This window comes from Choristoneura fumiferana, chromosome 7 (assembly GCF_025370935.1).
Source record: "Choristoneura fumiferana chromosome 7, NRCan_CFum_1, whole genome shotgun sequence".
In the NCBI taxonomy this organism is placed as follows: domain Eukaryota; kingdom Metazoa; phylum Arthropoda; class Insecta; order Lepidoptera; family Tortricidae; genus Choristoneura; species Choristoneura fumiferana.
The window spans coordinates 18,759,511-18,814,314 of NC_133478.1; the positions used below are offsets into that span (position 1 = coordinate 18,759,511).

Sequence of the window (54,804 nt, forward strand, 5' to 3'; positions counted from 1 at the left end):
GATTAGTTTACTCGTAGTAAATTAACCCCTCATTTCATTATGCATATTGGGTTCACATGTTCTGATAATATATTTCTGTATTTCCGATTTGTTTAATACGCCTATTTTATTTATATTTTGATTTTATTTCATTCTTGGTTCAAACAATTTAATATTGGGCACTATTGAACAACCCTAGCACTGCACCAAAAATGCTGGAAAAAGTACCTACGATCAACTGCACATAACCCTTCCTTCTTCGCAGTCGGGTAAAAATATACATAGTTTACAGACATTTATAACAGGTTCGATTACCGAATATGTACCTGAGAGTTAAATAAAAAAAAAACGCCATTTTTATTAAATCTAAAATCGGAAGCCATGGTTCAAAGAACAGATTTCGCTATCTCTCATAGTTTCTGATTTCTCCCTGCTGACCCATTTCGATTGATCACCCTGTATATTATGGGGGTATTTGGTTTGGGGTCGAAGAAGCGATGTAGTTTAGTCCCATCTATGGGAAAACGCGTGTTTTTGAATTATAAAGTGTTGAAAGTTTTACACGCAACATGATCGGTAATTTCTATATTTTTGACGTCAGTCTGTTGGCACGGCGGTATACGTATAGTGTAGGATCAAATCTAGACTTAGCGTTTAAAATTTCATTTCATAGATTTATTTACTAAATAAATAATATTGCGTTTTATTTTTAAAGCTTATTCAAATACATCATCATCATCCTCATGTCAGCCGAAAGACGTCCACTGCTGGACATAGGCCGCCCCCAAGGCTCTCCACTCAGACCGGTCTTGTACTTTCCGCATCCAACGCGATCTCGCGATTCAAATACATATCTTCTCCAAAACAAAACATGACACGACATAAAAAAATACCACGAGCGATTATACCATCAGCCAAATAAAGTGGTCTATCAATTTTTGAACAAGTTCCTATCAAAAATATGTCGCTAAAGTTGAACTTTCAAGTTGACAGACACAGACACATCTATTGGCTGGCATTATTGGTTTTATGACATGCAAACGATTATCAACTTTAGGGTAGTAGACCACATATTTAGCTGATATATTACGTATTTTAAGAATAGAATTGTAGTTGGCCTGGCCTGGCATATTTTATGATTTTCCTTCAAAAAATCAGTGGTAGTAAATATCAAATTTACAAGGAAAATTATAGCGGCTAAGATTGCTTGAGAATTATTAGTAGTTTAACGCATTCACTGCCACCGACGCATATATGCGTTTTCGGAACTTCGCCCAGTGCCACTGACATAATCATTCATACATTTTAAACGCACATGTGCGTCGGTGGCACCTGTGGAAGTCAGGTGGCAGTGAATGCATTAAGGGTAAATAGCAGCCTAAACTTGAAAGATTCCGTTCACAATAGGTACGAAATAGCAAAATATTACTTGATTTTTACGTAATGGCTACGGAACCCTATCCTGGGCGTGTCCGACAACCTCTTGGCCGGTTTTTCTGTTTTGGTTTTACTTTGTCTTAATGTATTTTCAATGTATGATGATTTTATGGTCCAAAATGAAAATCAGCGCCGTTCGCAAGTTCGGTTAGGTTATATGATTTGGTACCTTTCGTGACATGCTTTTTTTCTTCCCTGTTTCAAATCTGCAATCGGCTGTTCTAACCATAATCAGATGGTTGCATTTTAATATTTATGGTAATTTGGTTAGTGTTTCCCTGAACACCATCACCAATTCAATCCTTTAAATATTTTTTCATTTTTAACCCCCAACGCAAAAACTTCATCTGCGAAGAATTCTTTTATCCCCATCCCGCGGGGACTATGCTGATTTCCCGCAAAATTAGCCTAAGTTAATTTAGTATAAGTACCTAGTAATATTTTTTTTATCTAAGCGTCGTCGGTGTCGGGGACCGCTAAGGTTAATACTTTAAAAAATACAACATATGTACTTTAATTTCCTGTGAGCCTAGCGGTCCCCCCACACCGACGACGCTTAGATAAAAAAGATAATACTAGGTACTTATACTAAATTAACTTAGGCTAATTTTGCGGGAAATCAGCATAGTCCCCGCGGGATAGGGATAAACGAATTCTTCGCAGATGAAGTCGCGGGCAACAGCTAGGTAGTGCATAATTATTTTTTACTTTTTAGTTGTCTTTTTTTTCTATAAAAGTATGTCATTTGAATGGAGATGTCTTCCCTATTAGTAGGATCATTAGAAATATCTATCTATTCATAGATAGTAATCAATGACTCATGTTTTAATTGGTATATTAGCAAAATACATTCCACAGTCACAAATAGATTACAAGCAATTAAGATGGCCGTCGCTTATCGCGATGCATATGAGTTTCGTGGTACCGGGCATTCAGTTATTGTTAAAATGCACGCCAGGGCGAGCGAGCGAACACGGCGGCTTCATTGCCAGTTTGATATCGAATGGGCTTCAACTCATCCAGTGTGTGGTTTGCGTGATTGTGTTGTTTTGTTTTTAACAATACGGTATTTGACTATTTTGTATATGTTTTATAAATTAAAAAATCAAAATGCCTGTTATCGAATAAAGAAACCATTTTTAAGCTACCTTTACATATAACAAAGTTATAATGGTTTGAAATTCAAGATTAGACAGAGAAAGACATACTGGCATGTGACGTCACACGCCAGTACCGCCATACTTGCTGCATAGAGAAAAGCGTTTGAGAAAGAGACAGGTATACAGATTTTTCAAAAAATCACTATAAATCCAATTTTCAACCGATTTAAAAAAAAATTAAATTAAATTAATTGTTTTTTAAATTTATGTTATGTTAGGTTATGTTGCCATGCCCTTGCAGGGTGTCACATGTGTACTACTTAATTATATTATATTTCCACCTTTAAATTGTAATGTGACTTGCAATAAACGATTCTAATTCTAATTCTAATTCTAATTCTAAATATTCTCTTCGCTGAACACTATCTGTATATCTATATTTTCAAAATAACATTAAGATATGGCAAATTAAGGAGTTGTCAAATACCGTATTGATACAGTTAATAATTCTTCACATTCGTAAAAAATAACTGGACATGGGTATATCAAAATTTTACAAGGATGTCGCGTAGCGGCCCCTTGTTAAAAATCTAACTCTAAGGGGCTGTTTCACCATCCATTGATTAGTGTTAACTGACGGTTAAATGTGATGCCGTCTCCGTCTATTCGAACATAACAAATAGAGACGGCCGGCATCACACCTAACCGCCAGTTAACACTAATCAATGGATGGTAAACCGCCCCTAAATGTTAATGAAGACCATGTTGTATTACTAAGAGTTTTTGAGCGTCACGATTTAAATGGGTCCCAACTGTTGAACTTTAAATTAGCTACTTAACTGAGTTCTAGACTACTAGACTTATTTTCTTCCTTTTAGTTTTGGCAGTCGAGTTTTTTGATTTTTTTAAATTTAATGTTTTATTTTACACTTTTTTGATATTTATGTGAAAACGGTTGATTAAAAGTATTATAACCCAGAATGGGCTAATTATTAGCTTTCATTTGATACCCATATTGTTACAATACAAAATATTTTTTTTTCATTCCTCTGCCATATTTTTTTTGCAGACGCCATATTGAAATATTATACAGCCTATGTCACTCCGACAGTTATGACGAATCCAAAAACCTCATATGTTAAAATCCGTCTAGCCGTTTAGGCTGCAGCGAGGACCAAAGAAATTGACATACATACCTACCCACATACATACATACGCTCGAAAAACATAACCCTCCTTCGGGCAGTCGGGTAAAAAGGTAATTTTACAATGTTTCAACATGGTGGCAGTCGCAACTAGGTAACAAATACCACATGGTGTCTTTTCTGATTTTATATGCGGAATTACATTTGAAATTTACCATGAGCTTTAAGGTAAATGAACACATTGTTCCACCCAAACTCTCTTACTCTAAGAGGTGGCGGTGGCCAGTGCCTGAAAATAGGCAGAGAGAAAATATCATTATTACTAAAATATACATAACTTTTTACTTTTATGCTCTGTGGAAGAGGCTTCAATCATTTTGTCAATAAAAATTAAAATTACTTTAAATAGTTACAAAGTCAAATTCAGACAAATTATAGCTATTCAAAGCCCGTGGTATTTTTGACCCCATAGTATTTGCATTTGTTAATACCTAATAAGTACTGCCCGTTTAAGTGAGTACTTTACTAACCGTCAAAATAGGAGTCAGCTCAGCATCAGAGACAGCATCAATGCTGTGCCCCTGGTTGGCTTTGATCTGCAGTGACCTTGTGCTGGGGTCCTGTCTTAACTGGAACCTCTGCTTCGCATTATTGCGGACCACCCGTTCAATGTCACATCGGCTGTACCCTTGGAATGTTTTGTGCCGTAGTACTGTGTCTACATCGAAGAAACTTCTGGGCTACAACACAAAGTTTTTTTTTTGTTCATGGTAATGTTTTTTTCCTTATCAACAACTTAGCTCCTGTATAGTTTTGCCATGTCTGTCTGTATTTAACACCGCTTTCCAACTCGGAGGTATCAACCACTATCCCGGTTGAAATTCGGCGACGAAATCTCGATGGCTTCACGCACTTTCCGCGAAATGAAAAATTTCTCTCTCGCAAGTACAGATACCTTATCAAATCTGATATAGTGCGTCGAATCCGAGTCCATTGAGTGCTCGGCCACAGCAGACCCCTTGTCGTCCTGTTTCCTCATACTGCGTATGTGCTCCGATACCCTTGTGGAAACGTTTCGTCCAGTCTCTCCAATATAGCTCTTGCCACAGGCACAGGGAATCATATATACCCCGGGACCACTCAGGGGCTCCTTATCCTTCGGCGAACGTACCAACTGTCTGAGCTGCATATGAGGACGGAAAATCTACTTGATGCTATATCTTCGGCGTAACAAGTGTCCGATTTTATCAAAAACATGTCGAGCTAAACTCGTTTTAAGACGTGAGTTATCCGGGTCATTATATTTAATATGAGTGAATCTCACGGTAGTTTCATGTTCAAAATAAGTGGAAAAATTTGAAAGATGGTAGTAAGTATATTAAACTTACAAGAAAAACTATAATGGTTAAGTTTTCTTGAGAATTATTAGTAGTTTAAGAGTAAATAGCAGCTTAAGGTATAAAATATACCTAAACGTGAAATATTCCATACAAAATACGAAATCCTTAGAAAAATATTAATAAATTTTTTCGTAATGGCTATGGAACCCTATTTCGGGCGTGACCGACATGCTCTTGGCCAAGCATTATTTTGACCTTACAGAGGTTTTTTAAATAGAAGAATGGATTTTAAACATTACTCTATTACTACAAAAACTTAGGTAACCATTGAACATGTGTTTAACAGACATGCAAGTTTACAGAATAATGTTATTTATTTTAGACTGAATTTTTTTTTTGTAATAAAGCCTGGTTTTAATTAAGTGTGGAATTTATTAAAATTTCATTTTAATGTAAGGTGAACAAATATATGTACTTGAAACCCGAGCAACTTACTAACAGTGCTGTTAGGTGCATATATCATTTAAATAAAAAAAAACACACTGAATGAAAAAACAATGTTGACATTAACAAAAACATCCTTCAGGCAGACCGGTAAAATGGATAAGTTTATCTGAACTGATGATGCATCATGTTTCCTCCCTTATCTCACTAAGACTCATTGCAATGGCTAATTACAATTTGAATAAGCCTTAACTAATATAAGTTTTTATTATTTTAAAAATTTACTTTCTTGTCTTGCATTACTTAAAATACAAAGTACAACCAACAAACAAATGAAAGCAAAGTAAACACCCACGCGCGAAGATTTTAACTGAGTGCATAAAAAAATGCACGCGTTGGCCGTATTATTGACGTAAACAAAATGGAGCCTCCTTTGGTATTCAGGTATATTTTTTAACAAATGTCGCCAATAGTATATGGAAAGTATTCATAACTAATTTTACTACACAGCACAAAATTACGAAACAAATTCATAAGGCTAATTTGTGAGAAAGCATATTGATAGGCACCTGCTGTAAGACTAAAGTGAACAAGCTGGTGTTTAACAATTACCTTATATTAAACCCCTCCTGTACTGCACCGTGCCGTAGTAGCCACGATAATGACTTACTCAACCGAATATCTTTACTGTTCCTGTAATAAACACCACGTACCATCAGGTAAAAGTACTGCTTTGACAATAGATTTCACAAAACGAACAAGTGTAACTCTCTACGTACATTGATTGTGGCCGTTAAAGTTTTGAGCGGATCCGTAAATGTCTGCTGAACACTTGGTATTTCATTGAATATCACGAATTTCGATTTACTGATTACAAAGCTTGGGTATAAGAAAAGAAAGGAAATAAAAATACGGACTGTCCGGTCAACACGATATGAGAATGTGGAACAGTGTTGCCATGCTTGCTTGATTCTAAAATTCCTATTAAGTTTCTGTTATAGTTTCATTATTTTTGAAAGTTGAAAATTCCTGTAAGTTTCTGTTATAAAGTTTTATTATGTTTGAAGGAAGAAAATAATAGTAAAAAATATTTTATTAAAAATAGTGGAGGTATATGAGTTGTCATAGTTGAGTTACGTACCTGACATATAATCTCCTTAGTGTCTTCGGAATTGTCGATGTTTCAGATGTTGACATAGGTAAAGTATTACTTATGTCTTTACCATTAGCAACGAGACCATTTGTCTCTCAATGTATTTCATTATTTACGTATTTTACAGCGGGACAGTGAAGTGAAGTTGGTTTTATTTTCAGTGCCGGTACTACGAACACTACGAAGTGCAGTGCAAAATTCGAACTTCGTATCTTGCCTTGCCATCCCGCTGACGCTAATATTATTTAATACGAGAGCGAGAGGGACGGTACGATACGGATTTAGATTTTCTACTTTAGTAGTAGCCCCTCAAAAACAAACCATGGTGTAGTGTTTTGGTCCCATTAGTTCATAAATTTTAGGGGGAAATTATGCAAGATAACGCTTCCCGTGTTAACTGATGTTGTTTTATTAAATTCTCAATAACAAAAACGATGATTGATGCTTGCATAAAACGAACTTAAAAACACTTATTAAATAATATTATTTAATTTAGATAGATAATAATTTTCGAAATGTTTCACTCCGTGTAGTGTAATAACAAAACGCAAAAATCTTTGGCAAAAATCAATGAAAAGATACCATAGACAGTAGTGCATAGCATAGACACGTTTAGTCAGCTGACTTTACTTTTATCATTGGTCTTGTGATAAGTTGTGCTTCTCCGCCATTCTCGGCTCGACTTTTCTATCTTTCCCGTCCCGTGAGTCTGATTTAAATTATTTACCACCGTATTTTAGCTATTGCTTGGTTTGTTTTTAGTCGTGCTTGTGCTATTCCTTGTGGATATTTAGGTAACAATCCTGAAATTTGGTAAGCTATCGCCCGAACTGCCATTGTCAAATTTACTCCAGAATTTTGTAGTGTCTGGGTGTTGGATTTGGTGCGTACCTAACCATTATTTTTTATATCTATTTTAATAGTCTACCTAGGTATTTTCCAATAAAAAAACGGATATAAATCAACAGTGTTACGTTTAAAAAATAGCTTTTTTGTAATTTTCGTTCATCATGTGATCATAGTCACTTACTTGCAACCATCCCAGGCCCATCCCAATTACAATTGAAGATTTTTTTTCTGTAAATAACATAATATCATAGTTTTTTTACGTGAATTCATGGTAGGCGTCCTTTTGATATTTTCATAGGTATAACTAATAAGCTTTTCCATGTTAACTTTATCAAAGATTTTGATGGAAATTTTTAAAAAAAGCAAAATCTTATTAGAAAACATTATAATGGAAATATATAATAATATAAAGTAGTATGATAGATATTAATGTTATTCATAGTGATTTTTATCTAAAGAAAAAGTAAAGAAAAGAAACAAGCACCTTTGGAATTGGGATATTGTTAATATTTGTCTATTCCAGAAAGTTTTTATTCATTATTTGTAAAAAAAGTTCAAAGCTTATGTAATGTAGTGCTCATCAAAATTTCCTTAACTTTTGATAGTTAAAGGTGTTTTCAAGAACTATAACCGTCTGTGACTGTCATGTTAGAAAGTTAGAATGAGTTTGGCAAGGTTTGGTATTTCTGAGCAAATCATGTGATGCTCTGGTAGGTCTATTCAAGCATTTCAAACCATTTCATGCTCACTTTTTATTAATTGGCTGTTGATTTTGATGATGTTTTTGGTTATTTATTAGAGGTCCTGTATGCCTACCGGATAACTGGAAACTGTATCCGAATCTCCCACCATTTCTACATAATGTGAACATATAAGTTATTTGATATAATGACATAACACTGGTGTAATGACCCAGTTACTTGTTAAGATAAAAAATATTTTTCCAATGCAAGCTTTTTTCTGATGATACTTGTCTGCATCAGTAAATTTTTACGACTAATAGTATGGTTAAAGATCCAATTGGAAAATTTGAAATGAACAGAACAGATTTCTGTAATAGTATCTGGTAACGGCTGATATTCCTCCAGAATCCTCATTGACCATAAAGAATATCCAAAAGAGTAATTTTAATATCAAAAACATTTCCCCAATTGACAGTGATTGATGGTGACCTTATCAGTTGATAAGAATCATCTGATCTGCTGACAGTTGCTGGCTTCAGATCATTACTGATTTCATAGACTGGTTGTAGTGTAGGATACTGTACGATTCAAGTACCTACTGGTGAGTTTATAGGTAATTTGAGACTAATCAATTGACATAATTTTTATGGTCAGTCCACTATAGATTTTCTATGATAATACTGAACTGTGATATCGCTAGTTAGCCAATTCAAGTGACTACTTTTCTAAAGCTACTAAAAACCACTCAAATGGAATATAAATGTGGTTTGAAAAATTACAAAAGTTAAATGGTTCAACTCACAATAACTCAAGAACAGTCTGACTGTTTAGTTTTGATCTTATTCAAAGGTGAGTTCACGACGTTGGCGGTGACGGTGACGGCGGCGCCCCCTGCACTGAACGCGCTCACATTTACAAAAATCTAAAAGATAAATACTAGGTAGTCTGTCCATTCCTGACTTATAATTATTATTGCGAGTTGAACTGTTTAATTTTTGTGATTTTCTAAATGTCACACACGAGACTTAAGTAATATTATTAGTCTGTTTTTCTGGGTTTAAATTAAATGTATTTTGTTAAAGCTGTGTTTGAAATATTGGTTAATCGTGTTAGGACAAGTCAGATACCATATCCCTATTGTATAGTTTAAATGGCAAGACTGGAAAATATGACAATGGCTGAAAAGGAGTTAATAAGATATTACAATCAGGATTGTTTGGGTTGTTCTGTGTCAAGTCTTATCTAATTTTTGTGCTGTGTCATTGGATATCAGAAAACTGTAACATAAATTGTGTTAATTTATGTTTTCAAACTTACCACACTCAGACTCTGGCCAGCGAAAGCACCAAAATAAAAAAAAAACAAACCACTTGCTGTACACTGATTAAATGATGTTGATACTTAGATATTATTTAAATTTTCCAGATATTAAATTATACTCAGGACTCTTCAAGCTGCATCAACATTCATTATAGTAATGTGTGAAAGTTGATGATGTACTTTAGGAGTCCCTTGGTAAATTTTATGACCTTTGTCAGTGCCCATTTACGTACAGTCCAGATGCATCAACTTTTGGATTGGACCATTATGGCATTGAATAAAGGTATCTTCTGACATTTTAATTCTAACATGATCTTATAACATTTTGCATTTTGAGGATGGTAAGAGGTTGAATTAAACAAAATATTATTTATTTATTTCTTAAAGCAGAAATATCAAAATTATCTAGGCCGAGTTAGAATGACAATATGTCAATTTTGACAATCTCAAAAATGATACCAGATTAAATTTTCGTAAAAAATGCGGGGACTTCTTTCGCTGGCCAGTCTATTACTGTAATGATGATGATGATATGTTACGGTAATCCTCTGTTATAGTGTCTTCTATGGGTTAGGAACTTATCCGCCTTTAGCCCTTGGGTCCCCCACTCCTTTAAAGCCTCAAGGCATAGACCTCAATCCTGCTTTGTGCTCTACATTTTTTAAAGTGCTGCTAATAGTTTTGTTTTTTACAGATATAAGGATATAAATTCAAAATGGCGACAAGGGGCGGTTTGAAGACGATCGCCTACGAGGAGAATGAGGACAGATTTGGCTTCGTGTTCGCCGTGTCCGGTCCAGGTATGCTATCATTCCTTAAGTAACTCCACAGATATCGCACTCCCTTGCTGAGTGGCCGTCTGACAGCTCGCCCCCCTTATTTTAAGGGGATCCCATGCCCCAATGACCTTCGAACTGAATTCCTTAGTTTTCTAATATTTTTTGTAGCTTAATATTAACAACAACGGCTTTAAGCAATATATTATCCCATATTTACTTCAAAGTTCATTATCCTTGAGATATTTGGCATCAAAGTTGAACAATGTTTTTTGCCCATAACTTTTGTGTTAATTGGTTTCAAATGAAAACCCTCGACACGTTTTTAGAGACGTCAAAGACGAACCCAAATATGTAGATTTCGTATATGTTAGATCTTTCACGTCAATAGAGATACGAAATAAGTGTTTTTTTAGACAATGTTTAAAAAAATCATACAAATCTAAGTATTCATCTTTTTCAAAATCCGGTCGACTAAAATGGAGATCAAAGATTAAAGAACCGATAGCCGTTTGGCTTATAATTCTATCTGTAGTGCAAAAGTAGGAGATATGATTCAAAACTTGTCAAAAATCGATGAAAACCTCGGGTAGCCCCTTAACTGTAGGAAAATGTTTTACGTATATGACGGCGCCGAAGTTAGTTGGTACTTTTCTCCCCTGCAACATCCTTCCCATAAGGTTGTAATTCGTGCAGCAAACATTCCTTCTATTACTGTCCTTGTAATGAAATGACCCTATAAAGATGTTGTAATAATCTCAGTCTGAATTTCTCTATTTGAAGCACTATGCCAATGCAATAGAGACTAGTTTTGATTAGGCTTCTTTGTGGAGGCATTTTGATTGAAATGCCTGCATTATCTCAATTAAGATAATTATCTTTTAAGCACCATAATACTTAGTTTATCTTCAAGGTTCGGTTGTTCATGATGATTTTGTGATCTCTTGGACATTTTTGACCAAATTTCTTTCAAGATTTTCTCCGAATTTTGCTCTTTATTATACCGGGCTATAAAAAAACAACCATGGAGATTGGCTCAGTGACTGGATCTTTTATGCATCAAAATTACCAATATGTCAGATGGACTATTAATCAAAATGACCAGTATGTCAGATGGTCTATGAATCAAAATGTCCATTTGTGAAGATGCTTAAATCGTGAAATACACAAGGAAAGCGATAAATATTGAACCCAGTTCCGCATCACTCATGCTATACTTTGTATTTACCTAAACGGTTAATACATGTCGAATTTTTTTATTATTCGCCATCGCCCTCCCACATGGTATTTGATGTAATGTAATGTGTTACCCCGCCAGTCGTGACGGCGGAGAAGATGTCCGGGTCCGCTATGTACGAGCTGGTGCGCGTCGGCTACAACGAGCTGGTCGGAGAGATCATCCGTCTCGAGGGTGACATGGCCACCATCCAGGTAACATATATTTTCCAAGTTTTTCATATCAATTACTACTCGATGCCTCCACGCGTTCCTAAGAAAAAAACCGGCCAAGAGCGTGTCGGACACGCCCAAAATAGGGTTCCGTAGCCATTACGAAAAAATTAAGTAATATTTTTCTAAGGATTTCGTATTTTATACCGAATCTTACAAGTTAAGGTATATTTTATACCTTAGGCTGCTATCTACTCATAAACTACTAATAATTCTCAAGCAAACTTAGCCGTTATAGTTTTCCTTGAAAGTTTGATATACTTGCTACCATCCTGATTTTTTTCTAATTTTTCCACCCACCGGTTTAGATTTTAGAGGGGGGGGGGACGCTCGATTTTAATGAAAATTTCCACTTTAAAGTTGAATATTTCGCAAATAAATCACTGAATCGAAAAGTCGTTTTAGCAACCCCCTAATGGTTTTAAAAGACCTATCCAACGATACCCCACACTATAGGGTTGGATGAGAAAAAAAAATCACCCCACTTTTTTTAAATTTTTTTAATTTTGTCGGCATAGTTTTATATATATCCGTGCAAAATTACAGCTTTCTAGCATTGATAGTCCCTGAGCAAAGCCGCGGACGGACAGACAGATAGACATACAGACAGACATGGCGAAACTATAAGGGGGCCGTTTTTGCCATTTTGGTTCCGGAACCCTAAAAAGGTTATTAAGAGATGGAGAGACAGTCAGCCAGTAAAGTGATGTAAGGGTTCCATGCTTTTGCAGTATGGAACTTCAAAAAATGCTAGTAACTTGTCCCATTGGAATTTCTCAAGCTTTCTATAGCTTTCCGTCACCAGTGGTTTAGACTGTGTGTTGTCTGTCTGTCAGTTATACACGCGCGATATTGCAATTATATACGATTGATAACCCTCAGCACTACATCTGACGCCAATTCAACCACCCAGGTATACGAGGAGACATCCGGTGTGACAGTGGGCGACCCCGTACTCCGCACAGGCAAGCCCCTCTCCGTGGAGCTGGGCCCCGGCATCCTGGGCTCCATCTTTGACGGCATCCAGCGCCCTCTGAAGGACATTAACGAGATGACCCAGTCCATCTACATCCCCAAGGGTGTCAACGTGCCCTGCCTCGCCCGAGAGATGTCGTGGGAGTTCAACCCGTTGAACGTTAAGGTAAATGTTAAATTCGTAAAGTTATGTCTGTCTTAATATTTTTTTACAGCTTTTCAAAAACTGTAACTTTTTTATTGTAATGATCTAAAAAGTAGATATTAGTTTTCAATTAAATTACTATTTTAAATGACTGTTGTAAGAAGCTATAAGATTGATAAGAAATCAAATTGATTGGTCTAAGTAATAATTAAATGTTCAATTTGACTGATGACTAAGAAGGACTCTGAAAAAAAACTGGCCAAGTGGCCAAGGGTTCTGTACAAATTTGTATAAATTATCTATGAATATCCAGTGTTAGCAGAGCCCCTTCTTTAGGCACTTGTCCCACCGCCGACGATGAGCGAGAAGCGAGCAGAGCGAGTAACTAGAACCGAGTGGGCGAGCAGTGAAAAGCGAGTGTTCGAGCACGACGGGCGATTACTCGCTCTTCTCGCTCGAGCCGGGCGGCCGCCAAGCTAACAGTGCTGAGCGAGTATCGCTGAGCTAGTTTTATAGCTTAGCGAGTCTTATAGCTCTTGTCGCTGCGACAAATGATGTAAGAGCGAGTTCTCGTCGGCAGTGTGAACCGCCAGCGATCAACTATTAATATATGTGTCTTTTACTCATCTTCCATCAGCATCATTCATCGATCTTATATCTTTTGTTCGTTTCTTGAGCGAGAAAATAGTCGATAGCCAATCGTTTCCTCGCCGGCGGTGAGACAACTGCCTTAAACAAAATGCACGCAATCATTTTAAATAGTTATTGACATAAACAGACTGATAAAAAATGAATATTGGTGGTTCATAACAAAATGAATGTTTGTATAGTGTAATGGTGTGGGTAGGTATAGGTATAGTGTAACACGTATAGTATATTCCAGGTGGGGTCTCACGTGACGGGCGGCGACCTGTACGGCATCGTGCACGAGAACACGCTGGTCAAGCACCGCATGCTGGTGCCGCCCAAGGCCCGGGGCACCATCACCTACATCGCGCCCGCCGGCAACTATAACGTCACCGTCAGTATTACTTATTAAACGCACTTTGATATTTGCAGTAAACACAGTTTGGACACTGGGATGGTTGCAGTAAAAACGTTTTTACACTAGGGTGTTTGAAGTAAAAACGTTTTGACACTTGGGCGTTTGAACAAAAGACATCTTGACACAGCGTATTGCAGTAAAAACACTTTGACACCAAGGTATCTGCAGTAAAAACATTTGACACTAGGATATTTGCAGTAAAAACATTTTGATACTAGGATATTTGCAGTAAAAACATTTTGATACTTGGATTTCTGCAGTAAAAACATTTCGACACTTGAATATTTGCAGTAAAAAATTTTTTTACTTGGATATTTGCAGTAAAAACATTTTGACACTTGGATATTTGCAGTAAAAACATTTTGACACACTGATGTTTGAAGAAAATACGTCTTAACGCTAAAGTATTTGCAATTAAAACATTTTGACCCTGTTGGCAGTAAATAAACTTTTACACTAGGATTTGTGCAAAAAAACTTTTTGTCTTTAGGCATTTCCAGTAGACATGACATGCCAATCTGATATGACATTCAGTCCGACATTTGCAGTAAAGGGAAATCAGCCATACACATAATTTTAATCGTCAGAAGATAACTGTTTTATTGTTAACGTTAACGTTTGATGGGCCGCAGGACACGGTTTTGGAGATGGAGTTTGACGGCGAGAAGAACTCTTACAGCATGTTGCAAGTGTGGCCCGTGCGCCAGCCGCGACCCTGCGCCGAGAAGCTGCCCGCCAACCACCCGCTGCTGACCGGACAGCGCGTGCTCGACTCGCTCTTCCCGTGAGTAATAACAATAACAATACAATACAATGTCTCTTTTTCTTTTTTCTTTCTCTTCACCAGAAATAGTAATCGATACAGAAAACAGGTACACAGAGAGAAAAAATACAAAGTTCCCGCCTGCCAATGGTTTTGTTTAAATTCTCCCATTTAATAAGGATTTTTCAGTGCATTACCATATATCAAAAACGTAGTCTCAAAATCCAAAGTCAAAGTAAAAATGTCTTTGTTCAATTTAGGCTATAACAAGTACTTATAAATGTCAATAAATCTACTATTTGTTTGGAAAAACCTCTCCTCACATAAACCGGCAAGAAACACGACGAGGAGTATATATTTTTTTTAAACAGATTTTGATCTACCAGATCATTAAAGAACATTGTAAATCTATATACACCACGAGTATTTAACACAACTACATTTTCGACACTACGAACGAACCAACTGAATTGTAACCCATTGTGGAACCTTTTCGTAGACAAAGTCATAGTGACATTGCATTGCTTGACAAGGGAATTTATTATGACACTAAGGGGCTGTTTCACCATCCATTGATTAGTGTTAACTGACGGTTAAATGTGATGCCGTCTCTATTTGTTTTGTGCGAATAGACGGAGACGGCATCACATTTAACCGTCAGTTAACACTAATCAATAAATATCACGGGACAATTCACACTAATTGACCTAGTCCCAAAGTAAGTTTAGCAAAGCTTGTGTTATGGGTACTAAGCAACGGATAAATGTAATTATATAGATATAGATACATACTTAAATACATAGTAAACACCCAAGACCCGAGAACAAACATTCGTATTTGTCATACAAATATCTGCCCCGACACGGGAATTGAACCCGGGACCTCAAGCTTCATAGTCAGGTTCTCTAACCACTAGGCCATCTGGTCGTCAATATGACATATATGGATTGTGAAACAGCCCCTTAATGTGAGAATGTTCTATGGTGGGTCAGGAATGAAATGGTTCGACTGTACATAGATTCGCTATTTGAAGTAAGTTATCATCAATGGTGCTCGGAATTATTTACAAATATCCCTGTCCATGATATAATACTGAAGTTATTTATTTGAAAGCATGTGGTTTGTTCGAGGTGTATGTTGATGATATGTTGAGGTAACGTTGGTCCACAGCTGCGTGCAGGGAGGTACCACTGCCATCCCGGGGGCCTTCGGGTGCGGCAAGACTGTCATCTCGCAGGCGCTGTCCAAGTACTCCAACTCTGATGTCATCGTCTACGTAGGATGCGGAGAGCGCGGTACGTAGCCTAGCATATTACGCTACAATCCTGGTTTGACTTGTTGAGGTTTAACTGTTTCGAAGATGGTTAAACTGATCGAGTGTTGCCATTATTTCCGGTTGCGAACTTCCTTCCGCTGGCGTTCGTGTCGTCATAGTGTGTTGTATGTTTTTTTACAATGCACGTGCTCGGAAAGTGCCTCTTGACGTGGGTCAACATATCCATAGAAAATTAGTGATTCCTGCACGCATCCACAAGTGTGCCGTAAAGTTGTATGGATTTTACTTACCGCACTTGTGCGGTAAAGTAACTTTTTAAATTGCCAAATGATGTCCAAACTATTGTTAAAAAAATAAGTCTAAAGAGTCGTTATAGTTAGGCTTTGAACAAATAAGAAAACGTTTGATGCAACCAACTGAATATTTACTGATAAGATAATACAGATTAAACGCGACAGAAAAGAGAACGTTAATTTTTTTTTTCATGTAAACTCGTATTTTAATTCCGTCTAAAGTTATGAAAAAAAGGGAATAAATTCTTGAGTCCAATTCGGACCGTGCGACGTCAAGCGCGCGCACTCGAAAGTTAACCAATGAGCTTCCAGTGCGCGCGCACGACGTAGCACGAACCAATCATGGTTACCCGTTCGCGCCTGTCATGAAACCCCGCCAAAGTAATGTTCATGAGTTCAGTCCGGTGAATTAATTTTTGATGAGTAAATAAAATGAAGAGTTTAAATGATGAATTTATATGTGACTTTACGCCGCCTTTCGTCCTCCACGAAGCACATATTGTCAGTGACAAACTCAATGCTGAACAAAATACGTGAACTATAATATACATACCTAAGTTAATAAACATCGTAAATTGATAGAATAATCTACTTCTACACACATGGATATTATAACATCTACCGGTATGTTTTATTATTTATTTGCTTTTATCTATTAGAATTAGTGAACCAATTTTGATTTATTTACAGTTCCAAAGCTAAAAAATCTCAGATTTACGGTAACTTTTTGTTAATAGCTGGTAGATTAGATACATAAAACATATACTTGATGATAATTAACTATTACACGGATTTATTCACGGGTTGCACTGATATTTAGCATTATAGGAGCGTGCAGGAGATAAGGACTAGCCAATATAAGTGTGGAAAATGTCAAGCAACAAGGGCTAATAACTAATCATAAAAAATCACGATACTAAAACAAAGTCTTCTTTACCTATCATTAGTACCTAGCTGTAGCTGTTCTAATCCTCTGAGTCAATGATTGTTATGAAAGTTGGTTTAATAAAGTGTATACGTTAACGAATTTGGTTTGGCGTGCATGTCGGTATGTATATCTACTGCCTGCTACTGTAGTAAAAGGAGTATGACAAAAAAATGATGTAGTCACTGCCTCGATTTTTTTCCTCGCTTAATGCATTGTAAAACGTTGTATGATATACGTGTCAAAAGTAGGAAATTCCCAACTCGTGCCGGCTCAAAACACTCGCTTCGCTCGTGTTTCAAGTTCTCCGCCACTCGTTTGGAATTGCCTACTTTCCGCACTTGTATCATAAATAACTAATATGTTTTAGTTTTTAAATGGGTCCCACTGAAAAGCAGCGTTGCGGCTTGCCGTAACAGTATGCTGAGTGGGGTCCACTTTATACTATTCGATGTTATTATTATTATTATTTTCTCTCCATCTAATGTATTTTTATGTGTATCGAATACGTGTAAATCTCTCTCTCTCTCTCTCTCTCTCTCTTTTTATTTTTATAATTTACCCATAGAAATATCGGGGTAAGAAGTAGCCTATGTGTTATTCCAAACGTTTCATCATCCCAGCCTATATACTATCTATAAACCAAATCTAGAAACCACACACTTTCGCATTTATAATATTAGTAGGATTTCAGACTTTTGAACTCACTCTTTGTCGGTCCCTACACAAATGCTCCTCTCATAGGTTTACTGTTAGAAATTCCTTAAAGGGATAAATTCTTTGTTTTGTTGATGCATCACATTAATAATTTGTTTTTGTTTCAATAAAACATTGTTTGTCGTTAGGTAACGAGATGTCTGAGGTACTGCGTGATTTCCCCGAGCTGACGGTGGAGATCGACGGAGTCACCGAGTCCATCATGAAGCGTACCGCCCTCGTCGCCAACACCTCCAACATGCCCGTCGCCGCCCGAGAGGCCTCCATCTACACCGGTCAGTTACTATTACAACACTATTGTTATAGAACCCACAAACGCAATCGTCAGACGACACCGTTCGAATCGGATCATGTGTGTGAGAAAACTACAGTTTTGTACAAATTTTTACAACTGTATCGTCGGACGGAACAGTATCAAAACTCGAGTAGATAAATCGGAATGGATGGATTAGTGCTGTAATTACGTTCGCAAGCGGCTGTAAAGTGCTTGCGAGAGATCCGATAACCTCCCACGTGCGAGCGAAACAAAAAAACATGGTTTTAGGACCTTAGAGCTCAGATGATAGCGACGCTAGTATAATTGAATATCTTTATATGGGTTATTCCCACCTGTTACCACTAATTTGTTAGCAGTGGTAACAGTTGGGATTTTTTTCCCATCTTTTACCACTAAGTACTCGGTGGTAACAACTGGGATTTTAACCCCATTTGTTACCACTAAAGCAATTGGTGGTAACTACTGGGATTTTTTTCCCAGTAGTTACCACCAATTAGTTTAGTGGTAACAGTTGGGAATTTTTATTCCCATTAATAAAAGTAAAGTATTTATTTACTTACACAATATATACATTAAGATTCGAGAAAAGAAAAATATAATTTAGACCTTAACATGTAGAGAACTAAATGAAATAAATTGTGTACATGCAAACTTTGAAACAGCAATGCACTAACCCCTCCACTAGGTACAGCCTGTCTCGTAGGTAGCCAATTAGTTACCACTGGTAAAAGTTGGGAAAAAACTTCCCACCTGTTACCACTGGTAACAAATAGACGGTAACAGGTGGGAATAACCTCTTTATATATCTATATCTCTCCCCTAGGCATCACCCTGTCCGAGTACTTCCGTGACATGGGCTACAACGTGTCCATGATGGCTGACTCCACGTCCCGTTGGGCTGAGGCGCTGCGTGAGATCTCGGGCCGTCTGGCTGAGATGCCGGCTGACTCCGGCTACCCCGCCTACCTGGGCGCGCGGCTGGCCTCCTTCTACGAGCGCGCTGGACGCGTCAAGTGCCTCGGCAACCCCGAGAGGGAAGGTCGGTACACCTCTAGGGACGAATTGAAACAATGACCTCACCCGCGAACTTATGATAGCTCGTTTCTGCAAGAAATGTGTTCATGCAGTTCCTCCACCTCTACACAAACCCATCCATCACCACCACACTACACTGACGCGTTTAGAACTCGACCAGAGCTCGTCTTCAGAGCAACACAAGCGTTCTCCATGCTACCAGATGCTAGACTAACATGTCACATGTGACACTACACACTACTACTGTTAACATGTACTACTCTTTTGATTTTTTTCGTGCCTGCATTCGAAATTGAAACAGCTTTAATAATCCAGGTTCCGTGTCCATCGTGGGCGCCGTGTCCCCGCCCGGTGGTGACTTCTCGGACCCGGTGACGGCCGCCACGCTGGGCATCGTGCAGGTGTTCTGGGGTCTCGACAAGAAACTGGCCCAGAGGAAACACTTCCCCTCCATCAACTGGCTCATCTCTTACAGGTTCTTAAAACTTTTTCAGAATGTTGTTTTTATATTAGATAGTTATTAGAGTCTTGCTAGCCCATCGTGGAAAATTAAAAAAAAATAGCAACACATTTTATGGATATAAAATTTGTCACGTAACAGGGCGCACATACATGCACGGAAACATTCGTGCATTGTACAAATAAATGAACATGAAAATGTTTTTTTTTCTCTGTTCATATTTGGTTATTATTGTAAATATAACGAACGCCTGGTATTTCTTTTAATGGTTTATGAGATTTTTTCACACAAAAACGCTTATGAAAATCAACATCACACGATGTCTCAGGTAGGACACGTTGTCCAAGGATCAAGGTTCGTGCGCTTTGATGTGTGTCAAACGCCGACTGAAATCTTTTGGAAATGTCGTTTTACATCTTGTTGGTTCGCGTATTCGCGCGAATGTGAGTGACATAGCTTTACATTTTGATTTACATTGCTGCTTGCCGGACAGATTTTTATAGTAGCTAGAACGAGCGTTTGCTTAACATTGCTTAGGATAGAATAAGTTGGCCATATTATGTGCAAAAGTTTTAAATTGGTCGGTGACTTTTTTGTACGAGTTCTGAGTTGTCAATTTGTTCGCAGCAAGTACATGCGCGCTCTCGATGACTTCTATGAGAAGAACTACCAAGACTTCGTGCCCCTCAGGACTAAGGTGAGATGATCTGGATTCTTTAATTTGTGCCCATAAAAAAAAACAAACAACAATACAAAACAAAAAACAACAATGTATTCATTTGGTTAAGGATATCATAGCAAGCACTAGACGATAATGTGAAGAATGATATTGACAGTGACACTAATAATATAAAAAGAAACATATTATTGGGATATAATATATAAAAAAAGACAGCTACAGATACACACACTTTTTAAATTTAGTTCAGTCAGTGATAAATAGATTTCGATGCTATTAACCGTTGAAGAGTTCCGTCCTGCGGAGACGATCCTGGCTGGACTACTAGGATGTCACTACTAGATTATTGTATGTATTGTCACGCGATTTACTTAAGTATTCCAAATTTCAAGTCAATCTGACTACTGGAAGTTGGTCAAATTTAACTTACAAGATTTGACTACAGACAACCAGACAGATAGACAACGGGACAGGTGAAACTAAACAAAAGCTTGTAAAATAAGGACACTTGATTGAGTTATGTTATTGTAGCATCAGATGCTACGATTATAAATAACCCAAAAGTGTTTTTTTTTGAGATACTGTCATTTCCCTTATGAGGGCAGCACAAGACAAGTGTTCTTATATCGATATTTGGGGTTGAGTCACAAAGTGCTAAAGACACTAATCCCTTGCTATTGTATACCTATTTTTATTCTTTTACATTCAATGAGGTTTTAGGAGATGGGGACGTGCACTCCGAAAAAATCAATTCAATTTAATTCTTTATTGCAACCATGGTATTTGTACAGGTCTTAAAACATAATTGCGCCACATGGACCCTGGCAGGTATAGCAAGATACATTTTATACTTAATACATTATGGCTGGGAAGGGAGGGCCCAGATCAGTGGTGGGCAAACTTTCTTCATGTGGGGGCCAGAAAGTTACAAATATCTTAGAGGAGGGCCAGGATTATACAGTTCAATTTTATACTTTTTTATATTTTTGCCAAATAATGAAATTATATTATGATCGCGGGCCGTATAGGTAGGTAGGTACTATTTACTTCGAAAGAACGTCGGCGGGCCGGATTAAATACCTTCGCGGGCCGTACTTTGGCCATCACTGGCGCGGACTTTGAGCGTGTATATTAAGCAAGCCCCCCCCCCCCCAGGTTAAGGAGATCCTCCAGGAGGAGGAGGACTTGTCCGAGATCGTGCAGCTGGTGGGCAAGGCGTCGCTCGCAGAGACCGACAAGATCACCCTCGAGGTCGCCAAGCTGCTCAAAGACGACTTCCTGCAGCAGAACAGGTCAGTTTGACACGTTTATCATCTTATCCCTGCCCTGCTGCCCTGGCTTCTCACAGGTGCGACTATGAAAAATAGTAGTTAAAAAGTAAAGGTCTAATCTAAGACCTCACATTTTTCTCCTTCTTTTACCAAAGAAACACCCGCGCAAAAGCAGGGGCGCGTCGCTAGTTATATGTATTAGATTTATAAACTATCCATGAAATAATGTCCGTCTGATGGCGAAAACCGCATTAAAATCCGTTGTACGGTTTTAAAGATCTAAACGTACATACCAACAGTGAGACGGCGGGAAGTGACTTAATTTTATACTACGTAAAGGTGCATATTTATAGTAATATAATATTTTATTTTGCATTATTTATAAACATATTTTGGCTAAAAAAATACCTGTTTTTCACTATCGCTAGCGCATACTATTCAATCAGTTCTTAGCGCATCGTTGATTTATGGCTCCAAATTTTTGAAGAAAATGTTGTGATAATAAAGTTTGTTTTCCCCAGTTACTCGGCGTACGACCGGTTCTGTCCGTTCTACAAGACGGTGGGCATGCTCAAGAACATGATCTCGTTCTACGACATGTCGCGGCACGCGGTCGAGGCCACGGCGCAGTCCGACAACAAGGTCACGTGGAACGTCATCCGCGACGCCATGGGGCCCGTGCTCTACCAGCTCTCCTCCATGAAGTTCAAGGTAACGTCACCTCTACACTCGACTTTATACTTTTAACCCTTTAACCGCCATTGTCTGAATTATAAGACAAAAATTATCCAGCTGATTTCGCCGCAGTCTTATAATTAAGACAAAATGTCATATAGTTTCGGTGCAGGTGGCGATACGGGCACGTACGAATGAAAACGTATTGGCGGTTAAAAGGTTAAGCAAAAATTAAATCAAACAAGTTTTAGTTAAAAATTAAATTTTTAGTATAGGCTTTTTTTGCTGACTGTACCTGCATTTTCATCCAAACTACATTTCCGTACCAAATTTCAAGACTATGCCAGTGATCGTTGAGGATTTCCGTCCTGCGGAGACGATCCTAGCTGAACCACTGAAGTGAATTTTAAGTAGTATTATGTAGTTATTTTAAGTTTAGGTTAGTTTTATTTCCATTCAATTGTTACTTACTCTTTTCTTTTCCAAGTTAATAAAACTCCGAAATAACAAATTGAAATGTATATAACTGTGGCCTTCATGCTATCATGTCATAAACATATAACTGGTTGTTCCCAGGACCCCGTGAAAGACGGCGAGGCTAAGATCAAGGCTGACTTCGACCAGATCCTCGAAGACATGGCGGCCGCCTTCCGCAACCTCGAAGACTAAGCCCCGCAAACGGCCGCCCGGCCCTTGTTAATACGTTCTAGACCTAATTATTATCTATGTAGAGAGTGCATAGGTTTAAGTAACTTGTATTACTCATGTTCTAAAGGTACACTCCGCTTGTAAATAAACCGTAAATCTATTTGGTGCGTCCCACCACACAGTTGATTAGTTGTTATTGTACTAATAAAATATACTATTTATATACATTAACGATGAATTATTTGCCCATTGATATTTTACAATGTATCGAGTACCCTCTTGCATTCCACGTTATTTAGGTGTAGTCGGAATTTTTGCTTTTTTGCCGATGTGTCATATAAGCCACGTTGTGGCAGCTTGTTTCAGTATTAAGTTCTCGCGCGTCGTAGAGGAGCGGTCGTGTCGGACTCGTGTCGCCTCCGTCGTGTACAAATATCGTTCTCGCGAAGTTTCCTTGTTCAGACTATGTGACGTTAAGTGTTGAGAGGAAGATGATAAATAAATCAATAAATAATTATATTAAATTATTATTGTGTTTTTATTCTGTAGCAGATTGTTAGTCTTTTTTTTTTATTCGACTGGATGGCTAACGAGCATAGACCCTGATGATAAGAGATCACCACCGCCCATAGACATCTGCAACACCAGGGGTATTGCAGATGCGTTGCCAACCTAGAGTGCCAGTAATTTCACTGGCTGTCTTACTCTCCACGCCGAAACACAACAGTGCAAGCACTGCTGCCTCACGGCAGGTTTAGCGAGCAAGATGGTGGTAGCAATCCGGGCGGACCTTGCACAAGGCCCTACCACCTGCGAGTCTTGCCCTCAGATCAAATAAAGACTTTTTATTTTAAATCTTACTAAAGCTTTCGACTCGAGACTGGAGTAGTGAATTCAATAATTGCCCGTGATTATTGCATATCATTGACTTTTTAAAATCTAGCAATGTATGTCAAATTTGACACGCCTGACTTGCGCCTGACATATGCTAGAACCTATAACTCTGCTCATTGATAATTTATACAGCTTTTTATTCAGTGAAACATAAAAGATGAAGCCGAATCTGGACGAGCCATGCATGAGCGATCTGACGCTGCTCGTGAGCGTCGAGGATCTCATCAACTTGGCTATGGGCCCTCAGGATGTAAGGACACAATATTGTTTTAGCTGGCAGTCTACTGATGAAGCTTTCGAATCAGCTTGCAGCGCCAGTACTTCCGGACCGGTACTTTGGGATCTTCAAAAAACGAGCCAGCTCTTTTCAAAAAGGGGCGGCAACGCATTCTTTTTTAGGGTTCCGTAGCCAAAATGGCAAAAACGGAACCCTTATAGTTTCGCCATGTCTGTCTGTCTGTCTGTCCGTCCGCGGCTTTGCTAGAAATCTGTAACTTTGCACAAATACTCGTATATGCCGTACTTACTTGTGTGTACTTATGCCGACAAAATGGTACAATATAAAAATCTAATTTAATTGAAATCGAGCGCCCCCCCCCTCTAAAATCTAAACCGGTGGGTGAAAAAATTTGAAAAAATTCAGGATGAAACTTACCTACAAGGAAAACTATTAAGTTTTCTTGAGAATTATCAGTACTTTAAGAGTAAATTAAATAGCAGCCTAGGGTATAAAATATACCTAAACGTGGAATACTCGTATTCCGTACAAAATACGAAATCCTTAGAGAAATATTACTACTTAATTTTTTCGTAATGGCTACGGAAACCTATTTCAGGCGTGTCCGACACGCTCTTGGCCGGTTTTCAATTTATGTTGTAGGTGCTGTCCATGGTTAATTGCTTTTCATCAGGTGCGCCTGCTCGTTTTTTCCCCGATCGTAAAAAGCACAGTATAATTTGGAAGACTCACTTTTGTCTAAAGTCGAACGTTTATGTGCCCTGCATCCACCGGTTGCTCGTCACTCGCGATGACGTCGATCCGTCTTTGTTTTTAAATAAAAACTGACCAAGAGCGTGACGGACGCGCCCAAAGTAGGGTTCCGTAGCCATTACGAAATAATCAAGTAATATTTTTCTAAGGATTTCGCATTTTATACGGAATCTTACAAGTTTAGGTATATTTTATACCTTAGGCTGCTATTTAAGAACTATGTACTAATAATTCTCAAGCAAACTTAGCCGTTATAGTTTCCTTGAAAGTTTGATATACTTACTACCATCCTGATTTAAATTTTTTCCACCCACCGGTTTAGATTTTAGAGGGGGGGGGGAGGGACGCTTGATTTTAATGAAAATTTGTACTTTAAGGTTGAATATTTCGCAAAAAAATTAATGAGTCGATCCAACGATACCCCACACTATAGGGTTCGATGAGAAAAAAAAACCCCACTACGTCTATGGGAGGTACCCTAAAAAAATTTTTTTATTGTACAGTCAAGGGCAAGATATAGACACGGCCAAAATTACAAAAATATGTGTACACACGACTTTATGCACTTAACATTAAGGCCGTGTATTCATATTTTTGCAACTTTGGCCGTGTCGATATCTTTGCCCCTGACTGCTACCATTTTGTCGGCATAGTTTACATATATATATCCGTGCAAAATTACAGCTTTCTAGCATTGATAGTCCTTGAGCAAAGCCGCGTACGGACGGACAGACAGACAGAAACTATAAGGGTTCCGTTTTTGCCATTTTGGCTCCGGAACCCTAAAAACTGACCGTGATTGACCCCTATCTCACCTGATGTTAAGTAAATGTAAAGTGCAGATGAGGCCAAAGGTGTATCTCACCGGTCCAGTAACAGCCTATTCACTCTAGCCTTGAAGAGCCCTAGATTGTATTTATGCGGAAATACAGACGACGGGAGGGATTTCTATTCCTTAGCAGTTCGCATTATGAAAGATGAAGCAAACCGCTTGGTGCGGGCCAATGGAACACTGACTACATAAGGGTGAAGACGCTCCCACCGCCTGGAAGCCCGTTGGCAAAATGGAGATGGAGGAATTAGATGTAATTCCTGCGCACACACGAAAATGTATCCGGTAAAAAACACAGACAAGCAACTCTACGTCGGTGTTCGAGGCTCTGCAGCCTGTTCCCGATCAGCGGACTGACATCAAAGAGTCTGTTGTCAACGCTGCATCTTCGCCTTTTGGGAACCGTTTTCCCTAGCCGTTATAATGTTCTCCGAGCTATGTTGCCTGCACACTGCCACAGAATAGATAATAGTACACTGCGCACAGTGTGTATGCTGAGTAGGACCCGCAGGGCTACTACGAAACTCGAAACTCGAAGTTCGTGTCGTGCGGTCCCTCTGACACTTACGAGTATATATTTAACACGAGAGTGAGAGGAACGGTACGATACGAACTTCGAGTTTCGTAGTAGCCCTGCAGCTAGTCTTGGCAGTAGCAATGTAAAAACTTTGTTCTGGCAACCCTAAGAGCTTTTGCACACCGCGTTTTTTAAACGCGTCGTCGACGCGTTTTAGTGACGACGTAGACAGCGCGTTTCTCTTTTCATAAAGCTGCCATGCGACTCGCGTGTCGCGACTTCACGAAAAAAACCGCATTGAAACCGGTCCATTCGTTTGATAGCTACGATGCCACAGACAGAGAGACAGATATTGGCGTAAAAATTATAACACCCCGCTTTTTACGTAAGGGGTTAAAAAGAGATCGCTCGGTTTTTAGGGCAACGTGGTCGACTTCAAATTGATCCAAATGATCCTGCACATCCTGGCGCGTCAGATGCGCCTCTTGGAGCAGAAGGTGGTCCTCGAGGTGGGGGAGCTGCCTGTCCCCAAGAAGAAGGGGGAGAAGGGGGAGGCCGCCTCGTCGCAGTCCACCTCCGAGGAGTCCAAGAGGTCGGGTCGAGGGAAAAAGCGTGAAATTGAAGTCATCGACGAAGAAGGCGAGGGGCAGGTAAGACCCCAGTCAGTATCAGGTTGTCTAACAGATAGTATATGTGAGGCTCGTCGTGGCGATATTATTATTATTATTACTAGAGTTTACGCGTAAACTATTCGATCCGGTAGTTACAATTGAAATTCAGGGATTTTACAAAATTTCCCCTGGGTATTCCTATAATAATATATCGTGGTCTTCATTGTGGTTGTGTCAAGAACAACTGTACAAAATTTCATGACCTTAAACCCAGAGGGTTAAAATTTCAAGATTTTATCCCTATCTCGTGGGAATATTGGGATAAAAAGTAGCCTATATGTTATTCCAGACGTCCAGCTGTCTACGTACCACCTTTCATGACTCTAAGCGCAGCGGTTGTTATTTAGAGATTTTATCCCTAACCCGTTTGAATATCGGGATAAAAAGTATCCTATGTTTTAATCCAGGTTATAAACTAACTTTTAGTCGAATTCCATCCAAATCTGTCTAGCCGTTTCAGCGTGAAGAAGGAACAAACAAACTCACTCACTCACTCGCAAACTTTCACATTTATAATATTAGTAGGATTAGTAGGATTATGGATATGTAAACTATTGTTAAGGTTGTAAAGACGTGTTCAGATAGTTTCTGTGCAGCTCCGAAATATTTTAGTCACATGATATGATTTTTACTGTTGAAGTAGATATCATGGTCGGAGCCTTACGGAGCAGTATATGCACTTCAAATGGAAGTGCCAAAGGAGTTGTTTACACCAAATACGTGGTTATTTTTTACAGGAAAGGAGAGCTAGCGAAGACAGGGACACAAGTGCAGATAGAGGCAAAGGTCAAGGACCGGGAAAAGGTGCGGGAGGGAAAGCCGCAGACGGAGGCAAAAGTCCGGCAGGAGCCAAGGGCCCAGGGGGAGGCAAAGATCAAGGGGGAAAGGGCCAAGAGGGTGGGAAAGGCCAAGACGGCGGCAAGAGCCCAGGAGGAAAAGGTCCAGAGGGCAAAGGCCAAGATGGTGGCAAAAGTGCTGCTAGTGGGAAGGCACAGGAAGGAGGAAAAGGCCAGGAGGGTGGGAAAGGAAAAGACAAAGAGCAAGCAAAAGCGGATGCACAAGCTGAGGAGGCAAGTTTGGTAAAATAATTAAAGCAATTTTCGTGCTATTTTGTAGCCCTTCTTCATAGGAGCGGGGGCGTCGGGCAGCCGCCGAGTCGCGTGCTCCTGTTAAGAAGGGCTACGAAATAGCCCGAAACATGTCGAGCTAAACTCGATTTAAGACGTGAGTTATACGTTACAATTACATTTAATATGAGTGAGTCTCACGGTAGTTTTATGTTCAGAATCGTGCCTATTAAAAAAATTACAGCAGTTTCTGTATTCTTTAACAATTTTTATCATTTTGATTTTGAAGGCTACTAAAGATGGCAAGAAGGGGAAGAAAGGCCAGGATAAAGAAGAGGATGCTGGAAAACCTGGGAAGGTAGGTACAGTTGCCATACAAGGTTAACATCTCTATGGACTGAAAGCCCGAAATAAAAATTATGCACTCAATATCTATAATTTACAGATATAAAACACATCCACGTCTTGCTTTGTGTTTAAGGAGTAGAGAGAGAGAGAGCACTAGCGCAAGGCGGAATGCTTTGCTTCAGGCTTTAGTTCATAATAAAATTTACGAACTCCATTACATTTTTAGGGTTCCGTACCCGAAGGGTGACAAGGGTGACAGACGGAATCCTATTAATGTCACCACTCACAGGAATGTATCTCAAAAACAGAAATTACACAACTTAAACGTATAAATACGTAATGTGCATTTCTAATTGCTTTTACAGTCATCATCATCATCATCCCAGCCTATATACGTCCCACTGTAGGGCACAGGCCTCTCGGAATGAGAGGGCTTGGGCAGTAGTTCCCACGCGGGTCCAGTGAGGATTGGGAACGTCACACACACCGTTGATTTGCTTCGCAGGTTTGTTGTGCAGGTTTCCTCACGATGTTTTCCTTCACCGTTAAGCTCGTGGTAAATTTCAAATGTAATTCCGCACATAAATTTCGAAAAACTCAGAGGTGCGAGCCGGGGTTTGAACCCACGATCCTCTGCTTGAGAGGCCATAGGTCAAACCACTCGACCACCACGGCTCAGCACTGTTACAATAACAAATAATAAAATTAAATTAAAAATGAAAGGGGTCTCAACCAACAATTTGTACGCAACCCTCGGTGCGCGACAGACTCACTCTTGGCCGTTTCTTTACAGTAACCCTCTAGAATATCTTTTAACAAGTTGCTTCTTTTTCAGACTGGGATGAACGTAAAAGGTTTGCATTTTTGCAAGTACTTGTGAAGTATGTCTACTTTTGACAGATGCTAAATAAGTAATATATATACGTTTGTTTCCAATACAGAAGCCACAGGCCCTGATAAAGAGAAGGTGTTAGTCGGTAAGAAAACACCGTTATTATCATTACCTATTATATTAATCAAGAAACTAAATTGATTGATTGTTTGCGGACCTCCACATCATTTATTTTTTACTTTGTTACTTTTCTTACCATTTGACTTTGCTTTTCCGCTACAATATGAAGGGTCCACGGAAAGAACGTGTCTAGTCACCTAAGCAACTTTTTGTGTTATAGCGGTTTGAAAGTTAGTCATCACGAACACTTACTATGGTTACCATTTATTTAAAAGATAAAAAAATAGATTTTATATTGTTTTCAGATTATTTAATTCAGTGGTAAGTCATAGTACTTTGTGAGCTCTACATTTTGAGATTAAAATCTCAATTTTAAAAAAAGGTGACTAGGTATGTTCTTTCCGTGGACCCTTCATATTTTGTAATTTTGTTATTTTTAATAGAGATGGGAAAAACTAATCACTCGAAAGAAAAGATTGATATATTGTATCATTTACTCTCAGTAGCTTGCAGAACGAAACGTAAAAAGAAATATTGCCTTATATTTCTTATTCTTTTTCTCAAATCAGTTTCATGCTTGTAATTTGTATTCTCCTTCGATGTTTTTTGGTTGAAAATAAATGACAACTTAAAGATCATGACTTCTAACATCAAAATTTTGTCAGCCACCATCGCAAATAAGCAATATAAGGGTCTGTGCAAGTGAGCTAAACGATGAGCGAGTTCAGTGAACTGATAAGTATAGCTCTTTTGTGTAATATCATTCGTGAGCTACAAATTTCTAATTTTTAATTTGAACTAAATACATTATTATGTGTACCTATAGTATAACATTTTAAACTTTCGTGAATTTCAGTAATACTACTCGTAACGTGTGTTTTATCGTGATAAGTCCCGTTTGTAGTATTTTGACTATGTACCTATGTACCTATAGTGTTTTAGGCGTCAATTATTGTTGCTATTTTAATAACGTCTTTATGTTGCAGTTGAAAAAGGCCCAACGACGCGTGGACCTGGTACGTACTTATACTGCAGGTGGTAGGCCCTTGTGCAAGGTCCGCCCGGATTGCTACCACCATCTTGCTCGCTAATCCTGCCGTGAAGCAGCAGTGCTTGCACTGTCGTGTTTCGGCGTGGAGAGTAAGACAGCCGGTGAAATTACTGGCACTTGAGGTATCCCATCTTAGGCCTCTAGATTGGCAACGCATCTGCAATACCCCTGGTGTTGCAAATGTTTATGGGCGGTGGTGATCTCTTACCATCAGGAGACCCACTTGCTCGTTTGCCATCCAGTCGAATAAAAAAAAAAATACTAGAGTGTAGTATCATTTAACGTTTGTGGTACCTAAAGGGACCGGCATTCTTAATACCATCGCTGTTTATGTAGTGGGAGCAGCGGGGCAGCCGGCGCACTGCCGAGGTGGTGACGCCGCTGTCGCAGTTCGCAACTATCATTACATTTTTTTTCGACTGGATTGCAAACGAGCAGTGTGTCTCCTGATGGTAAGAGATCACCACCGCCCATAAACATCTGCAACACCAGGGGTATTGCAGACGCGTTGCCAACCTAGAGGCCCAAGATGGGATACCTCAAGTGCCAGTAGTTTCACCGGTTGTACTCTCACGAGGCTAACCCTTAACCTTAACCCTTGGCTGGACTTGTCCGTGAAAAGCCAAATTAAAATGGGACACCTGCCGAGCCGAGCTGCCCCCTGTACTTAGGTACCACCTAAACTTACAAGTCCTAAAACTCGACATAATTGTTAACTTGCTCATTGAAAAAGTGACTTATTACGTGGATTTTTAGCACTAACCGCCTCACGCAGCGCTGCAGGGCTACTACGAAACTCGAAACTCGAAGTTCGTATCGTACCGTCCCTCTCGCTCTCGTATTAAATAGTATAAGTGTCACAGGGACCGCACGACACGAACCTCGAGTTCAGAGTTTCGTAGTAGCCCTGCTGCTCTATTAGGCATCGTTTCGAACAGAGATGTGTGATGGTAGCTGAGCGATGCGAAAATGTGTTGGGCTACTACGAAACTTGCAAATCGAAGTTCGTATCGCACCGTCCCTTTCACTCGCGTTAAGCTATACTAAACCTAAGGGTCTATTGCGTAACGTTTCTGACACTCGCGATCACAATCAATTATCGCATACAAAAACTGTCATTATATTGTGATTGCGAGTGTCAGAAACTTTACATAATTAGCCTTGTTTGTTTTTGATGTACGGGTCTCATGTCGTTGCCGCGGTAAGCATTGACATCCGATATAACTTCCGTTTCAAAAGTAACGGAACCGGAACCGAAACGGATGTTTAATATCAAACGGAAGTACCGACTTAACGGAAACGGAATCGGAGCTCCGTAACATACTTGGTGGAAACGAATGAAGCACCCGCGCGAGTCAGCGGAGGCTCTAACAGCATCGTTATGCAGGCCATGGTACCATCAGCCAAATATGTGGTCGCACCCTCGAGTTGTTAATCGTTTGCATGTCACAAAACATTAATGCAATAGACGTGTCTGTCAACTTGAAAGTTCGACTTTGCGCGAGCATTTGCAATTTGGCCCGCTGCCGCCGACTAAGTCGTGGTATGAAACAACTTTGCAAATGTAAGCAAGACTTAAAGCTTGGCTTGGGGCTACTCGTTACGGATACTTTTCAGGCCATGCAGGTAAATCAGGCCAATTATGTTATCTACCACCCTAGAATTGTTTATGACATTTGCATGCCACAATGGTGAAATATGTGAACCAAATTGTCTTTTAATTAACACCTCTTGACCATATTCAAGCGAAATAAAGTTATTTGTATTTGTATTTGTTTGATAGGAACTTGTTTAAAAATTGATAGACAACTTATTTGGCCACCACGTATTCAAGAAAATCAACGAGTAGGAGCGACTGACCAGATACAAACTCATCAATCAAGGCATGACTCGCCCTGGTGCCTGGCGCCTAGATGGCTCAGGCTCTGCTGTAGTGGTGTTTGTGGGTGGCAGGTGTCGGCGCGAGTGCAAGCGGCGGAGCAGGCGCTGGCGCGGCTGGGGGGGCTGCTGACGCAGCTGGCGGCCGCCGGCGCCATCCCCGAGGACGCCGTCGCGCGCGCCGCCGCCCTCAGCTTCAGCAAGGACGCTGAAGTCGGCGGGGACGTGAGCACTATAAATCAATATGTAGCCCGTGACTCTGTCCTATGCTCGGGATTTCCATGCGGGATAGAATCAGAAATAATAATATCCACAGTAGAACTAAGGTTACCGATACCGACATAGCTTGTAGAATTGCGAAACTGAAGTGGCAGTGGGCGGGGCTCATTGGTCGCAGGACTGATGGCCGATGGGTCAGAAGGTTCTTGAATGGCGTCCGTGAACCGGGAGACGAGCTGTCGGTAGGCCTCCAACAAGATGGAGCGACGACCTGGTTAAGATCGTGGGATCGCGGTGGATGCGGAAAGCACAAGACCGGTCTGAGTGGAGCGACTTGGGCGAGGCTTATGTCCAGTAGTGGACGTCTTTCGGCTGACGTGATGATGATGATGATCCACTGCTTAAGAGGCCATCGGTAAACACTAGTCTACCACAGCTTTTAAACTGCCCTTTAACTGATTCGGAAAAGAATTATGCTCACGTCAAAAGAGAGAAAAAGACGTCGACCGGCTCAGCTCCTGTCGACGAACTAAGCCGACTGACGTCGAGACGTTCAAGGTGAGACAGTCGACTGTTGACCACAGGGGATGCCGAGCACGGCTTCCAAGTCAGTGGGCATCCACCCGTCGGCCAAGGATTTCGGTGCGGAGGCGGGCCGCCGGCAGTCCCGCGCCTCCACGCGCCCTTCCACGGCCTCGCGGGCCTCTGCTCCCGCCATGCCCGTCACACACCCTGAGTTGTCGTTAGTAATGTTTCACTATTTAATACGAGAGTGAGAGGGACGGTACGATACGAACTTCGATTTTTCAATTTCGTAGTAACCCCTCGTAATGTAAAACAACTTGACGTGCAAATCTAATCTATATTTAGTGAAATTAACAAGGACAACTCACGTCTTGATATGAATCGAATTTAGCTCGTCACGTTTCGGGCTAATCTCAATGGCTTCTAATAATAATGGTTAATGGCAATAAAATAAGGGTCCGAAACATGTCGAGCTAATCTCGATTAAGACGCGAGTTATCCGGGTTTGTTTCACTAAAAATCGCACGGTAGTAAACTACCGGGTAGTTTCATGTTCAAAGTCTAAACTATGTCGCAGCGACGCGCTGGTGAGTCTCCGCGAGGATCTGACGAAGGAGGCGCAAAAGCTGATCTCGAAGGCCACGACAGCAGCCGAGGGAGCCGTCAGCACCGCTAAGGCTGTCGGTTAGAGCAACTGTAAAGACAGACAGATAAACACGCCCAGCTCGTGTCGGGACAAAATTGTGTTTATACTTTGTCCAAGTCATTGGGTCGAAATTATTTTCGTTGTCTTGTTTTGGTCCCAAAGTGGCAGAGTAAAGTTTTTTGTATGGGAAATAGTGACATTTTTAATTTTTCTGTACTTAATATTAGTGAGATAAACTCATTTGATGACGAGATTGCGCTGAGTTTATCACGTTGGTCGGCGTCCTTACTCGGTATGGGTACTGGCAGAATACCAGCGCTGCGGCTTACCGCAGCACAATGCTGAGCCAGCGCCTGTTCTTCAGTGCATCACATGGCTTCTCATTTATGTGTCTGATCTATTTGTTAGTTTTATTACTCTTTAGTTACTATCTATCTATTTACATTAAGAAAGACAAACAATGGCACAGCTTTTTTTTTATTTGTTAGAAGACAAATTATCTCGTATGGTCTGAACAGAATCAATGCGACGAAAATAATTTTTGATCCGGTTATTGTGTATTATACCCATGCAAAATTGCAGTTTTTCAGTGCTAACTGTCTCTAAGCTTAGCCGCGGACGGACGAACACTTTTCTACCTTGTCGCTTTCACTTTGTGTTTGAACTTTGTGTGTATTTGACAGCGGAAAAGTTGGACGTAGCGGTGAAGCTGAACGAACGCATCAGCAACCTCTACTCCTTAGTGGGCGACTACTCGGAACAGCTGTCTGGGTTCGACGCTGGCCTTACCACGCAGGTGAGGGTTCCTGTACCCTAACTCTAATCATTTTAAAAACATTTATTGTGTGTTTTAGTGCTTCGCGCTAAAACGGCTGGACGGATTTGGGTGGATGGATGGAGGTGGGATAGGCTACTATTTATCTCGATATTCCACAGGATCGAGACAAAATCTCAAAATCTCATCCGCTCTGTCACAAAATTTCACAATGTCACAGTCACAAAATTTGGCACTGTTTTTTGTAATGCAACGTCAATAAAGACCACGATGTAATTCCCGCGGAAAACTTGCAAAATCCCGGAGTTTCAATCCCTAATGATTAACGCAAAGCCACGAATAAACAGTAGTATTCAATAAAAAAACACAATTAAATTATTTTTAGATGCAAAGCTTTCAAGAGCAGATGGTGCAGATGCGTGCCGACCTGCGCGGCGGGCTAACGCAGCTGGAGAATGCAAACGCCAACGCCGAGACCGCTGGTAAGCTGAACTGGTTCATCATCATCACCATGTTCATCATCCCAGCTAGAGTCCCAGGGCACAGCCTCTCAGAATGAGGGCTTCGGTCGTTCCCACGCGGGCTTAGTGCGGACTGGGACTTGGGATTTGTTTAGTTATTTAATAAACTACAAATAAATTATTAATTATTAGGAATGGAATTCGCTCCCGTCGTCTGTATTTCCGGATAAATACAATCTAGGGCTCTTCAAGGCTAGAGTGAATACTCGTAGGCTTTATGGTATGGTAGGTTTTATGTTCTATTAGTACTCTTTTATAGCCTTTACTACATAATAGGAGCGGCTTTCGAAATGTGGTTTGGTCTTGATTGCAGCGGTGATGGAGTTGACTGAGCGCTACGAATTACTTGTTGCGGACCTGGAACAGACTATGCAGGGGCACCAGGCGCTCACTGGCTTCCAACAGCTGCTCGGAGCGGACCTTAGGGTGAGTGCTGACCGCGACCATTATAGCAAGACAGGCCTGGACGGGGGAGCAGACTGGGGTGCACGCTCCGACAATTCTAATTGACTCAGGACCTACATCGATCAACTTCCTATGAACCTCCAAAGCAGGTATGCACAGACCGCGGCCCGCTGTAAGTAGATGCTCGCCAACGACCTAATGTCTCGAAATAGTGTAAACCTAGCGAAATTATGATAATTTCAGTTGTGTTTATTTGCTGTGGCCCGTCTTTAGCTCATGATTTGTCCGAGTGGCCCCTGGTCCTAATAAGTCTGTGCATCACTGCTCCAAAGGTTCGGTGGATGAGCCCATCGTTGTACGTTATAACCATATCAGTGGCGTAGCGTAGTGGGGGCGAGGGGGGAAGCCCACGCCACTGAACCTTATAACCATAGGTAATCCTGAAAAATATTTATAGGGAGTGTTCAGTCAGACCAACCTTAAGTCTGCTGAAATTTCTGGTTAGATTTTAGACAGTGCTTGTCTTCATGTGGTCGTCAAGTGCTAACATGTATGTTTGTCAGTCTCTAGTGGCGTGCGTGGAGATGCTGCGCGAGCAGAAGGCGGATCGCGATGAGGTCCTCGATGGCTTGAGAGACAAGGTTTGACAACTTACCTTTCTAAAGTTTCAGTTGCTAGAGTAATTTGTAATTGTAAGCAACATTAATTGCGTATACCTATACAGTAGTATCTTGGCATAGAGAGTGTGTGTAGGTAATTTAAAGTTCCACTTCCACTACCACCTATTTTTGCTGTTGATTGTATGACAATCAAGAGTAATTATTTTTATGTTTCTCTGTCGGCATCTTTAGGTACTGCTTTATTTGAAATCTGTTTCACAAAAAATAATAATAATGTAATATATTGTTTTCTTTGTCGAGGAATATTTAACAATTAAGTATTGTGGTTAGTAATGAGAAATGAACCCAACTAAAACTGTCATCATCCAGGCTTTATAGGAATTACAAGAAAGCGCGGGAGCAACTAGCCACATCACATTTTAATAAGTCATCGCCATACGAAATGCGTAATTGTCGTTTTATAATTCTAGGTTTGATGGCTATTTTCTTATGGGATTCGATGGAGTGACCGTAATTTTTTATTCAGGCGGATAACACTCGGCTAGCGGGCCTTCTGCGGCAGGAGGAGTTCGAAGAAGCGCGCAAAGAGCTGGAGCGCCGTCTGGACGTCTGCCACGACAAGTTCCACCGCCAGGAGCTGGTCTGGATGGTGAGTAGGGTTCAGGCCTGATAGTTCCGGCAGGGGTCGCGGAAGCGTGTCGCATAAACGTCTGCTAAGATAAATGTTCTATGGGCTGCAGGTTGAGTAGATGATGTGATTGATGAGGTTTCAGGGCTGATAGATCCAGCAGGGGTCACGGAAGGAGATGGAGCATCACATACACGTCTGCTAAAAGGTATCCTGAAGGTTTTCCAATGAGGCCGAAATTGTTCGGATCATTTTCTTACGATCATGTTTAAATCATGTTTATGTTTAGAACGCACAAGATCTCGTTCACAGTAAGACCCTGTCCCTTTTGCAACAGATCCCTGTTGTTAATTATTCTTTCGCCAAAGGTTCTACTCTAAACTTACTGATCCTGACTATGGTCATGCCGTGTCATGTTGAGCTCGACAGAATCAAAGTTAAAGCTGTGACAAAAACATTATAATTGCAGACAGCGGTGAAGGACCTGTCGGATGTGTCGCAGACGAAGGCGGAGCTGATGGAGCTGCTGAAGATGCGTGAGGAGTCCACGGCGCAGCTGGAAGACCTGCATCGCAAGGTCAAGAAGCTGGAGCTCGTGCTGGGAGAGCCCAAGGTAACACTACTTTTTCAACATCATTCTAGTTGTCGTTCTAAGGGGGAGGCTTTTGGTCAGCAGCGGACGTCTTCCGGCTGATGATGATGATGAAAACTAGTTGTAGACGACAGAATATTTGATATGTCAGTAACCCTCTTTATACCCCTAAAAGGGTCATACTCAAATGGTCATGGTCATGGAGGAATACGTGCGGTTTTTAATGGGTAAGCTCTACGTAAAAGAGCTCTTCTGTTTCTCCGAACAGACCTGGGTGTTTAAGGTGCATTTTCCATAGGCACCATAAAAACAAGTGGTTTGGTTAGTGAGTATGAGCCTAAAGGTCTCAGGTTCGAAGTCGAAAGTTGGTAAAGGTACTTAGCAGTTTATGATACCTTCTTTAAAGGCCGGCAACAGACCAGTGACTCTCCTTGAGTTTTTAGTAGGTACTCATTTCCCATCACATGACGCGCATGCTCGTTTTCGTCCCTCAAAACAAAAACATGTTTCGTGAAGTGAACATTTGTGTTGGGCAACCTGAAGAGTGAGAAACATCAGTCTGGTTCTTCGGACTTCGGATGCAGTGGAGTGGACCTAACCTTTATCAGTTATCATGGACGTCAGAAAAAACATTGATTTGGTTCATGGTTGGTTGTCCCAGGCGGCGGTGCTGACGCGTCAGCTGGCCCGCGGCGCGGTGTGCGCGGCGTGCCTGGTGCCGGCGCTGATGGACCCCGCGGACGCCAGCAGCGGGCAGCCGCCGCTGCTGCCCGGCGCGCTGCCCGCGCCCGTCGGGGAGCCCTGCCAGGTCGAGTGGAAGCCCGACCCGCCGCCCGACCTCAGGTATGGCGTGCCCAGGTGCAGTGCCTCAGGTGCAATGGGATCTTTTCTTTTCGCCGAATTTCTTTCACCGAATGATTCATTTCGCAACTGTTCGTATGGCCGAACTATTTTTTTTTCTGAAATTGTAAACTATCCAGGATATGTTTCAAGACTATTTTGTAGAACCTTATAGGCTAGGTTAGGTTAGTTTTATAACAGTCCTGAAGTACCTACTTACATTAAAAAAAGGATCGTTCTTGCATATCAACGGCTGAAAGGAGAAATTGACTAAGCGATATTTTTGTGAAAATTTTGAGACAGCTCAAACGACAGTGCCTTTAAACAATGTCGCTTAGTCAATTTCTCCTTTCAACCGTCGATAGGAAAGTTGGTGAACGAATCACTTGGGAAAAAAATTCGCCGAGAAATTAGAGAACCCATGCGGCATGTACGTAAGTGTAGCGGTGACGTTATTGTGCAAAAGTACATAATGCACGAGGCAAGCGTCAACGCCCATTGGTTGTGGGTGACTGTCACATGCGTACAAATGAACGTCCAGCTTTACACATATGTGCCGCGGGCTGTAGCATTTCGAGTTTGAAGACATTTAAGTTTGTTTCGGCGCTCACCTACTGAGCTAATGAGTGCATAAGATCAAACCGTGGTAATATAGTGGCTTAGCCTATGGCCTTTCAAATAGGCAATGTTTTTTCAAAGAAAGAAAGAAAATTAAGATTAGTTTTTTTGGAATCTTTTTTTTGTATTTTTTATTTCAATTCCAAATTTTTACTTTTACGGTCATGCCGTAAAACCTAAATTGAAAATACAAACTGAAATATAGATGCACAGAAAAACCAGAAAAATAAGATCAGAACGCATATATACGCATATATGCGGTATAGCACGCGTTACGGAATACCGAGGACCTGGGTTCGATTCCCAGTGCTGGTCTTATTTTTCTGGTTTATCTGTGCATCTATATTTCAGTTTGTATTTTCAAAGAGAGAAAACATTTATTACTTTTTATATTTATCACACACAATTCAATCTTACTGCTCATTTTGCACGAATTTTCTTTATATAACGTAAATGAAGACCACGGTGTTTCTTTAGAATTCTCTTGGGAATATAGTATCCCTGTATTTTAATTCATTTGCGTAATTTCATGTTTTACGCCAAAGCTGTAATGATTCTTGCCGCATATATACCGTAAACTGCTTCAAAATTGCCCTCTGGCCCCAACATTGCCTGATTCGATTTATAGTCGATAACTTAGTACCCTTTAGGTTTTTAAACTTTTATCCCCCCGTAATAATAATTCCCTTGTAGGTAAAAGCTTAAAACCTATAAGAGTGCTAAGTTATCGACTCTAAGAATCAGGCAATGTTGGGGCCAGAGGGCAAAGTTAAAGCAGTTTACGGTACTTCGTTTTTTTAGCATTAGAAAAAGGGTAAACAAATCTTGACGAGTCTTCTTATTGAAAAACTTAAAAAAAACAGTAGGTAACTATTAAAGTATTTACATTTATGTCCTTGCTAATTGATACATTTTTTTTATTTGACTGGATGGCAAACGAGCAAGTACTTACTACTACTGGATTACTGGCACTTGAGGTATCCCATCTTAGGCCTCGAGGTTGGCAACGCATCTGAAATACCCCTGGTGTTGCAGATGTTTATGGGCGGTGGTGATCTATTACCATCAAGAGACCTACTTGCTCGTTTGCCATCCAGACAAATAAAAAAAAGTACAACCTAGAGGCCTAAGATGGGATACCTCGAGTGCCAGTAATTTCACCGGCTGTCTTACTCTCCACGCCGAAACACAACAGTGCAAGCACTGCTGCTTCACGGCAGGATTAGCGAGCAAGATGGTGGCAGCAATCCGGGCGGACCTTGCACAAGGTCCTACCACCTGCAAACATATTTTTGCTGTGACTTATTTATCAAAAGTGTTAACCTTCTATCTAATGCTAAAAAAAAACGAAGTATAGTACGAGGCCTAATGCTGCTACGGGCGTGTTTTCAGGACGCACATGTGTCGCCGCTGGGTGGGCGGGTCGCACACGCTGCTGACGTTCGCGAAGCGCGCGCAGGCCGGCGCTGCGCCTGCGCATGAAACGCCCGTCAGCAAATATGTCGGCGTCGGGGCCGACGGACGGGTAAAGTTTTACTCCTCACTTGCTCTGTACAGATGTAGGAGGCCAGGATTTTGATGACTACCAAACACCAGCAGGCTCCCACCTCCCACTAGGTGGACCGATGACAGCGAGAGTTGCGGGTGTCACCACTCCTAGCGCCATATAGTAAAAGCAACCGACGCAAAAAGTGTGTCTGTCTGTCTGTCTGTGGCACCGTAGCTCTTAAACGGGTGGACCGATTTGAATGCTGTTTTTTATTTGAAAGCAGGTTTTCTAGCAATGGTTCTTGGACATGTTTCATAAAAATCGGTTTCTTTGAAGTGACAAAGTCGGGGGGGGGGTTCCAACTTATTGTTGGTTAGGTTATTGTGATATCGCTTTGTTACATTACTGTATCGTCACCGGACTTACAGAAGGACTTATGCCAAATTTTAGCGGAATCGGATACCAACAAGTGGTCGAAAAATACATACAGGTTGATTCGGGAACAAAAAGTATTAAATTATTTACGAAGTGTATGATCACTGCAATTATCAAGAGTGTGGGAGTTTTACTTAAATGTAATTGAGAACGGTCCATTATCTATAAATTAACAGTACAGTTGATCCTGCTCTAAATTTAAAATTTGCATACTATTTTTCGGCCACTTCTTGGTATCCGATTGCGCTGAACGAACTGTGCAATTAAAATAAAAGCTTGCAAAAATGATTGAGTTATAGTTACTAATTTTTTTATGTTGCTATTATGTATTTCATCTACTGTCTGAATGTGCGTTGCAGCTGTACCAGATGGAGACAGAGATGCAGCCCTGCTTGGAGTGCAACTCGCCGGAGGGGAGGGCGGCGCCCGGGACGCCCGCTACGCCCGACGAGGGCGCCGGGGACGGCCAGAACAAAGGTCAACTAGGATTTTACGACACTTTAAGCCGGGTAACAATGCGAGTAAAATCACACGAGACAATATACTCGTATTGTGGACCTTGAAGAATTAATCACTGTTGGGTTTCGTTGTTGATATACCCTAAATAATTTAGAATTAGTTTGTAGCCACTTGAAATCATCCCTATCTCCCTTCTTTTCACCCATGCACACGTGTAGATCGTGTCTTCTCTGTCACACAACCGTGTGACTTCTATGCAACAGCAGCGCCTCTAGCGGTTGTTTTAAAATACCACTCTTTTCAATTTGCAACGATTCGATACGAGCTGCTGTGCGCGTGCTCTCATGAAAAATAGTAGATTGTACAACAAGAGCATAAAACGAGCCATTTTACCCAAAACGTTCATATAGCCACCCGAGGCGGTACGGCGAGGGTGGATAGACACGTCGAGGGGAAAATGGATTTAATGCTCGAGTTTTACCCTGCTTTTCACTTCGATGGCGAGGAAATGAAATAGCAACAGTAAAAACAATTGTTCACTCACTACGTAAATTTTATTTTTCATGCATTACTATATAATTATATTTTTTTCAGTTTTAGTGATTTATTTTGATTGATTTTTAGTTTTATATCAATAAAAAATGTATTAAAAAAATATAAAGAAACTTTTTTGTTTGTGGCTGTTGACACCTAATTACCTTGGTCTTAGACGAAGATTTTATTTTATGCACTAGTGCATAAAAAGTCATTTAATGTCGCCTAGATCCAGCATAAACACCAACTTTACGAGCATGAGAAGTGAAAATATATTTAAATCTCTGAAAACCCGTGTAATATCTTCGAAATATAGCTATAAATCCTTCATAAACTGTCTCTGTGTGTGAAATAAAAAGCTCCTTATGGGATATTCGACTGTCGTTTGTAAAAAAAATCTTGAATAAAATTCATAAAAAATTCTTACTTATTTACAAAGTACTATGATCCTATGTTGGTCGAAATAAAAATATTAATATTATTATTAAAATATTACGAGCCCCCTGTATAAGAATACGGCTCTAAATTACATTGCGACAAATGACATTACTTTCGTTCAAATCATTTGTGTCTGTTCTTGTGAATCAACTTCGACCGTTTTTTTAACCTATTTAATCTATGTTGTTAACAGATGCAAGAAACCGTACGAAGATCGCAGCAGTCGTGGACACGGCAAAAAAGGAGTAACTTTTTTTTTGTATCTGTTTTTTTTTTTAATAAATATGTATTATTCTTTTTCGTATTATTTAATTTGCCATACTCTGTTTTGGGTCCTAGTGTACCCAGAGTCCACTCGACTTCATTGATGGAACACGCATCATTCCAATTAATTATGAGGACATTATCGGAGGACATTTTGACATACGGGTTTTCTTGGTTCTTTTATATTATTTGATTGACTATGTATCTAATTGATTGGTACAGATGTTATTTTTCCGAGGTCCATATCAATAAATAAACTCATCATCATCCCAGCCTATATACGTCCCACTGCTGGGCACAGGCCTCCTCTCAGAACAAGAGGGCTTGGGCCATAGTTCCCACGCGGGCCCAGTGCGGATTGGGAACTTCGCACGCACCATTGAATCGCTTCGCAGGTTTGTGCAGGTTTCTTCACGATGTTTTCCTTCACCGCAAAGCTCGTGGTAAATTTCAAATGTAATTCCGCACATGAATTTCGAAAAACTCAGAGGTGCGAGCCGGGGTTCGAACCCACGACCCTCTGCTTGAGACGATAGGTCAAACCACTAGGCCACCACGGCTTCAAATAAATAAACTAGATAATTTTATCTTGTTTCTACTAAACGTGCACCAGAGCTACATTTCTGCGACATATATGGTAAAGTTCCGAGCCTGCCCTCCTGCACCTTCACATAAATGAAACAAATACTTTATTTCAATTACTGTTTAATTTGTAATAAATAAATAATTTACATTATCAGACAAGCACTATTTACAACTTACAGGCCTTCTAGTATAATTTAAATAAATAGAGTTTCTTATGTAGCTACTGATATAGTTATTAACTTATAAATATCGAATGTTGGAACTTGCTATGTTTATCGCACAGGTTTCTATCACCATGACAAATGCGTGGCCACGACAGCGTGTCGTCAGTGGCAGAGAGGGTGTAATCTGTTAGTTTGGCATACTCAAATAGAATTAAGAGAAACTTAAAAGTACTTAAACAAGAAAACAATTATTAATTTAGGTGAATAAATGATAGAATAAATAGTTATTTGGTAACAATAAATACACAATTGATGTGATAGAAGACTTAAAAATAATTAGCAGCTTAGGTGAATTTGGGTCATATAATTAGAAGTATAATGAATACATTAAGTAGCTTACATATATTGATTAACTATACCTACCAGGCACCGGATGTGTTTCAGAGTTATTTTTTAGACAGATTTTTAGGAACCATTACAATATGGCTGTCAATAACATTTTAGAGATGATTATACAGTAGCGGAATGAGGGCTATCGTTTTTTGTCTCACTAGATGGCGCACTGTTGCGTGAGGTTTTTAAGTATGGCTTTCAAAGTCTGTTATTACGGGCGTGAAAACAAAGTTTAGATTAAAATCATATTTAACACACCTTAAAACCGTACCTACCATAAAAATATCGAGCATGCCACAGTGTTGCATAGTCCCCGTTTTGTTCGGAAAAAGGGAGGACAAAGGTTTCCGAAAGACAAAACTGTCTCAAAACACAGACATTCATTGCCCCGGAACGCATATTTGCCATAATTAATTTCAGATATTGCAAAATATTCACAAAATTATTCTAATTATAAATAAACCCGCGTAGCTCACCCAAAAACTATGAGATTTGACATTTCGTAGACCTCACGCTACACTAGCGCCTCTAGTGGCGAATTCATACGCGATAGCCCTCATTGTGGATTTAATGTATAAGTACTGCATCGACATTACACACATTTGCGCGTTTTCTAATGTTTTTTCAAACGCGCATTTGCGTGTTTCGGTAACTCAAACCAGAGTAGATTTAATAAATATCTGCAGTAATATGTGTTAATACCAAGCTTTCAAAATTGGGGTAACAATATGGCTTCAGGATCTTTAAAATACTCTAAACTGCCTTTAAGTTAAATATGTTTTGTAGCAAAACATCCTGTTCACTTAAATAATTAAATAATAAAGTATCTTCTAAATTGCATTCAACGCTTCACCGGGAAGCGTAAATCATCTCCAACGAATAAACTACTTAAGAGAAAAAATACACAAAATATGAACAGTCAACCGTAAAAAATATGTACGAACATTAAGTACACTGTTCAAAACGTGTATCTGGACGGCAAGATACGAAGATCAAATGCACTTCGTAGTATATGTCTCCACGCCGTCCACATCCATCGGACTCCTGCAATCTTGATGGTCATCAGTCCCCCTAGTGGAGGGCGTACCTTCACCGGTAGTTGAGAAATGTAAACGTTAATATCTATTTGCGGCTGACTGTACCTATTTTAAAATAACTGTCGACACCTTTGACTCGTTAAATATGTAATCTATAATAGTAAGTTAATATTACACAACCACAATTTTTTTCCTACTTCTCACTTACGAATCTTCATACACGTCCCATCATTTTGTAACGTCCGTTTATTAAGTTCTCACTTGGTCAGTTAAAAAATAATAGACGAGTTCAGAACTTGCTGTTATTTTCACACAGTAACTTCCAAAATAATACATTTAAAATTTTAATAACGCTATACTCCGTTTTTTTAGCATCAGAAAGAAGGCAAGCGATCTTGACGTGTATTTTTTTTAAAAACACTTTTGAAAAATAATTCACAGCAAACATGTAACAATTAGCAAGGAAGTATGATCATTTACTTGCTTTTGGTATCTTAAGTAATAGTTTGGTACTGTTTTATAAAAAAAGTTTTTCAATAAAAATACTCGTCAAGATTTACACTTTTTCTAATGCTAAAAATACGAAGTATGTATAGGTACATAGTTGCGGAACAGTAATTTTGTATGACATCAGAAATGCACCAGTTAACTGTCATTGTAGGTCCATCTGAATTTAAAACCCTTATCTCTCTAAAGTCACTCTGATTAGTGATTACCAAACTATCTTACGTACCTAAGCTTTAATTGCATTAAGATTGTTTTTTTGGAATCTTTTTGTATTTTTTATTTCAATTTATTGCAATTTATATTGCATACAAAAATGCAATGGGGGAGCCGTTTGTGACAACTGTGTCGCTCTAAAATCGAACGCAAGACATTATACACCCACTTTATACCTCCGAACAACACTTCGGTATTTTCATGTTTTTTTTCTCTCTAAGAATACTTATTAAACTGGGCTAATAGCATATCTAATTGAAAATTAAATTCAATCGACTTCTTGGAAGCCATGAGTCAACTTCCAATAGTTTTTCTATCAATAAAAAATGAATTCGTCTCAGATTCTGGCCCTACAACAATGTACTTTTTCGACAGTGGTGACCTTGGACTTCTGAGGCTACATAAACAAGATAGTATCACTTAATGCTGCCAAAGACATCAACATAATTTATAAATTATAAGTTTCATTATAGCATTAACATAGCGTAATAATTGATAATAGTGGATGCAATTTGTCTCAGCGTTTACAGCGTTGAATCGGTTGCGTCCCGGCGCGTACCAAAGGTTGGAAGGACTGTGCTTAACGAATTAGCTTTGGGAGAGATGCGTTCTTACTTCGCGCCACACCTCGAAGATAGTAAAGACGGCATTGACATCCAGAAGTGGTTTATTTAAAAATGGGTATGTTCCTACAAGTCAGTTGCTGGTTACAATTTATTCAAACACCGACAAAAGCTTTTGCTTTAATTGTAAGCAAAAAAGTAGAGTCGATAAATTAAAATATTGCTTTTTAACTTCCCTGTCGGTCCAATGCCTAACAAAAAAATATTAAACGGCCCTTTATTTTCAATGATATGTACGTAATCTATTTGAGCATTATCAAATTACCAATTGTACAAAAAACACATACTTCGCCAATCAAACATTAAAGCATTTTGCCATTGCATTATTTCCTTATCATTTTGTATTTATATCGTAAATGATACGACAGATCCAGAAGTTTCTACAAAGTATCCATTTCTATCTAGCCAGTCTATTTTTGCCATCTTCGTCGTCGTCGTTTTTGTCACTATCCATTTTCCAATGGGCTAGTGGAAAGGATACACTGAACACTAAACAAAATAGCAACTCATGTCAAAAGCACAGTCTAGTTCTCCAATATTTATAGAGTCTAACAAACTTTCATAAATATCTAAACCAGGGCCCAATTGTATAAAAAGTACAGCAAATAGTATTAGTAAATTTCCATTAAAAATTCTATTACTATTTACTCGTACTTTGTTATGCAACTGGCCCAGTTTTCTTAAACTTTTACGATGATTAGTGTGATTCTACTCAATGATAAAATCAAGCGCTCACCTCCATCTCTATCGATGCTTTCGTAAGTAATGTTCAAGATGCTTTTGAACCGTAGTATTGGAAATGCTGATCTAAAATACATATTGAAGAACTTGTCTATATAAAGGCTTACCCCTACAGACTTATTATAGTCAATAAAATGTCTGTGGCTTGCATTCTTCTACTTTGCTAGGCTAGATAGAAACGCAGGAATCTTCTGAACTATGGCTCACTACGATGTGAGTCCTGGGCTACTACGGAATTTGAAAATCGAAGTTCGTATCGTACCGTTCCTCTCACTCTCGTGCTACTCGTATATATTCGTAACATGCTGAAGCGGGACGGCAAGATGCAAAGCTCGAATTGCACTTGGTAGATAGAGTCTGTCGTATTTAGGTCAGTGGCGGTCGCAGACGAACCGCGAGCAGTCGTGGTCCCGGCTGGCCGCCATCACGTCGCCCAGGTGGTGCGCCACTGTCGCTGCGCCCGCGCCGCCTCGGGAGATCCTGGAAACAGAGACTGCATTGAGAATAGAATGGGGAACATTACTGAAATTTTCTCCCGTCAGAGTGCAGCACTAACAGAGTGCAAAGCAAACTAACATAAAACCGTAAACAGTTTTTTGAGTATCTTAAATGTCGAAAGTACCATATTATTTAAAAATAAAAAATTTTTTGGGAAGATGTATATCTTACTTACTACGATGTAAAATACTACGTTCGAGTGTAAATGCTTCAAGTATACCGTAAAAGTTTGATATCTAATGTTACATATTATTATATAATTATCTATGTACTATTCTATATCTTTGTACTTAATAATATCATGATTTCTATAGGTACTAATACTCTTTGGTCATGATCTGTAATGACTACGTTATCATGGGTTTGCGCTAGTGTCGCCCCCTGCGCAGAGCTTTGCCTAATAATATGCCCTATATAACGATGGAGTTATAAGTTTCATGCCGATGCATGCATCTATAATGCATGTTAGAGATAAGAAAATATTAGGGTAAGCCTTGGCTTACCGGACATTTTGGTAATTCGGTGATACTGCGTTACAATCTTACTCTGAGCACACAATGGTGAAACGCAAGCAATTAAATTGCTGCCATCCCTATTGCAAGCCTCAAAACTGACAGCTGCCATCGATTTTGCAAGCTTGCATTTCCTCATAGTGAAATTTGTGTAAGATAATAACGTTCGTACAGTATCACCGAATTACCAAGTACCTATCACCAATATGCCAAGGTTTGCCGTAATTTAATAGAAAACTGTTTAATTTTAAAGACACTTATAGTTTAATAAATATTTATGCATTTTTTTCAATGTCTGTCTGTCTTACTGTCTGTGGCATCGTAGCTCTGCGATTTTTCATTAAAATTGGTTTTTGTTCGGGTTATTAAAAATGTGGTCGGTAGTTTCTTAAACTGTTTTATTTCGGTCATTATTTATCAGCAAAAACAATTGAAACGTTGGAACATGGCGGTGCCGGTATTTTAACAAGCTATAAGCCCTTAAAAAGGATCTGGTTAATTTAAAATAATAGCGTAGCAAAAGGTTTATTTCCATTATGGACAGTTTAAACACGCTTCCAAGGCAATTGAGGGCCAATTTGATTTGGCATTTAAAAATATCAACTGCGAATTTTAACTTTAACGTGGACACGTAAGGTTAAAAATGTAAAATCAAAGACTGTCCCGCGCCATAAGGATTTTATAAATATGATATTAAAGTTAACTTAAAGTTTCGTTTAAGTTTGAACTCAAGAATGCTAGTGGTCGGTGCTGATTATTTATTTTTGGTGTAACAACTTGTTAAGTAGGTTCCAGGTTGTAATGTCGGGTAATGTGAGTACCTTTGGAAGTGTAGGTTCTCAGGATATTATTGTCTTGCGAAAAGTGTCAAGATTGTTACATATTGTTTATTGAAATATAGTAGGAACAGGTGAACCAGACAAGCAAGTCATAACATAATTAGTCTAGGTGCGGGGGGATTACCTAAAATCCACTGGGTTCATCAAATCAAATAAACGTGCAATTTCAAACACAGCCTTGTTCTCAATTTTCAATATTTTTTCAATACTTATGTATAAACCATGCCCTATTTATTAACTGACTTCTGAAAAGGAGGAGGCTTTCAATTCGACTGAATTTTATTTTTATTATTATAATTTTCTACTAGTTTGATATCGTACCTCAACATGAGCCTACATATGGTTGTCTACCTTACCTACATACTATTGTTATGCTCCTATATTATACTTTCTATTACTCCTGCTGGCATATGTTGAGGCACAAGAAAATTATTTTTACACTTCTCATGCTCTTAAAATGTTACTTTAGTCTCTGAATATCGGGACTAAAGCTCCTTTTTATTCTCTAGGGATAAAGTATTTTTTTTAATTTACATTGGAAACCCCTAAACAGCCAACACGGTGTTTGTGAATGGAGGATTTTTAGGCGTGGAAATAACCTCAAAGTGACAACTGTACAAAAATATAAAAAAGGTTTAATTTCGTGAAACACAATTAATGATTATGAATATGAATCTATTCAATTATGTTAAAGATTAATTAATTTTATTATGCACAGCCCAATTCGTTTTAAAATAGTTTTCAATCAATCAAGCGACACTTCATAAACAATAAAAGAAAAGAAAAAACCTCGAAACAATTTTTTTTGCTATTTGAATTTTGAACAGATGACCTGTCCATTAGTCGAGCGTACGTTTTTAAAAAGTAATATTTTAATTTTGAACAAAACATCTCGTGTCATTATGGCTTGTTTAAGTCCCTTGTTAAACAATCTACTATTATGGTATTTCATATCATCATCATCATCATCATCCCAGCCTATATACGCCCCATTGCTGGGCACAGGCCTCCTCTCAGAACAAGAGGGCTTGGGCCATAGATCCCACGCGGGCCCAGTGCGTATTTCATGTTTGATACAATTTTTAAATTGTCAAAACACCAGACTAAACGCCATTACAACATTCGTCATACATAAAAACTTCCATCTTTAAAGCCTTGTAAACAACTTAATAATGTTTCGACTACAGGTATTTGACCTCTGATCTTAAGACACCGACAACAAACGATGAAAGTGCTATTTAATGTCCGACAACGCCGATTACGACGACCCGTCGTGTCGTGCCCTTCTGCTCATCGCCCGACACGGGTGGCGCAAGGTGCCTCGTTCATTCGTTACGTAATGGTTGGTTCATTGAGCTTTGGTTGCTTCGGAGGCCGAGAGAAAGATTTGAAGATTGTAAATGTAGATGTAATTAGTTTTTATCTACATCACCAGCCTATAGCTTTTCACTGCTGGAAATAATCTACTCTTAACCCTTTATAGGGCAAGAGCCAATCGGTTGCTCGTGCGACCATAAGTCGTTGTCCATATGAATGATTGTAATCCTAAGATTCAAAATTAATAGTGTGCACATACTGCTATAATCTATTCAAAGCCTAAAGCCAGCGATACACTAGGGGAATAATGTCCCACGACATGTTTCGGCGACATGCATGGGCGTTGGGCGTAGGGGGGGGGGGGGGGGTAGGTTAAATAAAATTTTATAAGCACCTAGTCAAATAAATTAACATAATTATCGACAACAGTACATTTTTTTTATTCGACATGATGGCAAACGAGCAAGTGGGTCTCCTGATGGTAAGAGATCACCACCGCCCTTCAACATCTGCCACACCAGATCATCAGAGTAGGCTACTTTTTATTCCGATATTCTCACGGGATAGATACAGGATAGTCATGAAATTTCACATGATTTTTTTAATGTAACGTCAAGACAGCCACGATTTAATTTTCGGGAATTCACACGGGAACTTTTAAAAATCCCGAAACTTCATTTCAGCTGCTGGATCTAATGATTTACGTATGCGCCAAACATTATAGTATAATAAGTATAAAAATGTCACTAATAATTTATGGATTTCATCTGAAATATTTTTTTTTAATTAATTTATTTTATTTACCTCTCACTATTGTACCGTTTTTGTCAAACTTAAAACCTAAATGCCTATTGCTTAAAGTGGCTCCGAAGCGGTAACATTTCGTGTGCTCTGCCTACCCCAGTTTGGGACAATTCAGAGGAGGTGGTCCTCAGAGAAACATGTCCTTATAGGCATTTAGTACCCCATACAGGCGTGATGTTTGTGTGTTTGTTGTGTTTTATTTACTCAAGAATTCGTTAGGTCACTAGTGGAATGACTAGATCGCACAAAGACAACACGGCTCATAGTTCACATAGCGCTATTCTTCGACAGATTTGGCCAGCTCACTGCCAGTTCAGCTTAATCCTGTGTGCTTATTTTGGATCATTACCTCTACATTACAAGCGAAAAATACGAGTATTTTCGTTACTCGCTAAAACCACAATACAAGTAATAGGCAGTAGTTCGACTTCATACTAGCGCCCGAATCGACGCACGCACACAGCCAAGCGTCATTTACACGGCCGCTAACCAATTTTCGCATGACAAAACTACGCAGTGCCACGCCGCGCGCCGCGCAGTCCAGTCGCTAGCTGAGTGCTGTGCCGCGCCGCCCGCTCTATTCGCCCCCGTTATGATTCCGTAACGTGACTATAGCGCTCGGTACTTACTCTATATATCTCTGTAAGAATGAGATTTTTTTATGTAATAAAATTCAACAACAAGTCGTTTCGATCTTGCCGCAATAGACGCATTTTTTTCTATTTTACCAACTTATAATTTAATTTATAAATAAATAATCATAAAATTAACATTATGTTTTATTCCTACACCTAAAACTACACACATGTAATAAAAAACTACACACGTCTGTTTTACTTTTTATAGACGCCAACCTTAGCGCGGCTGAGTCAATCTACTGCCTATTGCTTGTATTATGCTAAAACTAAGGTTCATCGCCGGCAGTAGGACTAAGAGACAACATAGAAAACACTCGCTTGCAGTCGTGGTCGGGCAGTAAAGCTTCGTGTTCGAACGGCACGATATTGAGCGATCAGCCATCATTGGCCAACAAAACTAACAATGAGATGTTGCGATAAAGCTCGCCGTCAGATGCTGCTGATAGCTATGATCGATGACTCTCTCGAACCTCGTTGCATAAGCGAGAGTATGGAGCTGTGTGGTGTGTGTGTGGTGAGCAAGTGATTATTTATTGTCGTCGACAAGTGCTGACGTGTGTTTCTACTGAGGCAGATTCGAGACGCAGAATCAACTAATCATAAGATTATGATTGTTTTTTGAATTTTTTTTTTTTTCAATTATTTATTTTACTTTTACGGTCATCCCGTGAAATCCAACGAAAATACAAACTGAAAATGGATGCACAGAAAAAACAGAAAGAGAGACCAGCGCTGGAATCGAACCCAGGTCCTCAGCATTCCGTGCTGCGTGCTTAAACCCCTACACCACGCTGGACAGGAGTCTAGACAAAATTTCTCCTATGCACACAAAAAAAAACAAAGTAAAAAAATTTGGAGTTGAAATAAAAAATACTCCAAAAAACCAATCATGATTATTTATTGTCGTCGACAAATGCTGAGGTGTGTTTCTACTGATGCGAATCAACTAATCATATTAGTTTAAACTCATATTTTAAATTTACATAATTTAACATTTACATTGTTTTGACGACCGGATGGCTAAGTGGTTAGAGAACTGACTACGAAACTTGAGGTCCCGGGTTCGATTCCGTCCGGGCATATATGTATGAATAATACGAATGTTTGCTCTCGGTCTTGGATGTTTAATATGTATTTAAGTATGTGATATTCTATATAACAAGTATGTTTATCCGTTGCTAGTATCCATAGTATAAGCTTTGCTTAGTTTGGGGCTAGGTAGAGCCGGCTCCCGGGGTAGAGCAAGAGAGGTACTCGCTCTAGGCGACACCATTTTCCACTTCCCAGTGCAAATTAAATCCTTTACTGGCGTCTTTCGAGAGGCGCAGAGCGATGTAAAACAATCTCGCTCTACCTTGATCAAGGGCTAGAGTCGCACTGATTGTCAGTTCATAGAAAACTATCATTTTAGGCGTGATTCAGTTTTAATATCTGTCAAGTTTCAAGTCTCTTTTCAGATCTAGTGGTTCAAGCTGTGCATTGTCTGTCACTCAGTCAGTTACGATACTGTTCCATAGGTATCCTTCTTCTTTCAAGTTGCTACGTTCTTGACAGAGTGAAATGTGAGTGTGAAAATATTGATCCTGGCCATCGCTGAGGTCAGCAGTAACCTTCATGACAACTTTCTTGGGAAAACAGAGTGGTGATTTCCCTTTGTGTACCCCACCGCTGGAGTCTGGAGCTAGTAGTAGCGATAGAGAATGCTGTTGCCCACTCCCACATCTATGAGATAATTCGCTATCAAGGGTTGGTCAAACCTAATCGATCTAATAATTCATAAAATGACGAATTTAACTTCTACGTAGTTTTAGTAGAACTCAGTCTTAATAGTTTAGCTCACATAGTTTCGCGGTAATCCGTAGGTCTTCAGCAACGCTCAAGTGCTGCACACGCGATCGGCTCCGCTGCGCACTAAGACAACTGACACCGGCACAAACTGCGTTTTCAATCTTAAACTGTCAAATTAGGGTGCACAACCTAACAACATCGCTCTGTAAAACGTTCATAAGAATGAGCAGACGAGTAAAAAACCGTTTTAAACTCGATAGTCCAACACTATTTGTAGTATGGGTCTCACGTATTTCATGTTCACGTATGTCTTTTTTCAACAAGTCATTATTCGATCATATCGGTTTCACCAGGAACCCTCGATGTGTAGTTAACAAAGTGCCAAGTGCAGTCGGACTCGTATACAAGGTTCCGTACCATTATCTATCTAACAACATAACATTAGCAAAAGAAAGCAATTAAAAAAAACAATTTGCTGTATGGGAACCCCCTTAAATATTTATTTATATTAATCTAATTATTTATATTTACAGTGATTATACAACTGAAGATTCTGTGAATATTTCAAGCGTCTACCTGTTGCCGTTATTAATATTAAGCAAAAAACGGCAAAATAATCACGTTTGTTGTATGGGAGTCACCCTTAAATAATTTGATTTTATTCTGTTTTTAGTATTTGTTGTTATAGCGGCCACAAAAAAAAAGTAATACAAAATCTATTAAAAATTCAAGTGTCTAACTGTAACGACTCAAAGAGATAGAGCCTTGTGACAGACAGACAGCGGAGTCTCAGTAGGGTTCCGTTGGCACCCTTTGGGTACGGAACTCTAAAAAGGCTATTTTTTGAAGCAGTAAAAATTCCGTCATGTTTAGCTCAAAGTCAAAGATCAAGGTAAAAGCTGTGTTTTTGTCAACGTGTCGTAAAGCGTTGTTTACACGTGCGCGCGCGCCGTTGCGCCGACCACTTTCACCGGCTGTGACGTAAACAGATGTTATGTTACCGACGCAGTGCACTGATTTTAACAGTACGGTGTTATGTTTTTAACTAATCGTATTTTTTGATATAAAAATTCGGTGAGACTTCACTTGGTTAGTTTACTAAAAACCGATCATACGATCTAATCACGCGCAGTATTGGGTTCGTCCGTACTATTAAATATTGCAACAAATATTAGTATTACTAGATTAAACTAAGTTTTGATCGACTTTACTCGTAAAGCTTACTTAATAGTAAAAGTTTACTTTTAATTCATAATATAGTAATAGTAAGTTACATGTTTTTTTAAATTTAGGTACGACGCAAAAAGAGGGTGTTATAAGTTGATGCCAAAATCTGTTTGTCGGTTTGTCAGCCGCCTGTTTAATCTTAGCTCTCAAACTGCATGAACCGATTTCGATGAGGTTTATTTTTTCCACAGCTACTGTGATGAGTTCGATTCGATACATGTTTAGATTTTATGACGGATTACCATAGATCGAGTTTCCTTGTAGTGGTTACATCATAACATAGCGTCAATCCATCATCCATCAGCCCAGCTATATACGTCCCACTGCAGGCACAGCCTCCCCTCAGAATGACATAGCTCAATGTTACAATAAAATCGTTCAGTTTTAGGCAATTTTCAGATGATTCAATCTTTTCGTTTAGCTTGTGGAGGGGAGGGACTCTTGCCTCCAACAAAAATTATCACTTTAAAGCCGGATATTTTGCAAACGGATCCTTAAATCGACAAACTGATAATTTAGTCCACTGATTGAGTGTAGTTGTAGCACTGTTTACAATCTGTGCGCTGGAGCGCCGCCATGTTTTTTTGGCGGCAAGCCGTCTGACCTGCATCGGCAGGTCTGTTTGTAGTCTTTTTTTCGTTTAGATTAAGTGACGCAACGGACGGCATTGGTTGTTCGGAGATTGAGTTGGATGTTGTCATTGTATCCCACGTTGTATGTTGAGGTGACGACAGTTTAACTTTGAGACGATGTTATATGAAAGTCGTTAGGTTTAACTCCGCTGTAGTATGGCAATTGGCCACTTTCAGTGTTTAGCAGTAATACATAGTTGCTGCTATAACGTGCTGGC

The 54,804-nt window shown here is 39.6% G+C and overlaps 2 protein-coding genes across 5 annotated transcripts; both read left to right on the plus strand.

Moving 5' to 3' along the window:
• Nucleotides 1-7,194: 7,194 nt before the first annotated feature.
• Nucleotides 7,195-23,386, plus strand: LOC141429819 (V-type proton ATPase catalytic subunit A). 4 transcript variants are annotated; one of them, XM_074090370.1, is made up of 14 exons: nucleotides 7,195-7,301; nucleotides 10,145-10,250; nucleotides 11,545-11,657; nucleotides 12,589-12,816; nucleotides 13,679-13,816; nucleotides 14,473-14,624; nucleotides 15,774-15,898; nucleotides 17,943-18,089; nucleotides 18,915-19,130; nucleotides 19,442-19,601; nucleotides 20,214-20,283; nucleotides 21,421-21,557; nucleotides 22,058-22,247; nucleotides 22,788-23,386. In XM_074090370.1, the coding sequence occupies exons 2-14, from the start codon at nucleotides 10,166-10,168 to the stop codon at nucleotides 22,878-22,880; spliced, it is 1,854 nt and encodes a 617-aa protein (XP_073946471.1). In that variant the 5' UTR covers nucleotides 7,195-7,301; nucleotides 10,145-10,165; the 3' UTR covers nucleotides 22,881-23,386. The 4 variants fall into 4 exon arrangements, with proteins under 4 accessions (XP_073946471.1, XP_073946474.1, XP_073946473.1 ...); XM_074090373.1 differs by having other exon boundaries at nucleotides 7,220-7,300; nucleotides 10,142-10,250; XM_074090372.1 differs by lacking the exon at nucleotides 7,195-7,301 and adding an exon at nucleotides 7,309-7,392.
• A 466-nt stretch (nucleotides 23,387-23,852) lies between these two features.
• On the plus strand, nucleotides 23,853-42,065 carry LOC141429866 (uncharacterized). The gene is made up of 21 exons (XM_074090427.1): nucleotides 23,853-24,003; nucleotides 26,513-26,743; nucleotides 27,502-27,843; nucleotides 28,121-28,189; nucleotides 29,015-29,033; nucleotides 29,121-29,156; nucleotides 30,118-30,147; nucleotides 30,519-30,571; nucleotides 32,136-32,285; nucleotides 32,864-33,021; nucleotides 33,382-33,488; nucleotides 34,134-34,246; nucleotides 34,611-34,707; nucleotides 35,060-35,172; nucleotides 35,715-35,792; nucleotides 36,298-36,420; nucleotides 36,869-37,012; nucleotides 37,653-37,834; nucleotides 39,842-39,974; nucleotides 40,733-40,850; nucleotides 41,998-42,065. The coding sequence occupies exons 1-21, from the start codon at nucleotides 23,911-23,913 to the stop codon at nucleotides 42,051-42,053; spliced, it is 2,445 nt and encodes an 814-aa protein (XP_073946528.1). The 5' UTR covers nucleotides 23,853-23,910; the 3' UTR covers nucleotides 42,054-42,065.
• The last annotated feature ends 12,739 nt before the right edge of the window (nucleotides 42,066-54,804 follow it).

Coding starts and splice junctions, on each gene's coding strand:
- LOC141429819 (XM_074090370.1), top strand. CDS start 10,166: ATGGCGACAAGGGGCGGTTTGAAGACGATCGCCTACGAGGAGAATGAG. Junction 19,602..20,213: donor AACTGGCTCATCTCTTACAG/GTTCTTAAAACT, acceptor ATTTGTTCGCAG/CAAGTACATGCGCGCTCTCG. Junction 22,248..22,787: donor TCTCCTCCATGAAGTTCAAG/GTAACGTCACCT, acceptor GGTTGTTCCCAG/GACCCCGTGAAAGACGGCGA.
- LOC141429866 (XM_074090427.1), top strand. CDS start 23,911: ATGAAGCCGAATCTGGACGAGCCATGCATGAGCGATCTGACGCTGCTC. Junction 33,022..33,381: donor GTCACACACCCTGAGTTGTC/GTTAGTAATGTT, acceptor ACTATGTCGCAG/CGACGCGCTGGTGAGTCTCC. Junction 35,173..35,714: donor TGCTCGGAGCGGACCTTAGG/GTGAGTGCTGAC, acceptor TATGTTTGTCAG/TCTCTAGTGGCGTGCGTGGA.